Source organism: Candoia aspera, chromosome 18, assembly GCF_035149785.1.
Source record: "Candoia aspera isolate rCanAsp1 chromosome 18, rCanAsp1.hap2, whole genome shotgun sequence".
NCBI lineage: Eukaryota > Metazoa > Chordata > Lepidosauria > Squamata > Boidae > Candoia > Candoia aspera.
In genome coordinates this window covers 1,858,781-1,923,602 of record NC_086170.1, presented here as the reverse complement: position 1 = coordinate 1,923,602, position 64,822 = coordinate 1,858,781, and the positions used below count along the sequence as shown (strand labels likewise).

Genomic DNA, 64,822 nt, shown 5'->3' with positions numbered 1-64,822 from the left:
GATTTTTTTTTAACAGTTCCCTAGCCATCAACATTTTCACGCATCCAAACTCAATCAGAGATGAAAATGATTTGGATTATTTTATTAATCAGGGAGAAAGGAGAAAGACAGACCTCTCTGCTTGCTTTGGAAAATATCCGAACATAAACAAGGATGAAATATATATATATATATATATATATATATATATATATATATATATAAATAAATAAATAAAAAACCTGGATGAAAGCTCAACGAAACATCTCCCCACCATCCTAGAAGCCTGTTTTAAGCCCTCAGGTCCCATCAGGGGAAATAAAACGGCAGAGCGTCTGCCATCAAAAACATTACTTTTGACACTTACGACACCCTGGGAATTGAGGCCCAGAAGCTCCTGGCCAGCTCTTTGCAATTTGTTTCAACTCCCTTAGCTGCTCTGGGAGATATCTAAAGCAAGGGAGGGGAGGGTTGCTGTTTTTAAAACACCATGATCCCATCCTTCCTTCCTCCTCAGCCTTGCTCAACAAGTGCAGTCGGCTGTGAAGGCGCGGATTCAGAGGCAGTTCTTCTGTTGTCGCCCTCGGCCTCCGACTTCCCCACCCCTCTCTTGGCAAGATTTCAGGAGTGAAGACGAGGAAGAGGTAGGAGGGGCAGGCGAAGAGATTTGTCTTGGAGTCCACAGATGGGCTTGACATCATGTTAAGCCCCTGTTTGCTTAACAACGAGTTGTTGACTAAGCTGCCATTGGCAGCCCCTGACAGAGGGCTTTGCAGAGGAGAACCTATGCTTGAGTAGGGTCTGGAAGGATCCTGGCAGTCAGCACAGCCGTTGCAAAAGAGGTATAATCCTGTGATGGTAGGAGGCTGGCCACTGTACTCTAGACCCATTACGGCCAGGGCCTCAACTAGGGTCTGTGTCACCCGGGGCAAACATGGATTCCGCGCCCATTTTGGCACCCCACCAGCATGGCACCCGGGGCACATGCCCCGGTTGGGCCCCCCCCCCCCCGGTTGCAGCCCTGATTACGGTGGCTCGGTTGTCTGGCTCAGGGTGGCGAGCACACCTGGCCGGGATCAGATTGTTGGAATACAGCTCTGGGAATTCCCAGCCAGGTTAGGGAAGGCTGCTCCAATATGACTCCCGAGAGCTCAGGGGCATCCATTGGCGTTCACACCCCAGAGAGGTGCAGCAAAAGGTGGGAGAGAGACCGAAGGTGGAAATGGGTAGGCCAATTGGTTTGCTAAAAGGCTTGTCCGACAGGTGGGCTGGTGAAGGTCATCCATAACGAAGCTGGGCAGAAAACAAGTTCTGCACGTCCAAGGATCTTTGGTGGCGGTAATTTCATGGCCATGATGGAGAGAGCGAGGTGTGGCTGTAGAGTTCAGGTATATGCAGGCGTGGCCTGTGCTCAATTGGGGCGACGCATGTGCTCCACTTTTCCTACCTCTGTGTTTTGCCCAGATGATAAGCCTTCCACACCAAAGATTGAGAAGCAAACTTCTTGGGACTGTCCCACGACTAGGACAGGGCGCTGTCAGTGGCTAGAAGTGGTTCACCGTAGCGAAGATGGGTGACTTGAGGGCTGGTGGCTCTTAGCTGCCGGCTGTGAGGATTTAGCTGTGTGTGCCAAAGCTCTAGTGGGAAAACCAAGGTGGAATGGGATGATTTCTTCTTTCTGCTGATTACAGAACTAACGTTGGAGGAAAATGCCTACAAATAAATGAATAAATGTCTGTGTGTATGTGTGTACGCATGTATATCAACATCTTGCAATTCTTCTGGGTTTTGCATGCCTTGTGGATATTTAATTATTTTTTCTTCTCTTGAATTTGGACTGTCTGCTGCTTTGAACCAGTTTAAAACCAGCTTGGGCGGCTCCCTCATCCGTAATGGTAGGGAATCAAGTTCCAAGGGGAAGGTGGGGGAAGTGGGCTAATGCAAGAAGGCAGGAGAGGAAGACCTGAGAAAGCGTAGCGGAACCACGGTGCCATTTTCTACTAATGTTCTAACTTTCAAGGAGAGGTGGAAGATTAAAAGCTGCATATGCCCTGCTTCTCCTGGAGCAGACATTGGACTGGGTCCAGCTGCAGACCGTTCCGTCTGGGATTGTGGTCCTGAGGCTGTCCTTCGCAGCCACGCTGGGACCCTTTTCCGCCTCGCGCTGAGCCCTTTCCCCGGTCGGATTGCGATACTTGGATGCTTTGAACAATCCCCCGGCAAGTCCTTTGGCAGGGATTTTTCTCTTGTCACGGTGGGAGCTGGCTTCCTTCCTGCGAGCCGCAAAGATGCTGAAGGGGAGCTTGGATCTCCATGGCAACGGGTCACGTTCTGCTGACTTTGGCTTCCTGTCACTCTCTCAAAGCGTCTGTCACCCACTGAGTTTGGGTTTCAGGGCTGAGAGATTGCAAGCCCATGGGCGACCTTGAAGAGACAGGCAGCACAGGGGTGGGTCAGGCATGAGATGCTTGGGGCAAAAGGCAGGCTGGCCAAGGTTGAAGCATCAGATATTGCAACGATTCAGAGCCTGGAAGGAAGGAAGGAAGGGAGGGAGGGAGGGAGGGAGGGAGGGAGGGAGGGAGGGAGGGTTGCTCTCAAGAGGAGTCCCTCCCTAAACGGACCTCAAGCTTCAAAAAATGTGGCTCCGTGCAGCACCTCATTCAACCCACTGCATTGGATAATTAGAAGGAAAAAGGGGGATTTCAGCCCCATTGTTCCCATGACTGATCATCCAAATGAAAAACATTCAAGAGAAATCTCACCTTGCAACTGAACTTTGTTCCCAAGGCTTTCTTTGCCCAAACACAGAAGTAAACACTTGACCCAAAGTATCCTGGTGTAATCTTGTCAAGGTTGATACCAGAGTCCTGGGCTGGTGGACAGAAGAAGACCTATCAGTAGCATCACAGGGAGGAAGAGACCTTTGTGAACTCCATTAACGGAACCGGTTTTTGTATTGAACCTGGAAAAAAAAAGTTATTTGCAACATGGAAAAATTTCTAATGTATCATTTCTACGGCTGTATCCTCTCACCCTACCTATTCAACTTGTATGCAGAACACATCATGCGACATGCTGGGCTTGAGGAATCCAAGGCTGGAGTTAAAATCTCTGGAAGAAACATTAACAATCTCAGATACGCAGATGATACCACTTTGATGGCTGAAAGTGAAGAGGAACTGAGGAGCCTTATGATGAAGGTGAAAGAAGAAAGTGCAAAAGCAGGCTTGCAGCTAAACCTCAAAAAAACCAAGATTATGGCAACCAGCTTGATTGATAACTGGCAAATAGAGGGAGAAAATGTAGAAGCAGTGAAAGACTTTGTATTTCTAGGTGCAAAGATTACTGCAGATGCTGACTGCAGTCAGGAAATCAGAAGACGCTTAATCCTTGGGAGAAGAGCAATGACAAATCTTGATAAAATAGTGAAGAGCAGAGACATCACACTGACAACAAAGGCCCGCATAGTTAAAGCAATGGTGTTCCCGGTAGTAACATATGGCTGCGAGAGCTGGACCATAAGGAAGGCTGAGAGAAGGAAGGTGGATGCTTTTGAACTGTGGTGTTGGAGGAAAATTCTGAGAGTGCCTTGGACTGCAAGAAGATCAAACCGGTCCATCCTCCAGGAAATAAAGCCAGACTGCTCACTTGAGGGAACAATATTAAAGGCAAAACTGAAATACTTTGGCCACATAATGAGAAGACAGGACACCCTGGAGAAGATGCTGATGCTGGGGAGAGTGGAGGGCAAAAGGAAGAGGGGCCGACCAAGGGCAAGGTGGATGGATGACATTCTAGAGGGGACGGACTCGTGTTGACGACCGACAGGAAGCTCTGGCGTGGGCTGGTCCATGAAGTCACGAAGAGTCATAAGCGACTGAACGAATAAACAACAACAATCATTTCTACTTCAGGAACACGTGCACTTCAGAATTCAAGCAATGTAGATGTCCCCAGGAACATGTCACCAAATTCATAATAATCTCATTTGGAAGACCTCAAAAGGGTTTTGCTCTACTCCACATTGCACCCCGTTTTCCCCCCTCGAACGGTTGCTCAAGATTTAGAATGAGGTGTGGAAAGGGTTGAGTGTGTGCAAAGAGTTGAGGGATCGTTTGAATACTAGCAAATCATACCGATAAGTAGGTTTCCATTTCAGTGCCCATTTCTTGCCGTAGTAGAGCTCTCAAGAGATGTTGTGAGCGAAGTTACAAAGATTTCTGCTTTGGGGTAATTTCTTGTCCCTTTGGGGGCACAGCCCCACTCTCCAGACCTCTCATTCTCAAGTTAATTTGCTTTGGAGATGGAATTGATTTTCCATGTGGCCATTAGATACCTCTTGAGCTGGCACTGACAGTTTCAAGCATGGAAGAGTGTGGTACAGCTGTGCACATCGAGGGTTAGCTAACTCTTGAAGGAGGGAATTACGCTGGGGTCTTGATGGGATAACCCTGGAGGACTTGATGGGGCTGATGGATTATCTGCTATTTGCCTTGAGTGCAAAGATTAGGAGATTTACTTTAATAGTTCTGTTTCAGTCCTGGAATTTTCCAGCACTGGCAAAGGAATTTGCTTCTGTTTTGCTTTCGTTCCCCGCAGGGTCGTTCGTACAGAGATCTGTGGGTCTGTGAGGCGAGGGAGATCTCCTAGTTAATCACCACTCTGGCGATCAATCTTTTCCCATCCTCATTATTCTCCCCTCAGGAACACATCGTATTATAAATCTGGAGCTGCCAGAGGGGATCCCAGGCTCCTAGTAATCCAGGGGCCAAGGGTGCTGAACTGCAAGGGAAAGGTGGTTGTCCAAAACTTAAATTTATTTAAATATAAGCTAAGTGCAAGAAAAATGAAAGTCTTCCTTGGCTGCTCCACCATCCATCCCAAGAAGAATACAAGGCTGTTTGCTTGGACCTCTTAAGTGTCCAGCACATGAAGTCTAAGATCCAGTAGCCCCTTGTTGAAGCTGATGTTGGTTCCAAGCAGGTTCTTGAGATGATGCTTGAACGGCAGACAGCCCCAGCCTCAGATCTATATCAGCACTACTCTCCTACTCAGGTGCACCATTCATGGACCAGGGTCTGTGGCTCAGGTCTAGCTTCTTATAGCCCACCCCCACCAGTGTCTGTTGCTCATCAGCAACAGGCCGTCACACTGTTGCTATAGGTTACTTCTGTCTTGTCCTTGTCCTGCTGCCTCTTCTGTATTTGAGATTGTGTGTTTTCGAGTCTGTAAACTCACACAATGTGCAGAACCAGGTCTGCTGCAGACCTCATGGCTGTGTAGACACCGCAGGCCAAAGACGCTCAATTTTTACTCAGGCTACGGTTTTTTGTGGCTTAGCCTGATGGATGAACCCAGTTCATTTGATTAGTCTAAGATTCTGTGTGTTGTGCAGAAAGGCCCAGACAATAACTGTATGTGATAGCCTGTTGTGGGGATATTCTGGATCCATTCTGGATAGGTCAATTTAAAAAACCAGCCAGCACCACCCCATAGAACTTTATAATAATTTCTTTTAAACCTGGGAAATAATTCAGATGTAGATGAGGATCATTATGAGCCCGTGTATCTGAAATTTAGCCATTAATTAAAATAATAAAATGTAATAATATTAAGATTTAATTGACTTAATTTGATTTTCTTACTCACTTCTTCAGCCCTTTTCGGGGCCCAGCAGATGCCCCTTCAGAAGCTGGGGTAGCTGCTCAGCTCAGTGATGGTTCTGCGCCCCTTTTTCAATTGGCATCACATCTTCTCTGTGGTTTTCTCAGGGCAAGGGAACAATGAGATCTGCGGGGCCGTAAGTGCCAGAATAATTTCCTAGCTAAAATGACCACCGGGAGGAAGCCGAGAGTTCGGGCCCGGGGGAGTTGCAACGGTGAGCATTCACATGGAGCCCCGTGACGAGAGGCCATGCCGCCATTTTTACGGGTGTCTGCCTCTTCAGTTCCCTCTCAGGCACACAAACTGCTGTGCTAAGGAAACGTCGATGGTCTGAAAATGTCGTCTCTGCTTGCAGAGCCCTCCAAGGATCACCCGGAATGGCAAATGTTGACTCGGATTGTTTTCATGTCTCACCCCACCCCAGATTCTCCTTTTTTAGCCTTTACAGAGGAACCATGGGGGAAGAATTGCCCCAGTGTTTGGACTCTGCAAAAAAATAAAATAAAGTGTGGAGATAATTGAGGGAGAAAGGTTAAGAAGCCTCAATTAGAAAGGTTACGAAGAGGGGAGCTGATCTGCCAGAAGGGCAGAAGAGGCTGGCATCGTGCCACGGATTTAACAAGAGTGTGCTCTGTGCCTGCAGCCGGATGGTTTACGCTATGTGCCATTTTATGGAGGGGTGGCAAAGTAGCCCCGGTGAAGGAAAGGAGGGATTTCAGGAGGCAGGGAACCTCATTATGCAGTCTGTGTTGGGAAAACAACACATCTTTGCCCTCCCACTTGGTAGCTTGCAAGACAGGAAGAAGAAAACCCCGTTGGAGGGAAACTGATCCAGGAAGAGCCATTTGTAGTTCCTTTTGGCACAGCGAAAGGCTTGGCCTGTCAATTCAAAATGCGACTCGCTCGAGTTATGCTTCAGTGCTTCCCAGCCGTGGAACATTTCTGCCCACGGAGCCCAGAAACAGCGAGCAGCAGGACTCCAACGCTTCTGGAAGACCACAGGTTGGGTGCTCCGAACTCATGCTAAATTGTGGTCTCCCTGAACTGGGTTTTGTTACGCAACCCACAGAGCCTGTGCAACAGTGCATTTTGGGAACCCAGCCATAAACGTTGACTTCTCTGGTTGAGGTTATGTGGCCACCTAGGCGCCGTGGCTTAAAACCAGTGGTATCTGGCATGGGCTGGGCCCATTGTGGCTTACTCAGCATGTCAAACGCATAATACTGAGCCTCTGGTTCCAACTTTCTGTTCTGCCAGAAGGCAAGACGGAGGTCCATGCAAAAGGGTTTTGCAAATGACTACCAAAGAAGAGGCTGCTTTAATCCATCCCGGATTCCAGAAGCCGTTTCTGGGTCACATTCTAGAAGCCCTGTTTTTCATGGTGGGAAACAGAAGCCGGGATTGATGGCCAATCACTCAGCACTTGGTGGTTCAAGGCTTGAGCATCTGAAACCGCAAGTTCTGGTCACCGAGGCTGAAGCCTGGGAAGGAGCAGCTAATACAAGAAGAAATCACACACATTTCAATTGATTTCCCACCATTAGTGAACCGTGCAAGGCCTTTTGATTGCATTTTGAAAAGATTTATAATTACTCATTGAATCTCTGAAGATAATTATATATATATGTGTGTATGTATGTATGTGTATATATATTCATATTCACAGCTGTAACGAGGAAGGAGACCAAACGGTTGATGGAGAAGTGGTGGAAAGAAAATTAAAATAATTTAATACCGTTTAATGAGAAGGGGAAACATACACACCCGCACACACAATGACAAGGTGCTCCAGCGCTAAACAACCTCTTGGTTGCCATTTTGGATTCTCCTGTAAGGGCTGAGTTGAGCCAAAAGATCTGCTCCTGTTTTCACTTCTGCCCGTGTTCCATCCTCCTAATCTGGACTAAGCGACCGACAGAAGAAAGTATGTGGGGTTTATCCCCTCGAGCCTTCTGATTTTCAGGATTCAGCTAATGGATTCATATGTAATTAAAGCTTCTCCCCTTCGTTCCTTGGGCTGTCTCTGGGAGTGTAGCAACACACTTCATTTTTTCATGGTGCGGCTCTCCATAGAGTATGTGCTGTGAGAAAATCAACTGATGCAATTAGTCCCAATTCTGTTGAATCCAGAGGAGGGGACCTCCTGCATCTCTGCAGGATACTGTTCTCCAGCTAGTTGCCCTTCTATTGAATATCTTATGTCATTTTGGGGTACAATGGTAACCATGTTGGGTAGTAGTTAAGGCTCAGAAGAAGTCAAGTAGTGCCGATTCAAAAGTCTGGTTCCAATTGTTGCCAAGGAAAAGTGTGACTCCACGTTTACCCCCATCATTCAGCCACCCACCCACCCACCCACCCACCCACCAACCTTTGGGTGAGGGCATAATGGAATCTGAGCCCCCTCTCCTATTTTGTTCACTCTGATCGGTTTGTTTAATAACCCACCCTTGCTGGAAAAAGGATTTGATGGTGACAGCACAGCATGCAAGCTCCAGAGATTCTCAGGAAAACCCACCACCAGTCACCCATTTCAAGGGAGAATAAATAAAAACCCTGCATCCTTTTTTTTTTTTTTTTACCTTTGAGTTGGAAAGATTTAACCTTTATTCTGGAGATTATAGCAAGGACCCAAGGAAGAGGGTGTTGATATATATATATATATATATATATATATATATATAAATTATTCAAATTTTGTTACTGCCCATCTCCCCCAAGAGGGACTCTGGGCAGTTTACAATAAAATTTAAACCACAAGAGTAAACATTAAAATCCAATAAAATAGCAATTTACCAATATAAGATACCATGTAAATAAATATAAAATCCAAGTGGCTCTAAGATGCCAATCTGGTGGGAGGGGCTTTAAGGCACAAGCCACCCCCAAGAATGGCTACCCACCTTCCCGCCCCAAGCAAGACGGCAGAGCCAAGTCTTCAGGGCCTTATATATAATATATGGAATATCATATATATATCATGATCTATGATAAGAATTCAGCCTGTGCTGGAGGACAAGGAGAAAGAGACAAGACTGGTGAGGGCCCTCGTCCAACTGGGTCCCTCGCGGGAAAGAACGCCAAGCCCTGTTATTTTTGCGTTGAATCCATGCCTCCAAGCATCCCACACACACACACACACCTTTGGATCAACCATTTGGGGCAGGAAGACTGCAGAGAGAGCATGCATTTTTCACATCCACCAACCGAGGACCTGGGCTTAGACCCGCTCCGCTTTCTTGCAGGAAGCTTGCCAAGGAGGGCTGATAGGTTTCAGCTGCCAGCCGGGATTTTGTCTTCAAAGCATCTCGGTCCACTTTGCTGGTCCCCCCAGCAGCCAGGGCTTCAAAAGAGTCCTTGTCAAACATATAGAGTGATAAAGCGGGGTGGGGGCAGGCATTGGTTGCCCAGAAAGATGCACGTGGAAGAACGCATTATTCTGCTTTACAAATTCTGGGCAGCATTTGCCATTTTTCCAGTCCCTTCCTTCTTTGCTGTAGCGACAAGATGATGAGGACAGGATAACTTTTTTTGTTCAAGGCACCGTGATCTCGACTTCCTCCCTTCTTTTCAACCACGGCTTGCCTCCAATGAGGCGCAGGGCCTTAATTCACATAGATTACAACAGACAATCCTACAGGTCACCTTACCTCTCCAGTGCCCCCGGTTGGTAGGGGCTCAGCGCACACGAGGCACTCTGCTGCGGTTTGCCCGACCGTGTTTGGGGAACACGTCTCAGTTGGCAGGCTTGGCACCGTGCTGCATTTCGGCTGTGGTTTAATTTCAGCTGATTGTCAGCTCTTTTTCTCTTCTTCTTCTTGTTCTTTAAAAAGCAGCTTTGTATCTGCACCAAGCAATTTGATTTAATAGACTGATTAAAGGCCTGGTAGAGACAATCTGTTCAAGTTCCGATTAGGTCAGATCTTCTTCCCTTTTGTAGAATAGGTCTGCATCATTTCGAGGACCTCTTCCTTTGTTTCTCTCCATTCTTAGTGTCTTTTCTTCCCCCTGCAGTTGCTTCTTTAACATTCTTCCAGCCGTTCTCTCTCCCCCTCACCGTCTCCAACCTGACACATGCTTCTTGCACAGGTCGTTCCCTGCCTTCATAAAAATGCAGCGTGCAAAAATACATCCCGGTTTCTTTGCTAATAAAACCCATGGAGGGTTAGTAATCCAACAGAAACTAAACAGGGCTGGGGGGACACTTGTACAGTGCGTATGGGGAAGAAGACTTTATTGTTTTTAATTTATTTATTTTATTATTATTATTATTATTATATACACAACAACATGGAATCACAGCTGTCCGTTCTTCAGCTGGTGTTGGCCTTCGTTCGCATCAAGTTCTTCCCAAGAACCTGGGATGTCATAACAGATCGTCATAGGTTATGTGCCTATGATTGTGGTTGTGGTTATTTTGCAACACCAACGTTGCAAAACGTTATTTTTGTCTTGTGCTTCGTTTTGCTCCTAAATTGAAATTCACACCTGGGAATAAAAGAGCGGCTTGAGTTCCTTCTGTCTGCTAACGCTTAACATTGATTTTTATTTATTTATCCCAATCCCGATCGTTTCTTCAGTCCCTGGAAGGCTTGCAGACTGGCTAACTATCGCATTAAGGGAAGCAGCCAAAGTAAATGCAACAACTGGTCTCGTTTCAAACCAGAAGGTTGACAAACCCCAAACTTTGCATTTTCCCATCTCTGATAAGCTGGGCTGCAATGCTGAGGATGAGGCAGAGATAAGTGGTCATCTTTAGTTTACCTGCTGACATTCCTGGATTCATTCCCAGGGGAAAGGGGATTTGGACCTGAAGCCTTCCGAAGCCACCGCTTGTCACTAATTAAATTCACACATTATGCTAAGGCATATTTGCTGAGGAAGCTACAAAGGCTGGTTCACGTAAAATGCTAGTCCATAAACCTTAGTTTGCAGACCCTAGTCACCAAGCCCAAGCCAGATAAGTTATCTTTAAAAACTACATTGTCCCCTCCCTGATTCAAGTTTGTAATTTAAAGGACATGGAGCAAAAGGAGGAGGGGAGGAGGGTGTCAAAGGGTGCTCTTCTGTGTTATGCTGGTCTGGCCATGGGATCTGAGCACGTGTCTCTTCCGCCTTGCCTTTTTGAGTAGGTTAGGTAGATTGAACCCTTTTGAGTATCCCTAGTAAGTCTGGAGAAGGCCGTAGTCTTAGGATAGAAACTGAGGAATATTAAAAAAAAAAACCATACTGTTTTTACCAAAGTAACCCTATTGATCCATTTTGCTTAGTAGCCAGCAGGAGTGAACTGGAGAATTTCCGCACGCAGAACCCATGGTTTCTTGTCAACCTGTGGCCTTGCCCCCATGCCCACCAGAGAAAGTTTTTTCAAGGACAGGCTGGAAGCCATTGGCCTGGAATAAAAGTGTCCATGTTGCTGGCAGGGGTAGAATTCATCTATCCCTGTTGCAACTCCCACCTTTATTAAACCCCTTTTTCTCTGTCTATTGTGGTCTCTAATAAACCAATATACAGAAACGTTTAATTTACAGTTCACTCCCCAGTTTTCTCCCTCTCTCTTTCATCTGGTTGAACTTTCTTGGGGAATCTGGGCTGAAGGAACAAATCTTTCCCCCTCCCTCCCTCTCCTGAGATAGCTGCTCCTTCCAGTTGCCTTCCTGTGCTGTCTTCTATAGAGTTTTATGTTTATTCCCTTCACCAAAAGTGCTTTCTTATTCAGCAGGAGCCTGAAAGGAAACTAAAAAACATAAAAATCCATAAAGAGCAAGTACAGCTTGCTTGCAGCTCTCTGGGTTTGCCTAAAATGTGCAATTTGACAAAAATCTTGGTGCAAGAACACAACAATGGTGTGTGTGTGTGTGTGTGTGTGTGTGTGTGTTTATGCACCAGAAGGTTGGAAAATAGCCATTGATCACGTGGATAAAATGAATTCAGTCCGCAAGATCTGCTGTTTTGCCCTGTTTGTCTTACCTTGATATGGGCAGATAGCGGAACAGAGAGGAAACGATGGGGTGAAATTAATAAAACCTGTTTGGATAACTAATTGATACAGCTAATCTATAGCTATCCTGGTCTTCTAGTTAAGTTTTTAGGAAATCCCAGGGGTTTTTGCCTACTTCTCATGGGATGTGCAGTAAAGGAAGTGGAAACCCTGAAAAGCTAGATGAGCTTCCCTGGATGAGAGCCTGGCCATTTTTTCTCAAACGGTAGAGCATCTGATGCATGTTGCAGAATGTTAGATTCCAGCATAGGCAAGACACCCTTTAACTGAGCACATCTGGGGGCATTCTTGACCACCAGCTAATATACAAGCCAGTTTATACCTTGGGATAAACACTGATCCTTTGCCCAGTCTGGTGTAACATAGGAAATATTTGGTACCCTGCCTCTCAGGCACTCTCCTCTCAGAACTGCTTTTCCTAAAGGTGTCTTACCATTAAATATATATATATATATATATATATATATTTAGCCTGTGTTACCTGGCCCTTCTCTTTAAAAAGAAAGAGATGTGGAGGGGGAGAGAGGGAAGAACCCCCCCGCTGCTGAAATGCAAGGCATACATTCATTTTAACTGCATAAATGGGTTACTTAAACACTGGGCAATTCATTAATCAAGAATCTTGGTTGGACAATGGTCCACTGCGTGATCCTTATGCTGTTTCTGGTTTCTTTAAGCATGGATATAATATTCTATATGCTGCCCAGTTCAGAGACTTGACAGGTTCTTCCCAGCTTCCAGTTCCACTCCCTGAAGGGGGTTGTTTTTTAATGCTCCCCAGAGTATAAAAACTCCAAGTCAGTAACAGTCCTGCTGTTCCATTTACTCCGGTGCTCCGTATTCTTTCTGGGGGCTGATGGAGACCAATTTACAGCTGACTTGTTTACCTCCGGTGAGGATCATTGAAAGACAGGACGCGTGTTGTCATGTAGTTGGATCCTGGAGGCTTAGATTAAAGTGAACCAAGAACTGTGGCCTGTCAAAAGGATGTTAATTTTGCATTTCATTCCCCTGCCTTGCAAATTTACCTCTACCCTAGAAAAAAAGCGTTTCCACGTTCCCCGTATTTTAGTAGCCTGCAGACCACAGGAACGTCTTTCATCTTAAATGCCATGTCGGGGAGGATGAGAATATATGCCCTCTCTTACACATACCTGTGGTCTGAAATGGTAAATCCCATTTCACCGGCTCCTTATATATCATGCAAGCCGTTTCATCAGTTTAACGCCTCATTTGCAGTATCAAGGGGAGGGGGGGGGGAGAGAGAGAGAGAAGGAACCAGTTTTTCCACATATTTTTTCAGCACCACAGACAGCGCCTGTGTGGCTGGGTTCCTGATGACACACACACTTTGGTTTTTTATGAACGCATCTCTTCCCCAACCAGCTAGGAAGTCAGAACAACAGCTCTCTAAAGTCACCCAATTTCTGTGCTGGGTCAGGAGATACAAACCAAACCAGAGGTTGTCCCAAGGAAACTCCCCTTTCTTTCTCCAGAGACGTGGAGAAAGGTTTGAATTCAAAGCAGCCCTTGATGCTGGCTTATGTGTGTTTTTTTCACTCAGGTTTGGCACTGCAGTGACACCCAACATTTTTACATCAGGAACCAGTCTCAAGAGTCCAGCTGTGGCTTCTGCCTTTGAGACCAGCAGAATAACGCAGCGCAGTGCGAGTTGTCCAGCGTTTTGACAGCCATAGACCCCTGCCCCAGGACTCCAATCTTTTCCTCTTTGGCCGAGTTCACACATTGCCATGAGCCAAGCAAGTGACAATTGGACAGGGCCACAGGATGCTGTCTTTCCTCCCCCTCTTTCAAATTACAGCTCCCGCTTCCCTTGCTCTTCATTTCATTTCAGAAAGGGGGGGAAAAATACCCCTGACGGTTTGCATTCACTCTGTGTGTTCTCTAGAAGCAGAGTTAATTTTGGTGGCTGCAACAGCAATCCCCTCTCTCTTTGCCTTCTTTTATAGTTAGGAGCCGGCTGTAATTCATTCCCCGGAGCACTGTAGCCATCGATCAAACGTGGGACAGCTAATATGTTACTGATAGAGCGGATGGTGTCTTCAGGGTGGATGGGGCACCTAAGCCAGCCTTAACGGTTTTCCCCCACCCTTCTTTAATTCCGAGGGAGATGATAAAAACAAAGACACATTCATCCAGGAAGGAAAAAACCCTCAACCTCTCGCTTCCTTTGAGCCTCCTTGTTAGCATTTTGCATTGCAAAGGTGGCTGACAAAGAGAGATTCTTTTGGTCATCGAAATCCAGGCCTGGCTTAATTGGTTCTGTCCCTTCCAGCTCCTTTTTCGTGGATCAAAAATAAGATTTTTCCCTTACTGCCATTTGGCTTTTGCTAATCTCGTGCGGGCAAGCAGATACTTTTGACTCCACCTGCCTCCAAGTTTCAGCAGCTTGTAATTGTGGAGTTGTTGCACCGTGGCCATAACGGAGGAAGATGCAAACAGAATATTGGGCAAATAGAGTAAAATTTGTCGTCCCGGCACCAAAATGCCATCTAAACCCAATTATTTATTTATTTTGGCATAAATCTATTGAGTTGCCAAAAGCTAGATATGTAGCTAAACTTTCAGGAAGCAGGCCAAGATACTTGGTTTGGTTTGTGATTTACAAGTCATGGGCAACTAAGACATTTCTCTCCCTGCCCCCCAAAGACCTTACAGGTTAGAAGGAGATGTTCATTTTTAGCTGTTCATTTTTTCCCAAGTGATAACGAACGCCAGAACCTTGATAGCTTGGTGTAGAAACAAACCCTGCCTTTGCATTTTTTTCCCCATTAAAGTCTTGGCCTAGCTTGACCCCAACTAAAGCTTTGGCTGTTTGGATTCTGTCGTCCTGAAATCCAGAGAAATAGTTGCATTCGCATCTTCAGCTGCAGCTGTTGCTTTGTGGTTTTATGGCTGGAGGTCTGAGAAAGGCTGTTTTTTCAATGGCGCCGTCTTAATTTTAATGTATTTCACTCATTGGTACTGCACAGTTGTTGTTTTTTAAAGGATGTCTTTCAGTTACGTTTACATCTGCGGGATCATTTTGGGAAACTGCCTTGAGGAGGCTCTGTTGCCGCAATGTTGGTGTTAGTTATTTCCTATTGCAAGCCACCATTTCTCCACCCAGTGTCTTCAAGATGTGTTGAATGACACGTCTCAAAATTTCTAATGCCTGTGGTCAAGAATCAGGATGGATGTGAATAAATAAAAAGGTAGCCCCAAAATTCTGGAGTTCACCACCGGGACGTATCTGGAATTATTATCCCATTTTGAAAAGTCTAGAGTTTCTCACTCCATTTTCTGCCTCGCAAAGTGCATTGTCCCTACACGCAGAGACCAGGGCAGGTAACAGCAGCAATTTGCAACTTTTGCAAGTGGGAGAATCTGTTGTTACTGCTTTGTTCTTCCTTCCTTCTAAGGCTAAGTGCCCTTCCAGGGGCCAACTCGTAGGCTTAGCGAGTAGGGGACAAAATTCTGCTTGACCGTTAAGAACGCTACGGGTTTCCACCGCCAATTTGTATTTATATTTTTTATGGTATTTTAATGTTTTATCCTGGTTCTAAACTGCCCAGAGGGCGGTGGCAAGATTTGATAAATAAATAAACCAACTTGGGAGATTTAATTATTGCCAGCAGAGGAGTGCCAGCAGAGGAAGAGAGTTTGGTCTATAGGAGGATCCCTTCCTTATTTTATTCCCCCTCCCCAGAGCTTCTTTTCGATTCTAAGGCTGGGCCTAGGAACTGGGCGGTGGTTGTGCGTGGGCTCTCTTTCAACAGATTCCGAAAAGTAATCATGCTCCACCCAGCTTACAATGGCTGTTTTCTAAGGAATTGTTCCTTGTTTTCAGCCATTCCCTTGGCAGGAGGTAGCTTCCGATGATTAAATGCTTCCTGACTTTTGTTGCACCGGGGGTATTTCTGAAAACCAACATCTTGCCTGCCTTTTGAACTTTTTGCTTGGAAACCAGAGCAGGTTTAAGAATCTTATAGGTGAATTATCCGTGTAGTCTTTATGGGCTTAATGCCTTAAAATGCTATATTGTTGTTGAAATACATGTCCAAATATAGAAATAATATCCCATTAGGGAACTGTGTATGCTGAGATTTGTGTAACCTGGACTTTTATATTCCTCCATGGTACTAGCATTTCTCCAAGTATTTTTGCAGCATTTAGCTCTGTATACCACCTTGGGTCTTTCTAATTTGATGGCCACATATCTTATTATTGTTCTTATTAAGTTATCCAGAATCCAGGGCCACCTAGGGGTCTTCTGAAATGTATTGGGAGATAAAGCAAGAAGTTGGGATGATATATGGCTGAATATCCCTTTCATACCTAATTCCCTTTCATACCTAAATTCCACTCTCCCTCTTCAGCACAGCTCCTCCCAACTTGTGCATTTATTTATTATTTCCTTTCTCCAGCAGGGTCCTGGCCACTTAATTCCAGGTGCATCTGGGTGGTTAGCAAAAAATACAGTGCAGGAATCAAACCCAACGCCCTGTTTAAAAAGGGGGGGAAAGCATGGCATTGGGCTTGATTCCTGCACTGTATTTTTGCTATTTTTATTTTTAAAAAAAGCATTAATAAAATTCAGCCCACCGATTGAAGATGAGGTCCAGAGCAACGTAAACCAGGACACTCTTTAAGAGCCCTGCAAAAATCCATTAAGAACACCAGTTTTAATTTTATTTATCAACATTTGGCATCAGCAGAAGGGGCTGTGGAGGCAATACCGGTCCCTTCCTCGTGTTGAACTTCACAGGAACGTAGCATTTTCAGTGGCAGAAAGAGCCGAAGCCGGCTCGCTTAGAGGGAAGGGCAAGGAAATGTCTTGTAATCCTTCCTGAGCTTTTGAGATAGGGCAGAATTTAAATCTCAATGGCAAATAATGTAATAACACCTCTCCTAATCTCACCCTTTCTAATCTAAATCCTCCCAATACCTTGCATCTCCCCACTCCCTTTGAAACTGGCGACATGAATGCCTTCTTTTTTTCCTGCACCCAGAAATTGGGGGACGGGGGGAGAGGGAAGAAAAATCTTTGAGTCTGCACAGAACCTTGCAGCAGGGGGGTGCAGAAATGCTTTGGTGGAGAGGAACCGAAGGGAGAAATATTGTAGGAAAAGCACGGTGGAAATACTGAGACATGCTTAAAGCGAGTATGGTATTCGGCAAAGCTTTAATTTATGTAATCGGTGCCATGTCCTCAATCCTTGGAAAGGGTAATGCAAGGATATTGAATCTGGCCCTGTCTCCACCTTGGCCAGAGCCCACCGATTCTCCCAGCTCTGCCTTTATTACCTGCCTGTTCTTGGAGTTGCTGCTTAGCTCACCTCTGCCAGTTTCTGAGCTGAGTAAAAATTGAAACAGAATGAGTGGACTTCGGTTTTGTGGCTCTGCTTGCCATTGCTCTCCAAATGGCTGGGTCTGTGCAGCAGGCTGAGCTGTTTCATTGTTCCTTGTGGTAGTGCACCCAGCAGACCTGCTCACTGTGGCTTGTAAATGGAGTTTACGGTTTTGCACAAGGTGTGCTTGATCGGTAAGCCATGGTTAAGCGAACCGTGGTTGAGAGCAACTTGTGAACCTGCCCTGATGCTCACAACCCAGCCCTGGCATCTTCTTGCTGACCTTAACCAGGTTAGTTCAGTATCCTGTTCTGCCGGCAAGAGTGGGGAATTTTAAGCAGAAGGTAAGCCTGATATAAAACAGTATTTTAAATAGTAAAATAACTGGGCTGCCCGTCTGATTTAACGTTTTTAGCTGGTTTTATGTTTTTTTTTTCTAGTTTTGTACACACACCTCCGAGTCTATTGGAGTTGGGCAGCCAATAAATTCAAATAAATAAATAAGTAAGTAACAACAACAGGACGGAGAAATCGGGCAATAGCAGCGATGGTTTCCGAGTAATGATCTCCCCAAAATTCTCCTCCTGAATTTGCCCCTGTTGCTCCCTGGCGTTGCCAGACCTTTCTTCTCCTGAGCTGTTTTGGTGTCTCCTAAGCAGACATTAAACACTGAAAAACTGCAGCTCAATTATTCAGTCCAGAAAGTTAGTATTGAGCAAAAGCATTGAGCTAAGGTGGTTCAATAACCAGCAGGGCCGAACAAAGGTTATTTCCATAACGACAAACACTTCCTCCGCAGTGAGAGACGAGCCTTCTGGGCACTTTGGGAGAACCTGGTGCAGGTAGTTTGGAGACGGCACACGATGCTCCCTGCAGGTTGGTTCTGGGTGTGTGTCTTGGCTGGGCTTCTCATCCTGTGGCTGGTTTGGTGTGGATTTAGGGAGTTCGCAAGCGCGGACTTGTGATTTATAGCTTCCTGCGTTGTGGAAGCCCATCCCATTTGGGTTTATTCAGAAACCGTGATTGACCAAACCCAGGTTTTGGCTGAGGTGTGAAGGTGCTTTAAAAAGGCGAACGTATTCTCGGAGCTGAATTCTGCTATCGGGTTTTGCTGCCCTTAAAAAAAAAAAGGGTCGGAGCGTGGGGTGGCCGGTGCTTTCCCCCCAACCATTCCTGAAGAGCCTTCTGACTTAGATTAAAGGCCTTGGCATCCTTTCAGGTATTGACTTGCCGAAAGTGAGTGCCAGCTATCCGAGGAAAGAGGCCACGGATTAGAAGTATGTCCTCTAATCTTGGAAGAATTTAAAGACCAGACTCATCCTGACCAATTGCACAAGATGAGACCTTTCGGATATTTATTCATTGAGCGAATTTATACAGCTTCCCACCTCGCAAAACATGACTCGTACAATACATAAAACCACAAAAACCATAAAACAAACAGAAATGAAAAAGAGAAAATCAGAAAACATAAAAACCCACGATAGCGAGAGAACTACCATCGCTCAACGTCACACAACCACCTTCTCCCCATGGGACCTCTGGGTTGGTGGAAAAACCCTGTTCTGAGGGTTCCCCAGAAGGCAAGCCGGGATGGGGCCAATCTCACCTCGGGGAATGATGCTCCAGAGGACAGGGGCCACAGCAGGAGGGGCCCTTTTCCTGGGTCCCGCCAGATGGAGCCCCTTAGCAGACGGGACCTGCAGCACACCCCTCCTGCTCAACCTGATGGGACGGGCAGATGTAACCAGGAAGGGACAGTCCCTCCCCCTTTTTGGGGGGAGATGGGCAGTAATAGAAATTTGAATAATAATAATAATAAATAAATAAACCCATCCCTATGCCATGGAGGGCTGTAAAGGTCAAAACCAGCACCTTGAATTGCACCAGGAGGCAAAATGGCAGCCAATGCAGCTCACAGAACAGAGGCGTACCATGTGCCACCCAAGGGGCGCATGTAACTGCCCAGGCAGCCGCGTTCTGCACCAGCTGAGGCTTCCGGATACTCTTCAAGGGCAGCCCCATGTACAGCGTGTTACAGTCGTCCATTCTAGAGGTGACCAGACATTTTATTTTTCTTTCTTTCTTATTTTTATCCCGCCTTTATTTTTTATAAATAAGGCAGCAGACATACCTAATACTCCTTCCCCCTCCTATTTTCAGGACTAGAGCCCCTATCTGATCATAGTGGCCAGAATGAGGGTTGTTCCCCTATACGTCCGGAGGGTGCTGGGGAAAACCTGCCCTACGGTTTCTGGGATGCCTGGACCTGGGACCAGCTTCGTTGGAGGCTCCGAGTGGAGACCCCCAGCAAAAGATCTCACTTTGATCCTGACATAACTCGGCTGTCTTCAGTTATTGTGCCGTGGTAGGAGGCGAAAAGGAACATATTTGGTATTTATTCCATGCAGCAGGGAGTGCTTGCTTCTCCTTTCCAAATAATACGTCCCTTTTCCCTTCCTTTGATAAATCACGGGCCATGCTTAAATCAGGGGTGTCTGGCTCCACACCCCATTTATTGCAGGATAATTAACAAATTGATCGGCAAGGGGACAAACCATTAATCAGGCGAAGCCGTCAGGTCAACAGAAGGGGGTTCCTTTCCGCCGTTCGAGCTGCACCTTGCTTTGGTAGCGCAATGATTCTCTTTGCAAGAGCCACGATTATCACGGGTGCTGGTTACTTCCTTGCGGCAGCTGATGGGCCGGCGGGCAAAGCTGCGGGTCATCCGGCCACCCAGCGGCTGGGTGCCCCTTGGACCATGGGCCTCTCCCCCCCGCAGCTGCTGCGGACACCCCGCCAAGGATGGGAAGCTGCATCTTCTAACAAGTTGGGTGGTAGATGACATCCAATTATCCAAGCAGAATACAATGTAATTTCACCCTTGGGCAGGCCTGTGTTTCCCCGGAGGGTGATGTATGATGCTGAGGCTACTATCTCTGTTTGTCGAGCCTGTGGCTTCATCCCTGCTTCCCTGGCAAATCTTTAAAGCTCAGGAGACGGAGGCGAGTTTTACAGCTGAGGAGCTCAGATAAACCACAGCGGAGCCTGTTGTTGTTAAAATCCCAGAACAAACACAAAGAAATTAACGGGTCTGTCTCCCACCATCCCGTGCTGATCCTCTTCTATTTGATTTCGACTTTTCTAGATTTCCCCCCTCCTTCCCTTTTGTCCTTGCTTTATCGTTTGTTACTTGTTTATAATAAGCCCAGCTTGCAGTGCAGTTTTACTCAAGGCTGCCTGCTGGTACGGCAGAAAAAGAAACTGGGTTTGGGCAAGACTAGGGAAGTTGAGGGATGCTAGGACGCGGAATGTAATTAGGCATCACTGAAAGGAAAGGAATGTGTTTTTGCAGAAATGCCGTGGTGAATATTTCCTGGTTGGCAAACGCTCCCTTCTCCTTGCTTTTTGCCTCTGGATTTTGATAGTATGGGTGATAGAACTGAAGTAGAACCGGCGTTTCAGGAAGGTCTCCCTTTCCACTTTCTGCATAAAATTAGTGCGTTTGCGTTTGGCTGCAAATTCCACTTCCTTCATCTCTTTGGAACCTCACCCTCCGTGCTCAGGTGCATTGATTAACACTCCCCTCCACCTCCTGGAATAAAGAATCACGGTGTTCAGCCCATGCGCTGCAGCGGAATTATGTGGTGTGGTGTTTCACCAATACGCATGTGTGCTTGCCTCGGTGAAACACTGCAGAAAAAGCAGTCGTAATGTGATTGTCCGTATCAGTGTTTCTCAACCTTGGCGGCCTGAAGATGGGTGGACTTCAACTCCTAGAATTCTGGGAGGCTGGCTGGGGAATTCTGGGGGTTGAAGTCCACCCATCTTGTAAGGCTGGCTGGGGAATTCTGGGGGTTGAAGTCCACCCATCTTCAAGCCACCACGGTTGAGAAACACTGGTCTATACGATCCCAGCAAAAATGTTTTTGAGTGGAACAGTGTTGAACATGGGAAGCAAAGATGAGGCTCTACCACTGTGGTACGGCCTTTACTTGAGACACACCAATGTAGGAAAGTGCCTTATGTGAGTCAGGCCATGGATGGACCTGTCTGGCCCAGTGTTTGTCCCTTGGTAAACCTCTGGGGGAAAAGCTTGCAGGAGAAGGGGAACAGGCACCATGCCTTCTATTTCTGTTTTGTTGCGGCTTTTCCGCAGGATGTCAGTTTTGACGTGTTGATTTGAAGACACACAGAAGTATCTGCACATGCATGCTTCCACAATTTGTTTTTTAATTGATACGCTCAGAATTATGGTTCCCAAGGCAACTGTGGATCCCCTTTTTTAGACATATTCCATTAAAGCCGTTGAGGAATGATTATGGAACCGAGAGCTCGAAAACCCAGGGAAGGAAGAGAAAGGAAGACCCAGCAGACGATGGGGGAAGAGGGAACTGGATTTCAGAATCTGGAGCAGTATATGACCTCCAGATCCCCTGTGACCTTATACAGTGGAGAATTTGAAGCCTGAGTCCCCATCCTTTTGTGATAATGCGATAAAAGCAAAATTTCCTGAGACTGTCGGCGTGTGGGAGTATGTCCTGGAGGTCATTGGTGAAGCCAGAAGAATTGATTGAGGGCCAATATGATCACCAGAAAAGCATTGGGACGTTTTATTCAGCATTGCAGGTTCCCGACCATTACTTACCTTTTTCCTCCAAATTGTGTGTATTCCTGCAAGGCCCGGGTTTTCCCCAGGATGGCATCCATAACTCCCTCTTGCACCCAGATGAAGCTGTTTGAGCTACAGAAAGGCTGGCACTCCCAGCTCGGCTGTCAGGAATCAAGGAAATCACAGCGACAGACCTTGCAGAATGCCCATTTACAGCAATCCTAAAGGGTAATTAAGACAACTTGTGGGATCCCGTTCTTGCAATTAGCAGATTTCGTTAATCAAGAAATACGAATCGCAACGAGCCACATTTTTGAGACAATCTCTTCATTTAGCTCTGATTAGAGCTCCTCCCCGCCACCACCAGGCACATTTTTCCTTGCTGTTTTAATTATCTTGGCACAAGATTAAGAGTCGTGATGAGCAAAAAAAATATACATACATGCGTGCATACATTCTACCTGAGTCTAGGAGAAGCTAAACCTTTGGGTAAAAAAGCAGCTGGGCCTGTATACATTTCCAAGGCTGCCAGGTTGCTCTCGCAAAAAGCATCTCATCGTTTGAACCTGGCTGGGGAAATTAGAATGGGGTGATTGTTCCTTCCCTCTCTTGTTCAGCCTCAGAGGATTTTCCCAGGATCCTTTGTGGATGATGGACAGGAGCACAATTTCAGCCGTCTGTCCGGGGAGATCAGGGCCGTGGGGGGGAGTTCATTTATTCAGTGACAGAAGAGCAAACATACCCTTTTTCTCCAGATGTGGAATATTCCTTTCTGGGGGGAAATATTTTAAGGGTCTGTATCTCTTTGGCAAATTGTGTGTGCATGTGTGTGTATGTTTCCCCTTGATATTTCAAAGAACAAGCTATAGAACTCCCACCTGAAATGAAAGCCTAGGTTAGCTAGCTAACCATCTTTTTTTTTTCCTAAGCCAGCAAAGCCCAAATTATTGTGGCAGGACGGCTGGGGCACTGCTCCATGCCTTTACGTGACTTTGTGCATCCTTTCCTTATCTATCCTTGGCTAAAAGACGCATGTAGCATCCGAGCTGAAGGTAGAATGAGACGTTGGAGATTTCAGGCAGGGAGGAGGCTCAATATTACAGCACCGGGGAACTGGAAAAAAACATTTGGGCCCTTGGAGATTCACCCAGCTGGGATCTGACACAGGAAGGGTTGAATCCAGGCCAAATCAATGCATCCAAATTCTGGATCTCTCCTTCAGGTGTTGCTAGCAGATTCAGCCAGGAACTGCCTTGATCTGTCCTAATCAAGGCCGCAACAAATATTTGCTTTAATGTCCACCTAAGCCAGCGCATGAAAAAAGGAGAAGGGTTCCCACCTCCATGGGCTGCAGAACAGAGTGGGAAGGGCGGACAGAGCTGAATGCTCGCAGCGTGCGGATTAAGCCCCATGAATATGGATGAGACTCTAATTGGCTTCTCTATGCAGTCCAAAGGTGCCCAAGGGCCTAGGCTTCAAGACTTAATTGTTGTAGACAATTAATAACTTGGATCGTCTTAATTCCATATTGCGCTCCACAGCTCATTAGAAAGGCAAGGAGAGGAAACCGTCCGAGCACGCAGGGCACCGTCTGCTGTGGAGAGTTAGTGACACAGACGTCTTCCCATCAGAAAGTCCGGGGGGGGGGGCAGAAGATCACAGCTGCAATGACCTGGAGGCTTCGATGCTGTCGGGTGGTGGAGGAAGCAGTCAAAAATTGCAGGTCTCTAAGGAAGGCTTGTTGTCTGAGTCTTGGGGGGGGGGGTTAAAAAAAAATTCCCTGCATTCCCCTAATCCAGATTAGGGTTGGATCGAATGGTAGCCGCCGTCGGTTGGGGAAAAGGGAAGAACCAGCCGTCCCAATCAATAAACCGGAAGACACGGATCTGCGATGTGAAACGTGCAATCGGAGAAAAAAGCAACACTGGTGGGTTCATCTATCCAGATGGAGGGTGACATAAAAGTCTGGCTTTCACCCCGGGAGACTTCCGAGAGAGCTCCCTTTTGAGAGAAAACACCGTGGAGGTGCGTCTCGTCCCTCCTCACGGAAAATATACTGCACCAGCCAAATTGGGCTGAGGTAGGTGGGTGAGAGTTTCATGCAGGCTGCTTAACGAAAGACCAAGAAAAAAAAAATGGAACTTGCAAACATCGGTGAACATGGTTTGAGCCTAATAAAGCTATCGCCCACTTGTGGATCAGCGAGAAAGATGCTGTAAAGCATAGCAATGAAAGCAGGGGACTTTCTGCAGCGGCGGAAGGAATGGTGCAGTTTGTGATCCTGGAAGGAAATCAGAAATCGAGGGGGAAATAACTTTTATTCAACATTCCTCGACTGTTCCCCACCCCTCGCGTTCCCAGTAGGTCTGAGAGACCTGCGGGGGAGACAAGGCTCAAATCCTGGCTTGATTGACAGTCCCCTGCAGGTGAGCATCTGTTGGACGGTCTTCCTGGGCTCCTGAAAGGCCCAGCTGCTGTATTAAGTTCTTTGAACACCAGCAGGAGATGGGTTTTTCCATCTGCAGCCTAATTTAATTCCTCTCCCCCAACCTTAGTTTTAGAGAGAGAAATACTTTGGGCTTGGAAAGGGATAGTTTTTCAAAGTCTGAAAAATCAAGCTGGCTGAACGCTCACGTTTTTATTTTTTCTTCTTCCCAGTTCTGGAGCAGTCACACCTTCATCTTTTTGAGCTGTAGTCAAAATAGAAGTAGAAATGAGGGCTAGAACCTTGACGTCGAGACAAATCTGTTGGGAGCCATTGATGCTTGAATTTAGAAGTGCATCAAGTAGAAAAATGTTGTCATAGGCAGTGAAATATGTCAGACCTTCACCTAATCCTGCCTAGCCACAATGAGAGTTGAATCCTCCTGGACTCAGAGGGGTATGAAGGCTAAGAGCCTAGTCCTCATGGTTCTCATTAAAAGGAAGTTTGGAAGCCGTCTCGTGCATTGCTTCATCTTCCTCTGATCTAGTTGAGCATTGTGCAAGCAAAGGCATGGACAGGCAACAACTTACTTACCCTAATTAATTAAATTTGGGGACCGAACGAAATAATTCCCGTATGGGATGGAGCTGGGCTGCTGCAGTATTTTGCAGGATTCTGCATTAAAGCCCTGCCTTGGTAGGGCTCTTGTCCTGAACTTGGACTGGCATCACGCAGAAGCCGCAGGAAGCTTCATTTCAGAGATACAGTTTGAAGACAATACGGCTGAACTGAGTTTCCGAAGTCTCATCGAAGGCCCTCGAGTCTACACTGATGGTTTCCCCATCTGTCCGAAAACAGCTTAAAAAAAGATGCATCAGAAGTCCGAACTGAAACCGGGTGCTGCTGAGCAACGGCAGGCCGAAGCGGCCGTCCTAAGCAATGGCCACTGCTTTCTCCTGTGCAGAGATGGGGACCTGTGAAATTTAGAAAGGCTGGAAGTCTTGAGATGCCGGACAGATGCCCCGCGGGGTCCTCTGCAGCATTTCAGGGGCCAGTCCCCCAATGAGGCTCCTCCTAAGCTGGGCTGGCCCCGCCCACCCCAGGAGCCATGGGCTGCCCCTGACTATCAAAGGGGCTTCCTGCCCCCTCCAAGACGGCCCCCCTGCGCCCCGCCAGGCTCTTCCACCCAATGCGTGTTTGCTTTTTCCAGCCACCCTGCCGCTCTTCCCAAGCTGGAAAGCACCCTCCCCTTCGCTTCCCTGTGGCTGGGGAGATGCGCTCAGCCAAACTGGTGGGGTTCATGGCTCCGTCTTGATGATGGGAATGCTGATGAGCGCATGGCGCATAAAACCCACCGAGCAAGTGCTGGGCTCCCAATGCAGCCCCTGGGTGTGCCGTCACGGGACAGAGGCCAGCCCCTGGCCCTGGGAGGACCCTCCTTGCGAGTCCCTGACTCTGCAGAGCATCCCCCTGCCTTCCTTTCAAGTGTGAAGCCACAACCTTTTAAATAAACGGCTCGCCGAAAGCCATTAAGCTGGTTTAAGTGCAGGGGGGGGAAGCCACAATCTCAGCTGGGAGTCTTAACGTCCTGTGTACCTCCCGTTTTCCTTCCTTTGATTTCTTCCTCTGATCTCCCCGTGATAACTCTGGAATGTGTTTTCTTTTGATTTGCTGCCGGTGACAGTACCTTGGTTTGCAATTGCTTGTCACGGGAGTATGAACTTGTTCTTCGTGTACGCTGGCTGGCGCTACAAAAAAAGATAGCCTTTTTCTTCCCCAGAAGAGGCCTGAAGAGTCATCATTTCCAGGCCAATTCTGGGCCTGAGGCTAAGTGTAAACAGGAGGTCTCTTGCTGCTGTTATCAAAGCCCAGGGGAAGGAAGGTGGATAAGGATCCAATTTAACAAAGAAACAGCTCTCCTTTTGAATAAAGCTTCCTGGACTGTTTTGCTGCCTCAGATTCTGTTCTTCTGGAAGTCCCACCTCCGTTGGTAACGCTGTTTGACCTTTTTGACCTCACTTCCAAGGGACTGAAGGTACGCAGTGGCCTGAAGCTGTGCTGCTGAATCCCCAAAATAATGCAGATTTGAACTCGCAGCGGGAGCTTAAAAAGGCAATGGAGTGAATCCAGAACTGGCCAGCTTGGTTATCCTCAATCACATCTCTTTCTTTCTCCCCTTAGTATCCATGGACTGTAGGACAACAGAACTGGAGAGCTTCTGAAGCCGTTGGTAATTAGTCACAGCCTTCACCCACATTCCTTAACGTGACTCATATTGTCTGGGCTTGGTATGTGGGATGATCCCGGTTTCTGTGATTTGCAAATCACGATCGGCCAGATCGACGGGCTTCTGAGCGTTGTAGATCGGTAATCCTTGGCAAAGGGTTAGGGGATCTCAACTAACAGAGATTTCTTCAGCAAGCTACTGTTAAACAAGTTGCAAACCATGTTCGTACCCCTTCAAGTCCCCAACTTAAGTTCTACAGCAGGAACGCCCTTGGGTCTGGTTTGGGTTTTTTCCATGCTGTTTTGGAAAAGCATTTCTTAGGGGCTAATGGCCATGCTGGGCGGAGGAAGATGGGAGTTGTCATCCAAGAGCAAGGGCCGTCTTCAGGTTGAGTAGCAAGCTGGTTTAGCTGGATGATTGCTCTGATTTAGGCCAAGCATAAGCCTGGATTTCCCTCAACGGTGGTCGCCAGGAGCTTTTTGATTTTGAGTCAAAGAGTGGGACTCAAAAGTGTTGTGGAGACGGGAGGAGCATCTTTCCAGGCCCAAACTTGGCAGCTACTGAGGTTACTTAGGCCGCGTTCCAAGCCACGCTTCCCAGCATAGGAAGACCGTTAAATTGCTCTTGTTCATTAGCCTTCTTCTTGGATTGATCGCTGACCCTCATGCTAGCAGGGGGCTCAGCTGTCCTGGCTGAAGCATCTCCCGCTGATAAACCTCTCCTGGCTTATTTATTCTTTTTCCAGTCCAGCACTGGTCTGGCGGCTGTTCCTTTTTCCAAGAATCTCTGATTACCAGGGACAATAATGCTTTGTGGGGAGGTCTGTAGTTTGCACTGGGTGGGGGGATCATTAAGGGGAGGCGACCTGGGATCGAGCTTTTGAAAATGAGGCCCGGTGTGGAGAACCCTGGGGGAGGGAGAGGAATTTTGGGAGTCGAAGTCCACACACCTTAAAGTGGCTAAGGTTGAGGAACCCTGGCTTAGAGGGGCGCTAGGCTGACCTTCGGAGCCCACGGCTGCAGGGAGCTCCCACCTATAGACACAGCCTCCTTCGGAATTACCAGCTTTTAGCAATGGATAGCACAGACCGAGCAGAGGCAGTGGGGGGCACTGGATTGCCCTCTGCAGTGCCTACCTTCCTAGGCCAAGTAGGTGAGTGTTCCAGCAGCAACTGCCTGGAGTTCTTGGCCGGCTTTTCTGGAGTGCCCAGGACTCGCATTTGGTAGCTGGTGCCATCTGATAGTGGAGTGGCTCAGAGCAGACCCCCGCGCTTGCTTTGCCAGCCTGGGTCCCACCCACTTCTTCACCTGCCTTTCTTGCACCCCCGATTCCAAAATGGAAATTCCATCACAGCTCCCTCTCATCTCTAGGCTGCTTACCGCCTTCTCTGCCATAGCTCTGGCCCTGATTTTGACGCACTTCTTGCCCTCTCCTGTCCTGACTCCCCGTGCCGTCCGAATCTGTTGGAATACCGTGTCTGCTGTCGGATTGTTTTTCAACGCTGCAGGTGGGATGCGATTCCGATCTCAGAGAAGTGCCTTGTCGTGTATATGATTCAAGGAATCCCTTAGTTTTGCTAACAGGGAAAGCTGGATTTTGAGGAGGGTTAGGGGACTTGGCCCCCATCTCCCCAGGCCTTTTGTACCACCCAGATCTTTCTGGGCAACCCCCCTGAGGCTGCAGGGCCTTGGGTACCCGCCGTGACAGCCACCCACTCAGCCTGACCGGACGCCCTGGAGCTGGTTTGGGGGGGACCAGATATCTAGGGTTGGGCAGCCCTGCAGAACCGGGCAAGCTGTGGGGAGGCTGCCAGAAGTGGGTTGTAATCGAGGTTGTAATCCTGGGCAGCAAAGCTCCCCTGCATTTTCCCCCTTGTTAGGTGCAATTCTTGGGTGTGCAAACGCCAGCGTGCCTTGCAATCCTTTCTCAGCCCTCCTTCGATCCCAAGAGAAGGGGGATCCCTCTGGAGGGATCTTCTCCCAATGCACTGGGGGCTTGGGGGGGATCTTGCCTTCCAGACACTGTTGGGTATTTCTTCTTCCCCAGAGCAAGGGGGAAACAGCCCTCTGGTTTCTCTGCGGACAGATTTGATGGAGAGTTCGCCCCTCCCCGCACGTTTTTACCACGGGGGGGGCATCACCCTGGTGTGATAACCTCGCGGACCCAAAACTGGACTCTGCAAGCAGCCTTTCCCCTCCCCAACCTGGCTGGCACCATCCCGGGCGCGGGACTACAACTTCTATCACGCCTGTCCAAAATGGTTGGCCAGATAGGCAGGGGAGTCCTCCCGACCTGGCGGGCGCCTAGTTGCAGAAGGCAGCCGATTTCGTCTCACTGCGCTTCTCCGCCCGCCCCCCCCTTTTTTCCCTTTGCCATCCTTTCCTTCCCCTCCCCCTTCCGCGGCGTGGTCTCGCCCTCCTCTCTCCCGCGAACACAGCACCGGTCCGTACCATCGCGCCTCCCAGGGGGTGGCGGAGCGGGGAGCCTGCGTAAAAGTTCCTCGGAGCGCGCCGGCGGGAGGGCGGGGCGGGCGGCGCTGTCCAAGGTGGGGAGGAGCGAGCGGGGCGGGGCGACCCGATGCTCGGGGGCCGCCGCTGCCGCTCCTCCCTGTCCCCCCCCGCGCCCGGAGCGGTGGTAGCGGCCCGGCTTTCGCAAGCGCGGGGCTGCCCAGGCGGCGTATAAGAGCCGCGGAAGGCGGACGGGACTCGGCTTTGCCGGCGCGCCGCTCATCCTCGGCGGCGTCTCCGGGGGCGCGGAGCGAAGAGCGCTGGAAACCTGCCCGGGAGAGGGGCCGCTTCCTCCCACCGCGTTTCTCCCGGAGAGGTAGCAGCCCCGACCGCGGTCCTCTGCCCGCTGCGCTGCCTTTTCGCAGATCGATCGCTGATCGGTCGATGGATCGATGTGGGAGAGGGTGGCGGGCCTCTTTCAGTGCCAACCGCCAGGCATGGCGTACGTTGGGGAACGCCTGTCTTGGCAGGGGAGAGCCTTGCTCGCTGGATCAGTGCCCAGTGGTGAATGCTGGTTTGGAGGTGATGGTGATGGTGATGATGGTGATAATGATACGATGATGCTGGTGAGAGGCCGGGAGGTTGCCTTCCAGGACCAGAGGCCAGCGCTCATGCTGGCATCCCTCAGGGACCTCTCGGGGGGGGGGGGGGGGGCTCCTTTGTTTCAAAAGCCAGACCGGCGTGGGGGTCTCAGCTTCGGAGATGCGGGGTGGGGGTGAATGTTTGCTGCTTCCCTTAGTGCCCCGTTTTGTTGGGTGACCGGGAAGGATGTGGTCTTAAGAGTTGCTGCGAGTTGGGGTGGGCGACTTAAAGAGTTCCCCTTGGCTTGTTTGTCGTAGTTCCTGAATGTCTAAAAGGGGTGGGGGCGCTGGCAAAGCATGCTCAGGATCGCTTGGGTCTTCGCTGAGAAGCTGCCTGCTCCTGGAACACCCCCCCCCTTTTCCAAAAGCAATAGCGACCGCTTGGCCCCTGGGGGATGTGGGGACGGTGCTGCGGATGGCCAGGCTAAGAGGAGAGCCTTGCCCCCTGCCCCCCCCCCCCAGTTCAGCAGAGTTCCCATCCAAGCAGACTCCAAAGCACACGCATGTTGCGGGGTGGGGGTGGCGGGGTGGGGGAGATGGAATAAGGAGCAGAGAATGAAGAAATAGGTCCCAAAGGAAGCTTTAAACCAGCAGACAAGAAGCTTGTGCCTCTGTTTGCACCCTTCACTTAGAAATATGTACTGAAATAAGGGAGGAGGGCTCCCTGACCGGATCGGGGCTGCGCTGTGGAGGTGCCAAAGAAGGGGAGGTGGGCTTGGGATGAGGCTGCTGCTGGTGGGCTTCCCCACGGGGGAGGTATTTATTTACCTTATTCTTCAAATTTTGCCACCGCCCATCTCCCCCAGAAGTATCACCCCCTTGCTGCTAGTTCAGACCTTCCATGTTTTGCAGCAGCTTCATCCGTGCAGTCCCTCGAGCGGGCGGCCGAAGGAGGGTGGCTGTAGACATGGGGGGCGGCAGGAGAGTTGTGCCAGGAGGTCGCCCAAGGTCCTTGGGGCTCCAGTTTAAGATCTTGGGCCAGAAGTTGGACAGGGCCGGTGCTAGAAGAAATTAGCTGATGGCTGCTTAGCCGAGCAAGCCAAAAACCAAACCGCCAAACCCGTTTTAGGGCTCTACAGTTTCACTGTTGCCCAGTGAAATCCTGGCCCTCCTCGGGGCGCCTGAGAGAGAGGCTGTGCCCCGTGTAGCTGCTGGTGCTTGTGGTAACGCAGGGTACCAAGTTTGGCTGCTGAAGGGGGCAGCGGCAAAGGAGAAGGAAATTGCTCTCGCTCGAAGTCTGCAGGCTGGAGCTTGGTCGCAGCTGAGAGGATGGCGTGGGAAATCTTCATGCTCCGGGATTGTGATTTGAGGATGGACTGTACCAAACTGGATGTCCTTCTGACAGAAAATGTGTCTTAGAATTCTACAGCTGGGATTTGGGGGATCATCTAATCCATCCAAAATCAGCACCTGTTGTGGAATGAGATGCAGGGGGGAAGGAAGGGAGGGGGGAAGGGAGGGAGGGGTCCCCTCCCTCCCTCCCTCCCTCCCTTCCTTCCTTCCTTCCTTCCTTCCTTCCTTCCTTCCTTCCTCCCTCCCTCCCTCCCTCCCTCCCTCCCTTCCCCCTGCATCTCAGAGGTCCCCCTCTGCCCATCTTCTTTTCTCGAATGGCTTCCCTTAATCTTTTATTTGGGCCAAACTCTGCAGAGGAAGCAAGCTGGGCCAGATTCAGCCCTGCAAATAAACCAGACAAGTGGCTTATGCTAAGGATAACTGCAGCCGAACCCCAACTCCCAGCGCCCTTCTCTCATTTACCCAACTGTGCTTCCCCTTCTCGTGGGTTGTCTGAAGTCAGTTCTGATGCTCATCCTTGCTCGCCCCGATTCTGCGGAAAGAGCTTGCATGGAGGGGCTGAAGCTGGTGGTGCACAAAAGCCTGCGTGTTCTTTCTTCAGTGTAGCCCAGTATATCTGAAGATCCCCACTGTTCGTAGCATTCTAGCGTCTGTGTGGGAGTCCACATTGACAAATGACAGGGGATACCTGGGTATGAAAGCTTCTGGCGCTACAAGGTGGCTGCTTTTGCAGAAGGCTGTGGCGCAAACCGAACAGCGGCTTTTAAAACTGAGATTCTTTTCAGCGCATTCCAGAACTCGTCTGTCAGTGCTGCAAATCAGCCGACTAAATGGGTTTTTATAAAGTGGCAGGGGAGGGTTTGAGTACGGTTAGCGAGTGTCGGCGCTGGGGAGAAACGGGAACCCAACTTCTGACTTGCCTGCCTGGCTGGCAGCAGCAAGAGGTGGGTTCAGACAGTCCCTTGCACTGAGAAAGAGCCAGGCTCGCAACTAGGGTCTGTGTCGCCCGGGGCAAACATGGATTCCACGCCCATTTTGGCGCCCCCCCCAGCGCGGTGCCCAGGGCACATGCCCCGCTTGCCCCCCCCCCCCAGTTGCGGCCCTGGAAGGAGCCTCCATTTCCTCTTTTGAACAGCCCCTGCTGTTAAAATTAGTCTCTATCCGTTTCTCCCCATGGGGTTTGATGAGAAGTCCATTCCCAGATGAAACTTAAAAGCACATGTTTTAAGATAAGATAAGGTTTAAGATAAGCCCTTGCTTATTGCTCATGATTCAGGGTCTTTGATGGGAAACTGAGGCCTTTCTTTTCTTCTCCCCCCCCCACCCAGTATGAGTGAGGACAGAAAAGGAGCTTGTTGGATTAAACCTCGGATGGAATCGCTAACGTCATCCCTCTCCGGGTACGGCTGGAAAAAATACCCAAAGCTCCAGCTTGTCAGCGTCGGGCTAGATAAATGGACGGTGTGGCGGCTTTCCGTGTTCGTTGACTTCAGCGTTTTGGAGAGCCGCAGGGAGGGCTTGGGGTTGAGGCTCAGCTCCAAATGGGGCAGGTACTTTACTGGCCCCTTTAAAATTGGGAGCCTGGATCAGCTGATGGCCAGAGTTAAGGTGAAATGCCTGGAAGCTCACCTGGTTTTGGGCGTATTATAGAGGGAATAAGCTTCCATATTAAACCCTCTGCTCATCGATTATATTCTCCATTTAGGAATATACAGACCTGGCTGAATCAAAGCTTAGCCCATGCATCTTTCTTCTGTTGACAGCTAACACCTTTGTCGTGATGCTCCTGCTGCATCGCTCAGGTATTCAGCGGTCTACTCTTCTTGAACATGGAGGTTCTGTTTGGCTCTTGTGTTAAAGGAACCAGTCCCTTGACCCCTTTTGTGGTTGGTTACTAGAATGGTCCCCAAGGAGGCAGCAGTAATCCGGGGTATAATTTTCTGCAAAGGATGAGACCAGTAAGTCCAAGCACCCAAAGGACATGGTGAGGCGGATTCCCTTACCTCTCGTTGGACCAGACCAGTTCAGCAGTTCCAGCCTAGCTAATCTGGCACGTCAAGATCTGTTTTCTTCTTTCTCTCCCTGCCCTAAAAGGTCTTTAATGGAAGGTGCCTGCAGGAGAGACTCATCAAGAGGCACATCAGGCAGCCTCTTCTGAGAAAGGGGTCTTGCTCACATAGGATGAAAGTTCATGGCACCGTAGAGATCGCCCATCCCCTCCCTTCTAGAGAAAATCCGGAGGCAGAAAGCTGTCATGTTGATTTCTAGAGATGCGCCTAAATCCTGCTTTGGCTAGACTGCTGTGTGCTTTCCCTAAACCCCCCAACAGAGGTTAGCCCACTTTTCAGTCAATTTTCTTTCCTGCTGTAGGTGGGCCTTGTCTGGGAAGCGAATGGCACAGTAGATCTTCCTGCATTTTCATCTTCCAAGTGACTGGCGGAGGACCCTTCCCCATTCTTGGCCCCCCCTGCCTGGTGTCTGGTTTCCCTGGCAGCAGCTATAAACTAGAATAGGGGATGGGGGGTTGTCGGCAGGCACTTGAAGCAAAGGGAAAGAGCTGCGAGCTCTCCTGAAGCTGATTCTCAGCTGTGGAGTGAAGGGTGTTAAAAAACATCTGAAATTTTAGTTTAGGGCACAATAAAGTGTTGTTTACTTAATGCATTTAAGACCTTCTCCAATGGCTTTCGGAAACCAATTGATCGTAAGGCTGTAATTGCCTTTGTGAGCTGAAAGTCACAAGAGGAAAACCAGAAGGGGAGAGAGGAGGAAAGAAGCAGGGCCATTTCTTAAAGTCACCCCTCAGTTAATGACAATCACCAGATTCCTGCAAAACACGAAGCCGTTGTGTGAATTGGTTTGCTTTGGCACAGTGAGCAAATCCAGGCGACTGATGCATTCAGGCAAGCCATGATTAAATAAGCTGTGGCTTAGCACATTATGTGGAACCAGGAACAACCTGATAGGATGGCACTGCCAAGTGTTGACTAAGGAGGACCAAAGGCAGCTGGCTTTTCTTTTAAAAATACAAATATTTTCTTCCCCAGATTAAGCATACCTCATTCTTTCAACCACTCCTTATAGGAGTGATTTATAGCTATCTTAGCTGTCAGATATACTCTGCCGATATCTTTAAAACACGGCACTGCTTACCCCTAGCAAACCTTGCAGCAGTGTCACACCCCTGGCCCATGTCCCGGCGGCACTCGGCCTTTCTTCCTTTCTGGTTGCGCTTTGATTTCCAGATCTAAATTCCATTTCTCTCCAAGTTTCTTCTCCTGTTTTTAGGCTCTCCAGGGTAGCTGTGGCTCCATCCAGCTCCGGGGCCACGTGAGGCTTTTCTCCTTAATTCTGTGCTGCTTGGAGGGGGTTCAAGTGAAATGAATTCCCAGTCGAAGGAGAGGTGGGGATCTTGCCAGCAAACTTCTCTTGCCTTTCTCCAATCCTGCCTGGCTTTTTGGCTCCGTTGCCTCTTTTCTGTGTTGCTCCTAACACTTGGTGTTTTTCTGCACTGCTTGGAAAGAGATCTCAAGATGCCAGTGCCTTCCTCCTCCTCTTCCTCCTCCTCCTCTTTATGTCCCACGGGTCCATCTCTCATCTGGAACGCATTTGCCTTCCTCTTTGCAATCCACATTAAAGCTGCAGCTTTATTAGGCCTCTGGGAGCTGACTGGATTTTCCAAGGGCTCTCCATTAGCTAAATTTGCTAAACACCCCCCCACTCACACACACTCACACCGGCAGCCTCCCAAGGGGATCTGAGACTGATGTTTAGGCAGTGTGTGCACCCAGATCTAGTCTGGAAGAGGTCTCCCGAAGTGGTATTAAGTTAGACCAAGGACTCTTCAAAACACTTTGGGTAGGCCCTGCAGCCCGGTAACAACAGAGGCATATCTGTACAGAAATAACGTATTTTTCTTTGCCTGGACTTGCTGGTAAACTGCCACAGCTTTTGCACAATCAGACAAGGACAGAGCTGAAAACCAACAGATCACAGGGAGCCCTCTACTTAAGGGCAATCCCACTGTAGAGATCCACCCTTTGTTTGCCCCTTAGCCAGCTTCCCATGGCCTTGGTTTCAGGATGCAAAGGGCAGAGATCAGCTGGGAGGGTTGAGTTTAATTTATATTTGTCGGCCACAGCAGCCGTCTGGGGGGCTTAATGCAAAAACAGAAACCTCTCTTGCATTGCTGCGGCTGAAAATGCAGGGGAGGGTGGGCACAAAGCAGGAGAAACTGCAGAGCCTTCTCCGCTTCCTTTGCCCTGCTTTCGTACACAAGGCCTTGCTGGATGCACATTGGTTGTTTTCCAGAACTGTATAAATAATTTTTCTTTCTCCATGGGGATGAGAGATGATTTTTTCCCCCCTCTCTGGCGCTGCAGAACTTTAAAAACAGCTAATGAAGCCATTATTCTAATCAGCTGGAAAATTGCAAGGAGGCTTAGGGGTGATGACTTAGTCAATTTTGCTATTGAGGAGAAGGAGGGTGAGTTTATTTAACATCTCCAAGGAATTGCTGGGGGGGGGGGGAACCAGAATGCCACACTGAAAACAGCCCCTCCGAATCAAGTTCAGTGCCTACTGCGTGTTCATTGATAGACTGCCTCTGCACCTGGAGGCTTTGCGGAACCATTGTAAACGTTACTGAGCATTAGGACAAGAACGCGATAAAAGCACACCTTGGCACTTATTGCCGTAAAGTATTTTTAAGCCAGTTGCCACCGCCTTATCCGGTGACAAGCACCTCGTGCGGACGACGGGTCATTGCTATTTTTACGAAGTTTTTCTCCTGCCTCCGGGTGTAATTCCCTGACGTAGGCAGACACGCTGGACGGATTGTGGGACTTCTGACTTGACAGGAGGAGATGCTGTCTGTGGAATCCCACCTCAGGGCAAAACCTCTCTGCAGCTGGACACCCCACACCTCGAGGAAATTCTCTTTGCCTGCCACATCTTTCCTCTCTTTGATGAATTTAAAAATATCTTCTGCCAGCAGTCTTGTTCCATTCTGTTGCTTCTAGTCTTCCTTAATGGCACAAATGCCCTCCTATTGCCTGCTCAGGTATTTCTCCATTTTTAGCCCCTCCCACCATCTTAGCACCACCTCCTTCTTCTAGAACAGTGTTTCTCAACTTTAGCAGCCTGGGGAATTCTGGGAGTCGAAGTCCACACACCTTCAGGTCGCCAAGGTTGAGAAACACCGCTCTAGAGCGTAGTGCAGCCTTATTCCGAGCCAGTCTTTGTTCACGGGAACTGCTGGATATTCCTTGCCACTTTATTGATATTTCCTTTCCTCTTTTCTCTCTTGACCCTGCATTTTTGATCATCAGCTCCTTTACAGCAAAAATCCGCCCCTTGGTACTGCACTGCACTGCACATTTACGCCAATCTCTATTTAATAAATAAACAAATGTTTCCGACGGTTGAAGAAAAATGTGGCATTCCCTGTCTGGTGCTATGTTAGCAAGGGCAGATGGGAATTGTAGTCCAACACATTTGGAAAAATCTGGACTAGTTTATGGGAAAGGAAGGGGAAAACACCCAGCCTACTCCATGCATTGTTTTATTAACTTCTGACATCCCGGCCTCCCTCTGGCTACATTTTTTCAGAATAACAGTCAGCACATTTCTAGTGGTTTTTCTCTTAGTCAATTTAGGGCAGAGGAAAAGCAGTAAAAAGTCTTACAGGGCTTGAAAAAAATTACTGGGGGGGCGGTTGCCGCAAAACAAGGCTGGCTTTATAAAAACGATGCATGCCATGTCTTTCTGCTAAAACCTGGTGCAGTCTTTTTAAAATCAGCCACTCGAGCAGGACATTGGCATGGTACTTGCTTGTCTGGAGCCTGTCTGCAAGAAACCTTCTCAAGAAGTAAATTCTCAAATGGGTTCCTGGTTTTTGCACTGAAATTGCCTGTGACTTACAGGGTCAACTACGAAAGGAGCCTTGCCAAGCCGGAAATTGCCAAGGGACAAAGAAGCAAGGGCCATTTTTCTTCCTGCTTCCTGCATGGAGAGACGTGGTCGAAAGCCACAACGCCCTCAAAATGATTACTATCAGATGGATGGCCGGCCCTTTACTGCACAAGGCGAAGGCGTGCAAAGACAGTATGGTATAATGGTTAGAGTGCTGGGCATTGCCTTGGTTCAGAGTGAAGTCCACAATGAAGCCTGCAGACTTCTGCTGGAAGCGTGGAATGTGGGATTGAGCAGCAAAGGCCGGCAAGCGTCGTTCTCGGCTAAGAGCACATTCCGCATCCAGCATCCCCAGATACTTTGTCTTCAGAATTCTTCCAAGTTGGGCACGCTGTCTTCAAGAGCTCCCTCAAAGCCGTTCGCTCTTGCTAGCCATTTGCCCTCTGGGCAAACGGCGTGGCTCCAATATTTCTTCCTCTCCTTTTTTCAGGTTTTTGGATAGCTGGTGAAGAAAGGCGGGGATGATGGTGCTTGTAAGCCCTGAATGTCTGTGGGTTTGTTCCAGACAGGAGAGTGAATAACCGGGGTTATAAATACCAGGATGGGAAGGCGAGAAAGATCTACTTTCCACTGTGATGAGTGGGCGCAAGGAGCCTTGGCGTATTTCATCCGAGGGCATAACATGCTCTGCCTTCGACAGCCAGGACAAGGTCACTAAATTGAATGCCTCCTGGCGCCACCACATGAGGGGAGAAAGTGTTCGCTTCAGGGCCTTGCAATACATCTCTCGTTTCATTTCGGAGAAGCAGCACAAGGCTTTCTCATCCCATTTGAGAGCCCCGGAGGGAAGAGGCCAGCTGGCTCCCCTGCAGCTTCGGATAGCGAGAAGGGTTTCCAGCACAGTGTGGAAATGATATTTGGGATTGATGGGACCTTGGCGAAAAGGGGCAGGGGGCTGTGGGCAGTGAAACTCACAGGCCGGTTTTGCGCAGTGCGTGTGACTTGATCAAGTAAAAGGCCTGGCATGTGGATGGCCCCAGAATCTAGGCTAGGCTTGACTCTGGTCAGGTTTTTCAGCCGGTTTGTGTGTTTTGTATCCGGCTCTGATGCCCACCTGGAAAATGAGTTAATTCAGTGGGAAGGGAAGGGGGGACAAAATGCATACATGTAAGACGTGCACACCCCTACTGTGTGCAGATACATTTATGCACAGGGATCTTGATTTCAGGGGTTCATACGAGGGATTATACGCACCATCTTGAACAGTTAAGATTTAAAATATTTAAGCTCTAATTTTCTCTCTCTCTTTCTGGGCATACTTAGGGGAATTTATTTCTGAGAATAGGCACGTAAGGCCGTCACATTTGTCAAAACTCCCATCATCCCTGGCCATTAGCTGTGAAGCTAATGGGAGGGGTAGTTCAGGACATGTGGTGGGTCATAGGTTGCTGGATTTAGAACCAGGAAAAGAGATCCCACCTTAACGATGGAATTTACTCTTTGATATATGCAGTTTGATGCATTGTTGTTCTAACTGAATGAGAGCCTGGACGGTCGGGTGTCCCCTTTGCTGTCTGCAAAAGCTGGAATGCTGCAGGCAAAAAGAGAAGGAATCCCACTGGGAAAATGCTGAGGGTAGAGTGTTTGTTCCCTCTTCCTTGGTACTTCCATTTGGATTAAAAAAAAACCCTCCTCATGGACGCTTTTTGGCTTCTTAGAAGCAGCAGGATATCAACTCGCAGGTGTGAAGTCTCTTTTAATCCTGGGAGTTTTGCCAAGAAAGATCTGAAGGCTCTTAATAAAAAAGAAATTTTGGATGATTGTGAGAAGGGGTCATATTTATACACAATATGTAGCTTTTGGCATATCTCTCTTTCTGTCTTCATTTTCTTTCTGTTGATAATTTTTTTGAAAATGACTCTTAATGAGGTTATTCGGAAGACAGAATCTTTGATGGATTGAGTTGGCTCACGGTAGGAGATAAAAATATAAAACCTATTTTATATTGAAGAATCTCTCTTTGAGGAGGACGTGTGCCTGTGAAATACCAGGAGTTGGTTTGGCATCTAACATTAAAAACCAGGCTGGAATTAACAAAGGGTATGATCTCAGAGAAAGGAAAGCCGGAGTCGCATTTTGGCAAAGCATGGCAAGGTGGGATCAACCCAAAGATTGCCTTGCCAAACCGGGCCCTTTAGGTGCATTGGTTTATGCTACCTATCATCCCCGGCTGTGTTGGCCAGGAATTACAACCACACATGCACAGATACAAGTATACCCATTTATGTTTAGCTTTGGAATCTGTATATCAAAATGAGTAAAAGAGAGAGATTGCAGTCTATTTCCCAGCAGATGAGTTAAATTTGAAAAGCCGTTTTAGTCATTACAAAATCCATGCCTGGTTAAGATGTTGGCTTTGTATGGATTTTTCCTCTCCAGCTCGGCAAGTCTGTTTTGGGGTTTTAAATGTGACTAGCTATATAAAGCTAGCTGGAGACCCAGGGTTTTTCCTGGCTGGTATCAGGAAGTACGACCCATTTCTTAACAGTTCTTTGTGTTAAGTTAGCGGGTAAACAATCCCTTTGCCTCCGGTTCTCTTCTCGCCTCTTGATTCCCCTCTTCTCTTTCCAGTTGGCCCCCGGACCAGGGATGGATGCCGAGGACGATGCTCTCTTGCAAGGTGTCTGCGCCAACGAGGATGAGGAGGTGGCTTGTGGCCCTGGCAAGAAAACCGGGGGGCCCCGCCTCTGCGGGAAATGCCAGGGGAATTCCAGGCCCCGAGCAACCTTCGTGACACTCCTGTCCTCCGATTTTTGGACCGTGGTGGGCTGGATCTTCACCAACCCTTATTCCGCCAGCCTCATCCTGTTCTTGGGATGCGCTGTTCCTGCTGGGCTGGCTGTAGTGATGTTCCTCCGCTACCCTGCTTTGGACATTGACATCTCGTATAACGCCTTTGAGATCCGGAACCACGAGTCCTCGCAGCGCTTCGACGCCCTCACCCTGGCCCTCAAGTCCCAGTTCGGCCTGTGGGGACGCAACCGCCGAGACTTGGCCGATTTCAGCTCGGAAACCTTGCGGAGGCTGATTTTCGAGAAGCTGCAGCACCTCCAGCGCAACGCCTCATGGCCAGGCGGTGCAAATCTCTCCCGGAGGTGGCGCAGGGGCGTGGGCCGGAGTCAGTCCGGCCCATCCCAAGCGAGTTCGGCCAACCAAACCTCCCGCCTGCCCCGGAGCGCCGCACCCCGCTGGGAGTATCCGAGTGCGGCCGTGAGCGCCAACACCCAGACTCACGCCCACTGGCGCATCGAACTCATCTTCCTCGCTCGGGGAGACACCGAGAAGAACATCTTCACCTCCGAGCGCCTGGTCACGATCCACGAGGTGGAGCGCAAAATCATGGACCATCCTCACTTCCAGGAGTTTTGCTGGAAGCCTCACGAGGTCCTCAAGGACCTCCCTTTGGGGTCCTACTCCTACTGTTCCCCTCCGAGTTCCCTCATGACCTATTTCTTCCCCACAGAGCGGGGTGGAAAAATCTACTATGACGGCCTAGGACAAGACCTCGCCGACATCCAAGGTGAGCCTCGCGGGGTTGGGGGACTGCTCCGACCTGGACAGGACAATCGAGTCTCCGGAACTCATGTCTAACCTGTGCCTCTTAAAGAAGTGACCCCCTGCGGCCAAAATGGCGCTCTGCCAGTGTCACTAAAGGAAGGGAGGAGGAGGAGGGAAAAGGAAAGCAAGCAACCCCATCACTGTGGTTCTCTACAGCCATGTGTTTTCATGCTCTGTAGAGCATTCTGGGAGTTACAGGTAGTCCCCACTTACGACCATTCATTTAACGACTGTTCAAAATTACGACGGTGCTGGAAAAATGACTTGCGACCTGTCTTCGCACTTACGACTGTCACAGTGTCCCCATGGACAAGTGATCAAAATTCAGGCGCTTGGCAACCGGAATGTATTTATGACGGTTGCAGCACCCTGGGGTCACGTGATCGCCATTTGTGACCTTCCCAGGAGGCTTCTGACAAGCAAAGTCACTGGGGGAAGCCAGATTCACTTAACAACCGCATGATTCGCTTAAAGACCGTGGCAAAAAAGGTCGTAAAATCGGGCGCAACTCACTTAATGACAGCATCGCTTAGTGACGGACATTCCAGTCCCACTTGTGGTTGTACGTCGAGGACTACCTGTATAGTGTGGAGGGCACTGGGAGGGCGAGGCAGGGCAAAGGAGCAGTAGCGTTGGCTGAGGACAAGCGTTACGGCCGGCTTGCTCCCCGCAGGTTCTCTCGAACTGGCCATGACCCACCCAGAGTTCTACTGGTACGTGGACGAGGCGCTCTCGGCAGAGAACATGAAGAGCTCCCTCTTGCGCAGCGAGGTCCTCTTTGGCGCCCCCCTGCCCAGCTACTACTCCATGGACGACCGCTGGGAGGAGCAGTGCCGCAAGTTCCAGAACTTCGTGGTCACTTACGTGGCCCTGCTGGCCAAGGAGTCCACCAGGTGAGGGCGGGGGCTCTCCCCTGGTCCGTCTCCCCCCAAGCTGCCCGCCAGCAGCAGGGAGGGCCGACGCGGGCGCTCCCCTTTCAGGCGGGGGGTGGATGGTCCTTGTTCTTCTCGGGCAGAAAATTAGCTTCTCGGGGCAAAAGCAGGGTGGGGTTCTGGGCCGCCGGGAGCTGGGAGCAAGCTTTCTACACGCGAGGCATCCCCTCGGTAGCAGGGGGTCCTAAGGAGCCTGCGTAACGGTGCCTTGTTCCAAGCAAAGCCCCCAGACTGGAGGTAAAGCTGAAGCTGAAGCTTTCCACGTTGATGGATCACGCAAGGCTCGGCTCGGGTGGGCTCTCTGGGGCTCAGTGCAACGTGTGAACCCAGCCAAGGTTCGAGTTTGTTGCGTCAGTCTCACACGAATGCACGGATTAAACCAGGATTCAGAGTTAGGGGTCTGATGCATGTCAGACCGGCTCTGTCCCCTCTCGCTGTCTCGGCTTGAGGCTCTTGGCCCGAAGGAGCAATGGAAGCCCGGGGGGAGAGGAGAGTCAGCCCATGGCTGGCCAGTTCACCGTGTGCCATGCCGTATTCTGCTTTCTTGGGAACGATGATGCAACTCTGGTGGTTTGGGAGCTGTGATTTACAGCTTAGTGTGTCGTTCTTTATTTAGCCCTCCGTGGTTTCATACCATCAGGCTTAATTTGTTACACAAATTGCAGTCTTCCCGTGCAAATTCGGTGCCTTCCAGATTGCTAGACCGCCACCTACATCCTTTCCAGCCCACCCAGCCGTTTCGGGGATTTTTAGGGGGCGATGCAAATCCAGTGTTTGGTTAGTCAGAATTCGGTGTACATCTTATGCAGTCCAGAAAATGAGTCATTTCAGTAACCATGTTAAGAATGTTAGGAGGGTGCAGCCAGTACACCGTGGGGTGAATTTGCAGGAGCTCCTTTTAAAAAAATCCTCCTGATTCTTGATCTGTTTTCTGGCTTCCCTGTCAATGGTGCATGCATTTATCCACTGCTCGCCCTCTTTAATCTGAGTATTAGTTGTAATTATACTCACATTTACAGCTGCCTTTAAAGGCTCGGTCCAGTAGCCTGGGAAGTTGAAAAGCCGTCCTGCAAGGAAATAACAACCACCATTTCTGCTCAGTTGCCAAGAAAATGAAGCTGAGCTTCAGTGGGGCTGCCCTGGGGTGGGGGGTAGCTTAGCAAGGGCGCCAAGCCACCTTGGCTGTTCTCAAAAAGCTAACCTCGGCCATAGGTTAGACTGGGAAGAAAAACCCCCGGGGGGAAACTAGCAGATACACCTCCATCGAATCAGTGGGAGGGTGGACCTTCCACCCCATTTTATGATTCATGTTGCTCAGGTCTTTGTCTGGAATTGGGGGCTGGGTGTGGGGGGATTGAGGTCGCCCTGCCTGCTTCATAAATACCCTGCTCTTCCTAGGGGCCCATTTTCAAGGGCTGATGAAACAGAGATGGGGCTTCACTTTGACCTGCCCTGAGAAGCTCCTGGCTTTGCTCCTGGGCAATTCCATTCTCTCCTGCATGAAACCAAAGATTTTGTGTTTCCTCCTCTGCTTTTTCATTAGCAAAGTTCAGGTGCTCTATGGTGGGACGGACTTGTTTGACTACGAGGTGAGGAAAACTTTCAAGAATGATATGCTCCTGGCCTTCATTAGCAGCACCTCCATTGCGGTGTTGGTCTACCTCCTGGCTTCCTGTTCCGGTAAGGAGATCTGCAGCTGCTTAGCTCGTCCTGCGACTTCAAGTGGTGGGGAGTTCCAGAGATGAAGCAGCTAACCCAGATGCGATTCCCTTTGGAAGCTTATAGAAGGCCTTTTGATCTTTCCAAATGTGCGGCCCTTGGAGATGGTTAGTGGCCATCTTGACTAACAGCTGCTAATGCTGAGTGTTCCTAGTTTGGGCCCCACTTCCTATGGAGCAAAGGTAGATGTCTGCTTAGTTTATTTTATCACATGTTTGGAAAAATGTGCAGAACAATGCAAAAAGAATCCAACTAGCCACAAAATAATATAGTACAAAAACAGAAGTTCAAAAACCAGAAATAGTATAAACAACATCCAATGAAATAGGGGAAAAAATGTAAGTAATTTAAGGAGGCCACCTATGTATCAAACATGAAACAACGTGTGAAGATTTCAAATTTGAAAGAAAAAAAAATGTAAAATGTCCTGAAATCCGTGCCAAAGATCTTGCACCGTTTTTTGATTAGTTGGGAAAAAATGCCTTTTCAAAAAATGGATAAATTATCCTGTGCTGGAATCTGTCCTTTGTACCTGAGGGGCTGTGAGTCAACCTGGGTTAGGTAGGGTGGGGGCACTCCAGGTCCCCTCCCTTAAATGTTGTCACCTGATGGGACCTTCTTGGTGGCCCTTTGGACTGGCCTCCCACCTGAGATCTGAGGGGTCCCACCCCCTTAGCCTGCTTGGGGGCTGAGAAGTCCTGGCAATGGGCTAGGATGGGGGCTGAGCCAGGGGGCTGTTCGGTCTGGTGCCTGGGAGGAAGGACAATTTTGCTTTTATCTCCGCTTTGATAGATCGCCATGAGCCTCCTAGGATCGTGAGGTTATATGGGCAGCCATATAAACTGTAAATAAATCAACAAACCTGGGTGATCAAGGGGATGGAAAGGCCAGGTGCAAATGGGAGAAGTAAAGTCTCTCTCTCTCCTCCTCCTCCTCCAGTCTTCCTGTCATTTTTTGGCATTGCTAGTATCGGAATCAGCTGCCTTGTGGCCCTGTTCCTTTATCATGTGGTCTTTGATATCCAGTACCTGGGAATCCTGAACGGAGTGGCGGCGTTTGTCATCGTGGGCATCGGTAAGAAATTATCCAACCATGTCAGGAGCCATTCTCCATCGTCTTCCAAAAGCTGATACTCATCCTGAGACCGGATGAGGAAGGATCTTGTTTTGAGGCCCTTAGATTTTTGTTTTTTACACTGACACGCCTCGGTCAAAGCTGACGTTCCTTATTCCGGGCCTCTCTTCTCCCCCCCCCACTCCTCTTCCTCCTCATATCTGTTGGTTACATGAGATCTTTGAGTCAGAGCAAGCAGGCAGTCTGTTTTGCAAAATGTGAGGTGGGGGGGGGTGTCTGCAAAGGCTGTGTAAAAGGCCCCTCTTTCCCAGCCTAGCTTGCAGAAGCTGAATGGCAAAACGTTTTGATTTGGGGTGGAAATCTTGGCTGGTAGGGAACATTTCCTGCCAACGCGGAAAAAGAATCCTTGAACTTGGAAGAGCTCCTGATCAAGGATTTATAAGGAATTGGAAGTTCAAACCTGAGCAAGGGAAGAAATTGCTTCGATATTGCAGTGGGGCTGTGTGGCTTCAAGCGGAGGCTTTACCACCTCCATTTGTTTAAGACTTATAAAGAAAGGACTTGAATCTGGGATCGACTTCATGAAAAAGCTGTGGCTGATTCAGCTGGGGTGAGCAGATCAGTTCAGTTTTTTAAAGCAGATTCCTTCCAGCCTAAGTTTCTTTTTTCACATCGTTGTCAATATTTTCTTCTTTTTTAATCTTTCTCTGTATGCATTTTTCTTTCATTGATGTGGGCTTTTTCCTAGCATTGTATCCCTTTTGCACCCAGTCCCTCTCTTCTTTTTTCCCCTATGAATTTGGGGATCTATGCTGCAGAATTTGGAGAACAGCAAAAAATGCACCCAGATCAAGGCAACCCGCATTAAAAAGGGAAAACCAATGCCTGAAAAATTCAGCTCAGAGAACCAGTGACGTGGGAGAACACTCTGATCTTTGCTCCCTCCTAACTGTGTCCCTCTCTGTGCCATCTCAGGGGTGGACGACGTCTTCATCTTCATCAACACCTACCGACAGGCCACCCACTTGAAAGATCTCAACCTGCGGATGATCCACACTATCCAGACAGCTGGCAAGGCCACCTTCTTCACCTCCTTAACCACGGCTGCTGCGTACGCGGCCAATATTTTTTCTCAGGTGAATCTGGCTTTCCTGCCCATATCAGTCAGTGGGTAACGCATGCCTTGAGCGAGCTTTCTGTTCTTATGCCTGCTGGGTTTGGTCCACGCAACGCAGCGGTCTGTTTCCAGTGGAGATCAGCCTCTGGAAATCTTCAGAAATTGCTGGCGTGTTGCCTGGACTCTTTCATTGCTGGATATCCCTTGTTCCCTGTCCTGGGAACACCAAACGGCATCTCCTCCATGATGGTACCTGTGGCCTCTGCTACTGGTGGCTAGTTAAGTGCATTACCCCTGACCCATCAGAAAGTCTCCTAAGTGAATGTTTTTTTGTTCACGGATTTTTATCTGTCATTCATCCACGCTTCATTTGGGTGATACTTCTGTTTTGGGGGAATGAATCATTTGTCAAACAGTGTTTACTCTTCCAGCCACCAGATGTGTCTTCTTCTGCAATGTCCCATTCTTTTTCCCTTGATTGCCTCTTTCTATTCAACCCATTTGTAGAGCCACCCATCTCGACAGCGACTGTTGATCTTCGCCCAACAGCCATTTGGCATGTTGTAGTCGCTGGGAATGTTTGATCCGCATTAGAGTTTGAAGGGAGTGTTTTCCCCCCCTTCAAGATTTTTTTAGAGCTCTGCAGATTTTGAGAGGGAATCAGCAGCTTCCGGTTGTTTCTTTCCGTTGGGAGACCTGAGCCAAGCTCCTCTTAGAGGGAGAATCATTTTTGGTGGGACGTTTCTGGAGGGGTCCAAAAGCGACAGGAGTCATGCTGATTCCTTCTGTTGCCAGTTAGAAATACAATTGTAGATTTACCTCTTTCTCTGAAGCAGCGTTTCTCAACCTCGGCCACTTTAAGATGTGTGGACTTCAACTCCCAGAATTCCCCAGCCAGCCAGGGGGGTGGGGGAGGCATAAGAAGTGGGGGAGCTGGCTGGGGAATTCTGGGAGTTGAAGTCCACGCATCTTAAAGTGGCCGAGGTTGAGAAACACTGCTCTAAAGTTACATCATGACTCTCTTCCTCCTATAATCTAATCCTCAAAACCAAGCTCGTTCTTTCCGTTTTGCGCAAGAAGTCCCTAAGGGGTTCTGTGCTGACTTTTTAAAAAATTCAAGGAGTGCTTGAACTTCCAGGAGATGGCTGCGTGCCTCCCCCACTTCCTTCTCCTCTGCCTGTCTTGCAGATCCCAGCTGTCCATGACTTTGGTCTCTTCATGTCCCTGATCGTCTCCTGTTGCTGGGTGGGGGTCCTTTTCACCATGCCCGCAGCCCTGGGGATTTGGTCTCTCTACTGGTCCTCGCTGGAAAACACCTGTCAAGCCAGGTACAGCCAATGGAACCTATTCAGTTGAAAAAGCTACCTGTTCTGTGGAGCAGGGCAGCACAGCAGCTGCGCAAAAGAAAAAGGAAGGTTTAGCTAGACTATCAGTGTCCACCCAAGGGACTTTCACTCGGTTGATCTCTTTTGGAAGGCATTTCACTTCGCTTTTTCTTCCTTCAAACTGAACCTAAACTGGGAGGAAAGGGCAGGAAAATTAGTCTGGGTTTCAACCACCCACGCTCTGCTGTTGGGGGAAGGTGGCTTCTAGACCATTGCCTGAATCCAGCTGCTGCAGACTTGTGTATCTGCCAAGCCGAGATGAAAGGGAGGGAGGGAGGGGACCCCTGGGAGGGGGCGCCAGACGGCTGGCCTGTGCGAGTCCCCCCTTCTTGTTCCGCCCCCCGCCCAGTGCATTAGCGATGGTAATTGCTCACACACCAGGTGCACCTGATCCTTGCCTGGAGTGTGGCTGTTTTGCAACTCAGCTGCTCTGCCCTTGGCTCGGCCAACAAAGCCGAGCACAGCTGTCTCGCCCGGCTAGAGAGTGCCGTGAGATTCATTTGGCCCTGGTTCCTCCCTTGTCTGCAGATGCAGTAAAAAATGCACAAAGGAAAGCGCTTTGCACGGCTCGGACGGCCTGTTCGTCTCCTTGGCAGTGGCTGGCAGGTCAGGGCTGGGCACCCTGCCTTACCTGGATGACGACATTCCCCTGCTGAATGTGGAAGAGGAACCAGGTAGGCATGGATAGGGGGTGGCAGGCACAACCACCCCCACGCATCGACACCCCCTTGGCTCCCAAGCCAGACATCTGCGTGTCCTTCCTAGAGATACTGGAGGTGTTATGGAACTAACTGGCCTGCTTCGTGCTCCCAAACCCTTATGGTGCCCAGAACAGAGGCCGGTAGAATCCGTTTGCTTTTCCTGAGGTTCTCACCTGAGTCTTGCCCTGTAGCTGATGCCTCTCTGGGGAGTGTTTTGCTGAGCCCTTCCCACCGTCCACAGTGCCTCTTTGCCATCTGGGGTCAGGCGCCTCTCAGCTGGCAGCCCAAGGTGCTTGAACATCACCTTGTTGCCCTGGCATCCCTGCGCCCAATGATAATTTATGGAAATGGCTTCTTTGCTTCTCGCCTGGAATAACAGGAGGCTGGAGGACCATTTCCTCCAGAAACCCCTCAGGTCAACGGGCAGGAAAGGAGCTCTTTCTCTCCATGCACTAACCAGGCAGATGAGAGCAGGAGAGCAAGTGGAGCCAGAGAGTCCATTCAGGACTGGGAGGGAAAAGATTCCCACTCACCTTTTGGGGTGATAGGAGGCATCCAATGGAAACTGGAGCGCTTGTCCAATAACCTCATTTATCCTGAGGACAGCCAAGTAGGAAAGGCCAACACTTGAAGACTCTGCCCTGGTAAATCTTGCAGAAATTTTTAGTGGTCCGCTATAGGAAACAAGCTCAAACTCTCAGACCAGTCCAAGAAGACTCTTCTTTGTTTGCTTAAGTGTGCACACAATCCTTCAAAACCACGTTTTCTTAGGTTCTTGTTAGGCATAAAATCAAAATGGAAACTGGTAGTCAACCAGGTGTTTTTAGAAGGACCACAGCCATGGTCTTTCTGGGGGCATCTGGTTGACTATTGCGAAGTAAGTCTAGATGGATCTTTGGTCTTGCCTGTGGTGGTGTAATTGGACTGGATCAGGCTGGAGTTTCAGGACCTTGGAGAGCATCAAGATGGCTTTCAGATCCAATCTGTTCTTCTAGGTTCACTCCTGTGAAAAATGGAACTCAGGCCATTGTTGGCCCTGATGAAGCCCTACCAGGGACTGTGTGTCCTCTGGAATAAATGCTGGTGACTTTTTAAATGTGAGGACTGGACTACTTCACTTAGTTCAATATCTACAGGTGTGCCTGTTCGGGTCTTGGCGCCCAAGCGACCACATCTCTGGTCTGTGGCCTGGGTTGGTGTCAGACCCTTCAACTCGCCCTTCCTCTCTCTTCTCTGGCTAGTTGCTCTGGAAATGGGGGATGTCCCCTTGGTATCTGTGTTGCCTGAGAACCACCCGCTCGCTACCAGGAATGACAGCCAGGGACACCTGATCACTCACCTGCAGGAGCTCCTCCAGTGCTGGGTGCTGTGGTCAGCGGTCAAAAGCAAATGGACGATAGTCGGTAAGCCACCTCCGTATCTTTACCCAAACATATGACAGTCACTTCCTGGATTTAATGAAGCTTGCCTAAATATGGAGGCCTACCACAAGAGCAGCCTGAGCATCATCTCACGCATGGTCTCTGTCTGCCCCACGTTTCTCGTTCCAGGGGTCTTTGTCTTGGTTCTCATCCTTTCCATCTTCTTCGCCAGCCGCCTTCGCCCAGCTAGCCGCGCCCCCCTCCTCTTCAGGCCCGATACCAACATCCAGGTGTTGATGGATCTCAAGTACAACTTGAGTGCTGAGGGCATCTCTTGCGTCACCTGCTCAGGTGAGTTCGACTGAGCCCACGAGAGGTTGTGGCAAGACGCTCCACGGGGGGTGGTTCTCAAAGGTGGGGGTGGTCTCCACTCCGTGTCCACTTTGACCCATGTTTCTTCAATATATTTCACCTGCTTTCTGGCAGCTTTGAGGAACCTCTTATCCAAAGGAAACTTTTAGCTCTGGGATAGAACCCTTCCTTTCCCTTCAGGGGGTCCCCATTCAGTCCTCGGGATCACCACCTTCTCCAGTCAGGACCCTGGACAGCTACAGCCACCCTATTGGTAAAAAAGGATTCAGGTGCTAAACACTAGAGAAGCTAAGCTTGTATTTCCCGGGCTCACCCAGCATGGAAGGGGTCTCAGGTTCAGTCCCACTGATATCTAAATTGGGTAAATTGCTGTGGGAAACCCAAGAGAACAGCTGCTGATCCGGTTAAGAATTTTAGGCCAGGAGAACCAGGACTGATTTAATATCAGAGAGCAGTTTGTGTTCCCAGATCTAATTAGTCTTTATCTGTCTGTATCAGAAGAACAAAAGAAACACCTATTTACCAAGCGAAGCTCTCTCCCGCTCTCCTCCAATGGGCAGCAGCTTTTAAGGGCTTTGGAAAAGAAAATGTTTTCCTTTCACCTGCTGGCTGAAATGCTCACCTTTTCAACTAGCAATGCCGTTGAGCTTTGGGGTACATTCTCCCACTGGTTAGGCTTATCCCCTGGGAATTTCCGTTCCCCCGATAGCTAGTTTTTGCTATTTGAAAAATCTGGCAAGGTGTTGCACAGGAACCCTGCCTCAGGGGCTCTTCAAACCGCAAAGCTGGTTGTCCCTCGAATGAGTCAGGCAGCAGAAAGCCTCTGCGTGAAGATGCTCCCTCCATGCGTCGCTGTCCTTGACAGGAGATGCTCTTTTGTCCCTGACTAGCCTTGTGCGACAGGCTTGTTTCAGGAAAAGCCCCGTAATCTGCAGAACAACATCCGCACCTCTTTGGAGAAGAAGAAACGGGGATCAGGACCGCCAGGAAGCAGCCAGGGGAGCCCCACGGACGACAAAGCCCTGCAGGGTGAGAGGCGGCCTTCTCTATGCATCCAGATCTTTTTACGGGCTTCTTTAAAGGGCTGGTTGCCCCGTTAGGCCTCTGGAAGTCTAATCTGACTCCTTAATTCGATTGGGAAGAATCTATTCAGAAAGTCAGACCGTCTTTGTTGGACATTCAGATTAAATTGTTGAATCAGGCTGGTTCGATTCAGATTTGGGAACTGATCCAGAGAAGGCCATTTCCACGCTGGCACAGAGCCAGCTACACCCGAATCAGAGAGATGTGATTCGGTAATACCAATTCGATACCCAAGTTGGATATCGGATCAACCTGGCTTTGAACTGCACCCCTGAATCCAGCCCGATTCACTTTCCCCGTGGCCTGATCCAGTAGGGGTGTTCTGATGACTGTCCCGTGTCCTCCAGATCCACAGGGAACGGTCTACATCTTCAGATCCAAGGGCAACAGCAGGCCGGTGATCTACAGGTTTTCCCTCAACGCCACCGTGCCGGCCCCTTGGCAGACAGTGTCCGCAAAAGATGGGGAAGTGCCGTCCTTTCAGGTAGGTACCAACAGGAAGGGTCAGTAACAGATGGCGAAGAAGTGATGCCTTTCTCAGGGCAGGGCCATAAATCAGCGCAGAGGAGATGGGAGACTATCTGGCCAGTTTAGCGCCATTAGGAAATGTGTAATCCAGCCTTGGCACAGACGGGATTGCCACGTACTACTGACCTAGAACTCCATGTTTAGACAAGTCTCGACTGAGTCTAGCTGGACTGCAATGCCACTTGTCCGTCCACGGTGGTTGTGGGCAGTCAGACTTGTAGTCCAAGCAGTTACTCTAAATGGCCTCTTTCAGTGCTGCTGTTTTGGCTTCCAGTCAGGTGGCACGTGCCAGCTCCGTGTTCCTTACTCCCTGCCTGTGCCACTTGGCAGAACCAAACCGGGAGGGGCGTGCCACACTAACCTCCCCGTTGTGCCCTGTTTGTCCCCCCCCCTCCTCCCAGCTCTAGAGACATCGAGTTAAGTGTTGTGTTTTCATTAATCCACTGCTTAGGTGTATAGAGTTCCTTTCGGTAACTTCACCAAGAGGCTGACAGCTTGTGTGTCCACAGTAGGGCATGTCCAGCCAAGGGGCAGCAAGAAGTGGATGATGACCAGCTTGTCATGTGACTCCAAGAGAGGATGGACATTGGACTTCAGCTTCTACGTGGCTGCCAAGGAGCAACAGCGCACACGGTAACGCTGGGCAGGCGGACCTGCGAATCCTGGTTTGGAGGGCAAGCTCGGAGCCCCTGCGTGGCCAGGGTTGGGAGCATCGGGAGATGCTCGGCTGTTAACGATGGAGCTGGCCCAGCCCGAGGTTGGGCAGAGCAGCGATGCAAAGGCCTGATGCCCTTTCGCCCATGCCCTGAGCTGGCTGTCACACCCGTGGATGTCTTCTCCTTTTCCCAGGAAGCTGTATTTTGCCCAGTCCCACAAGCCCCCGTACCACGGCCGCGTGTGCCTGGCGCCCCCGGGCTGCCTCCTCAGCTCCAGTCCGGACGGACCCAACAAAGGTTACCTGTTCGTGCCGAGCGAGAGAGGTGAGCCACCCTCTCCCTTGCGGAAGCTCACGGGGGTGACTTTCTGCTAGCTGCGCTCCCTGAGCCTGGCCAGCTGTGCAGGGTTGTTGTGAGGATCAAATTAGGGAACGGTTGCCACCTGCGGACTAACAGGAACAACAACGACAGTTGTTACTGGCATGTTAGGCCGGAAAACAAACAAATATTTACAAGAGCTAAATATTTTGGCTGCAGCAGCTGCGGATTTACAAAAAAACACCTCCTTGGACATACGTTGCATCTTAAGGCGTCATTCCGATCTTTAGGAGGTTCCAGGCTGGAACTTGAATTTCCAGATTCCCCCCCATTCCACCGGTCAAAGACGTGATCCTTCCGTTTGTTCTCTGCCCTGCCGTATTTTTGGATGTCTAGAAGTATCACCACCGCTGCCACGGGGGACTTCCTTGTTCTCTTCTCTCTCCTTTTCCAGTCGCTCCAAAACCCAAGTTCTCGATCACGTCAGGATTCAACCCCTGCCGGAACGGCAACTGCGGGAAGCCGGCCGTGCGCCCTCTGGTGGACACGGGCGCCATGGTCTTCGTGGTGTTCGGGATCCTCGGGGTCAACCGGACCCGGCACACCGACAACCACGTCATTGGAGACATGGTGCGTGTCCCTCCCCGGGCTCTGGGGGGAACGAGCCGCCCCACTTTGGGTCTCGCTTACATGTCCTCTTGGCTGCTTGTATCTCCTTGGGAAAGGGTAGCGTCATCTACGACGACCACTTCGACCTCTTCAAAGAAATAGGCAACCTGTGCCAGATCTGCAAGGCCATCGCCGGCAACGCCGAGCTGGTCAAGCCGGGGGGAGCCCAGTGCCTGCCTTCAGGTATTTTTGCCCTCCCTTCCCAGGCCTCGATTCCATGAGCCCGTTGGGGGTTGATCTCTGGTGGGCCTCTCTGGCACTCCTTAAAAGAAGAAAAGAAAAGCAGAATGAAAAGAATCTCCCCTTTCATTTAAAAACAAAGCAAGCTGCTAGACATTATGAAGTTTGTGCCTGTGAATGAATCCTGTGGGTGCGCTGCTCTGCACGTTGGCTGAAATCTTAGAAACGGGGCTGGTTTGATTAGATGGGTTGATATAAAGTGGGTGGGGGCGGTTGAGCGATGATACAGCTGGGGGCCTTTCGTGGCAATCCCAGGTGGGGATGCTTGCTAGCCTGGAGGGGCTGCTGGCGCGCGATTGGTGGCCAGCCATCCCATAGAAAAAGGAAGGAACAAACCTCACCAGCTGTGGATCATGCATATTGTTGCTGTGAGCCACCCAGAGTTGTGTTTCAAGACAGGCGGCTGTACAGATCTTTTCCATGCGTAAAATGGAATAAAATTAGCATATGAATAAATGCAGGTGGGCAGTTTTGCAGGCCCTGCTTCAGGTCCTCCAGAATGCATGGGAAAAAAAGGTCTTCTTTCCCTTTCTAGGATACAGTATCTCCTCTGTCCTCCAGATGCTACACCCAGAGTGTAAGGACCTCCCCGAGCCCAACCTGCTTCCCGGACAGCTCTCCCATGGGACGGTGGGGGTGAAGGACGGCAAGGTGCAGTGGATCTCCATGGCGTTCGAGTCGGTGAGAGCAACCCCCTTCCCCCCGTCTGCTCTCGCGCTCTGCAGCGAGCCCCTTCTGGCTTTCTCAGAGTGCCACGCGCTTTTCGTCTTCTGAACTGAAAAACAGATCAAGCTCCTAGTCCTCAGGAGCCATGCTTCCGAGCACGGATATGTTGAAACTCTCGGGGGGGATTGCAAATTCTCAGAGCAGTGTTTCTCAGCTTTCAGAGGTGTGGGCTTCAATTCCCAGAATTCCCCAGCCAGCATGGGAGTTGAAGTCCACACCTCTTAAAGTTGCCGAGGTTAAGAGACTAGCTCAGAGGCAGAGCAGTGGCCCTATTCTGACTTTCTGAAACCAAGTGGCTGCTTATGCAGAAAGCTTATTTTTGAAGATTTAAAAAAAAATCTTATGGACGTGCCTCCCTGAATAGTCACACAACTAATCTGAAAAGCCGTTTGGATATTCAGGGGAAAGAAAATCTGGGAGAAATGCTTTCAGGCTTGCAAGGCTTCAAGGTAGCCCAGACAGGAAGTCCACCATTGAATACCAGCTAGTATTTCTCCCCTTCTTTCCTTTTACTCTCTGGAAAACTAGGAGGGGGTCCCTTCTGAAATGCTTCCCACGCCCCTTTTCCTCCTGTGGGCTCAGCTGCCTCTTATCTGACCACGGTCTAGTCTGCAGATCTCCCTCCTGTCTCCCAGGGTCGTTCCCACTTCCCATCACGTTAAGGGTGTGGAGTGAAGGCGGCCCCAGAGAGACAGGAAAGGGTGTCCGGTTTCCTTAAGTTGCCCTGTCCTTTCCTTCTTCAGACCACCTACAAGGGAAAATCGTCCTTCCAGACTTACTCCGATTACCACAAGTGGGAAACGTTCCTCCAGGATCAGCTCCAGCAGTTTCCTGAGGGGTCCTCGCTACGCCGGGGTTTCCAGACCTGTGAGCACTGGAAGCAGATCTTCATGGAAATCATAGGTGGGTGGTAGGGTTGGAAGGCAGAACGAGAAGATACGTCGATGAAGATTCTCAGCCACCCAGGTGGAAGTGCCCGTAGGTTGGGTCATGGCCACTGGACTTCTTTCTTTCTGGCTGAAACGTTCACTGCTTGTCCAAGCAGCTTCTTCAGCCCGGGCAAAGGTTGGTGGGGGGACCCCGTGTATGTCCTCCAGGGTGGCTGCATCGTCCCTGCACCCGAATGGCTGTTGATTGTGCCACGGAGGTGTGGATGGTCTGTGTTGGATGGCCCAACGCAGGAGGAGCACCGCCACAGGACCAGAACCAGCAGTTTACCTTCCTCTAAAAGAAAAGGACACTCATTTGAGGACAACCATGTTCACATTTTGGACAGAGAAGACAGGTGGTCTGAGAGAGGGGTTAAGGAATCCATTCGTGCCAAAGTGGAAAATCCTTCCCTCAACAGAGGCGGAGGCCTCGGACACAACTTCTCCCCCATTTTCATGCTGCTCTTTCATGAGTCCCCAGGAAGATTAAGACCACCAGGAAGGCCACTCTTAGCGATCCACTTGGGGAGGAACAGAGGATCTAGGAATAAGACATCCCAAAGGCAATCCACACCTCCGTGGCACAATCAACAGCCGTTCAGGTGGAGGGACCATGCAGCCACCCTGGAAGACATATAGGGGGTCTCCCCACCAACCTTTGCCTGGAGTGAAGAAGCTGCTTGGACGAGCAGTGAAACGTTTCTACCAAAAAGAAAGAAATCCAGTGGCCATGACTCAACCTACGGACACGGAATGAGAAATAAGTGTTAACTGGGTAAAAGAAAGCCAACAGCAGATATCAAAAAAGACGGTTGCTATGTTTTTCTCCTGCCGGTCTTCTGCCGAGTAGCTCCCACCCACCCACTCTGTCCCCAGCACAATCTTGGGAGGTGGGATCTGCTAAGAGAGGAAGGGTGAAATCTGCCCCCCTTCCCATTACTCCTGGCCATTGCTGTAGAGGAATGACAGAAATGACTGGGGCATAAGAAGGAGGGGAGGGGAGGCACCACCCGGCCTGCAAGCGTCTGTTATTACAGCCAGTCTCCCTCAGGTGTAGTTTGAGTCTTCCTGGGGAGTGGATCTCTGGGTCCGGCTGGCCGTTGCTGAGGTTCTCTCTGCTCTCTCGTTTCCTGAGCTGTAACAAACAAAGGTTAGCTTTTCCAGGAGTGCAGGCCCTACAGGGCGGGCTCCTTCCTCCCTCTCCAGAGGAGACTGGCTCTCTTGCTTGGAGTGAGTGAGGCTCCCCTAGCAAGGGACCCTGCTTAATCTTCGCCAGCACTTTTCCCTCTGCGTCGCTGAACCCAAATTTCCCTCTGCGTCGCTGAGCCCAAACCCCCTCACAGGGGTTTCACGATAAAGGGGGGAACACGTCTGCCTCTCCCGGCTCCGGGGTGGCATTGTGTGTGTTTTTCCTTTCACGGCGCCGTGTGCTTCTCCCTCTCCCTCCCTCCCTGTCCGTCTCTGTTCCAGGCGTGCAAAGTGCCCTTTACGGCCTCATCCTCTCCCTGGTGATCTGCGTGGCCGCCGTCGCACTCTTCACCACCCACTTCCTCCTCCTGCTTCCCGTCTTGCTCACCATCTTAGGTACACCGCTTTGCCGGAACGGCCGTGGCCGGGGGTTTGCGGAGAACTTTGCCCCGTTTTTCCAAGAATTCGCTCTGAATGTCAAAGCAGGCAGCCAGCGCTTCCCAGGAAATGACGTTTGTGAAGTCTGGCCCTCTCGTCCCATTCTTTTAGTGGGCAAGTGAGAGGGCTGCACCAGCCGCGTTTCCTGACGCGCAGGCCAAGAGCCTTTTCCTCTGCTGAAAAGTCCCAAAAATCCTGGCCCGTTTCGTCAGTAACAAGCCAGGGTCCTGGGAGGGAGGGAGGGACCTTGGATTTCAGCTCCGAAACAGAGCCCTGAAACCGGGAGGGAAGCAGAGGCTCTGATGGCTGCCGGTCTCTTTCGCTAGGCGTCGTCTGTCTGGTGGTGACGATCATGTACTGGTCAGGCTGGGAGATTGGGGCTGTGGAAGCCATTTCTCTCTCCATCCTCGTGGGCTCCTCGGTGGACTATTGCGTGCATCTGGTGGAAGGCTTCCTTCTGGCCGGGGAGGCGCTCCCCCCTCACCTGGCCGAGGTGAGGCGTTGCTGTGGGGCACCTTTCTCTTCCCCCCTCTGCGTTCGGGAGATCCTCACACGGCGCACCAACTTCGGAATAGGGGGAGAGCGCTATCAAATGTGCCCCCGTCCCCTCAAGCCATTCCTTGATGCCCACCCTGCCCCTGTAGCAGTATTTCGGAGCCCGCGGGATGGAGGCCTCCTCAGATGCTCGCTGAGCTACAGGCGGGTCCAAGCTTTGATCGGCCGGTTGCTCCAGCAACTGACCTGCCAGTCCCAAACTGGCGTTTGTTTTCAGACGGGACCCGGAACGCCCCCAGTTCGGTGCATGCGCCAAAGGGAAAATCCGCCACGGAGGCCCATCGTGGCAAAAACAGGCAGCCTCCTGTCGTGGGCGTTAAAGGATGCATGAAGGGAAAAAAAGCATGTGCATGTCCAAACTTTCAGGCGTGGCGTGACGTGGCCTTCCTCCTCCGAGGGGAAAAGGCCTTGGAATGGGGCAAAACCGTCTCACGGCCGAGGCACTCGGGCCTGGGGAGAAGGCAGAGCTGACCCCCCCCGGTTTCTTGTTGCCCGCAGGACCCCAGCTCCAGCCGCCAGTGGAGGACGGTGGAGTCGGTGCGGCACGTGGGCGTGGCGGTCGTCTCCAGCGCGGTGACCACCGTCATCGCCACCATCCCTCTCTTCTTCTGCATCATCGCCCCCTTTGCCAAATTTGGGAAGATCGTGGCCCTCAACACGGGCCTCTCCATAGTCTACACCCTGACTGTCAGCACGGCCCTGCTGAGCATTATGGGGCCGCCCTCCTTCACCCGCAGCCGGACTTCCTTCCTCAAGGCCCTGTTTGGGGTGCTGCTCGCCGGGACGGGCGGCCTCTGCCTTTACCTGGGGCTGCTAAGAAGCGGGTTCGAGATTCCCCTCCTCAGTGGGGCAGGCCTATAGTTCCCCCCCGTGCCTGTTTCCCCCCCTCAGAAAAAGAGAACTGTTATCGCAAGGTTTCTTGGCTGCATGATCTGTTGGGGGGGCTTTATCTCGGCTCTCGTCCCGCCCCGTGGAAGTGGCAGGAGGCACGGCGTTCTGCCCGTAGACCACTCACCCGCTGGCTGTGTGGGATACCGAGAGGGGACACCTCCTTCCCCTTTCGGGTCTCCTGGGGGCATCGGAGCTGCAACCCGGGCTGTCCTGCCCCACGCACAGTATGGGGAGAAGCTGAGGGTGGAGGGGAAAGACGGCGTCCTCCTGTGGGGATGGGAGAATGCCCCCCTCCCTCTCTGGAACCAGCCAGCCCGTTTCCGGCTTCGGGCGGCTCCCAGGAGTTTATTTATTTATTTGTTTTTCAAATTTCTATTTTCAAATTCTGCATCTGGTTTTCTAAGAATACCTTTCAGAAGTCCAGGAGGAAACGTCCTCAGTGTCCTAAGCCTTGACCCTTCCTCGCCTTCAATTTCCTGTTGCACTTTACTTCCTACCCCGCCTTGTCTTGCTCCCAGCTAGTGTTTTAATTTGGGGGTGGGGGTGGGGGACAAACAGGACAGTGATAGGAGAATTGCCCACCCTTGGTGGAAGGAACGTCTTCCTCCATTCCCTTCATCAAGGTGTTTCCCCACTTCCCCCCCTGCTCTGAAAATGTGCCCCAGCCTGTGGTCCTGTCTGGTGTTTGGATCTGCCAACCACATTTTTGGTTCTCATGATGAGAAACGGTCAGGGCTAAGCTAGGGAGGGGAAGGCGCTGACCAGGCTTCAAGGTCAAGGTCCAGCTTAGCTTCCCCAAGAAAGCCTAGATCGTGACTCGCCTCCAAAAGGGAGCTTTTATCATTCCTCCCGCTGCATCCACTGCCTGCCAAGTAAGCCAATTCAGTGTTCTTTACCGCAAGGGCATCTGTCCTGGTGCTTGGAAGAAGTCTGGGACTGCAGCCCCCAGCATCCTGGACCGCCAAGCTGGCCGTGGCAGAGGGGAGCTTTCCTCCCAGCCTCCAGCCACGGAGTCAAGTCTGAGTCCCGGTTTTCTCCTCCCCACCATCCCCACATCAGCCCCACATCCCCAGCCACCCGCTGGGAGGGGCTGCCTTGGCTAGATCTCCCAGCAGGACCCAAAATGCGTCGGAAGTGTGGAAGCAGGGCCTCCATCGGCACTTGGAATTGCTCCCGCGTCCAGTTCTGTGGCCAAGGGAGGACTGAGCAGGGGTGCACAGATTCACGTGGCTGCCTCTCTCAAGTGTCTGACACCGGTGGGCTGGGGGGAGCTTCTCGGGGACCGGGACCTGGCCTGGGGCTTGTTGATCAGCTGCCACGCTTTAGCCAGGGGCCCCGGCTGTGGCTGGCATGCATTTGGCAGCAGTCTGACAAGTCGGTGGTAACGCTTGTCCCCTGAGAACAAAGAAGGGCCCTTCCCTGGCCAAGCGCCGCTTGTTCTTAAGAATTTGGACCCCGCCGTGAAATTACACACAGGCTGAGAGTCCCCCGCCAGCCAAGTCTCTCATTTTCTCCTTGGAGTTTACCTTATTTTTCTGCTCTCTCAACCCCCCCTGCTTTTTCCTTCCCGGAATGTAATTTGAGTCTCTTCAAGTTTCCTTTCAGGAGAAGCAGCTTCTCCTGGGAAGGCCATGAACTGTTGGTGATTTACCGCCGTGGCTAACAGGAATCCTCGGGTGGCTGCTGCCTGATTTACGCAGAAGGAGGCTCCGCTCCTGCTCGGCTCAGGCAGCAGAACAGAGGTGCATTCTGGATTTCTGCTGGGGTTTCGGGAGCTTGTACCCAGGGATGTTGCCAGCGTCTCCTTTAGCCACACGAAGACTGTAAGGGCCCTGCTTGATGTAGCCATGCCATGTCGAACCACCTGGGCGGGCACCGCGAGGCTCAGACTTAGCCGGAGGGCAATTCTCAACATCCTCCCCCTGCATCGGGTGCCCCAAACGAGAGAGAAGGGGAGGAAACAGCAGGGGAAGCTGAGAGCGAGCCGATGGCTGGATGCTCTAGGTGGGACTGATGCTTGGAGGGGAAGGTGTTGCAAGATTGCAGGCTGCTCTGGGCTGAAATCCAGGGTGGGGGGTAGCTCGGTCTGTGTTGCCCACCTGCGTTGAAAGATGGCCATTGACTCTTAAACTGTGTCTCCGACTCTGCACGCTTCTCCCCGGACGATTACGGCATCTGGTTGGTGGAAACGGGACCCTCGTCTTGATGAGCAGACGTGAAGCCCTGTGTTACATAGCACAATTTCCTCCTTTGGTGTACCCATAGGATTTTTTGAGTTGGCTGTTCCCTCCCTTGTTCCTTGGTTACCCGTCCCCGGGTTCCTAAGTTGTTGAATTCGTGTGTGTGCGTGTGTTCTTTCTGAGACTGTTGTAAATAATATTTAAAAGAAAACACGGGTTTGGACATTCACACACGTGTCTCTCTGGCCTCATTCCTTTCTCACCTCCAGTTTTGTTTCGCTGATGCCTCAAGGTCTTCTAGCATGTGGGCAGCGAAGCAGAGCCTCTTCAAATCTTTGTGTGATGAAACAGCACTAAGGTAGATTGCTCCTTGCTGCAGAAGCTCTCTTTTGTTTGGCATAGCTTACATTCTCATAACTCAGTTATAAAGGAAAGCCAGAAGTTTCAGCTTTGGACATCATGCCCAGTACCAACTGAGTATTTTTATGTATTAGCTCTTTGAGGAACAGGGACTAGGTAAAAATCCATAGCACAGTAATGCCTTCTTTATTTTGACTGGGAATTCGAAAAGAAATATTTAACATCATCTGTGAACCAAAATTCTCTCCAGATCCTACAATTTTCCTCTTATAGACTAACCGGACTTTCCTATTTGTACTTGGTTTGCAGTACCAAGACGGATTGAACTCTATCCTTCCTTCTCTCGAGAGAGAGAGATACCGCTTGTCTGATCCTCTTCCCCACAATTCCTCGAGAAGGGAATGTTAAAAATAGATTTCCGCCCGCTCAGACTGAATCTTGGCAGAAAAGCTGCTTTTTGGTGGGCAATTTCAGAGTCCTGGATTCTGATGCTTCCGCAGTTCGGCAAGCTCGCCCTTTCTCTTTCGAGCGCGCCTATGTTCTCTCCCTTGCTTTGCGTGCTGTGCGCACAGGGCAGAGTGGCTCTGTGGAAACACGAGTCTTTGTGCCCCCCCCCCCGATCTTAACACTGCTGGCATCCACCAGGTCCTCCCGTCCCTTCCATTTGATAGTTTACTTATTTTGTTTATTCGTCAGATTTATATGGCCGCCTGTCTCACGAAAAAGCGACTCAGGGCAGCATACAATAAGATTAAAAAAAAACAATATATAAAAAACAATTATTATTTTTAAAAAATTTACAATACAGGGGTAAAAGAGAACAGCAGATGCTAATAACAATGGAGCCACCTCAGTTTCTCACCGGTCCCCTGAGGTCCCCAGGCCTGATGATCTAACCAGATTTTGAGGGACTTCTGGAAAATCAATAGGGAGGATGTTCCACAAGGCGGGCGCCGTGGCAGAGGAGGTCCACCTCCTGGGACCTGCCAGATGTAGCTCCCTAGCCAACAGGGCTCGTGGCCTGCTTCTTCTGCCAGATCTGATGGGACGGGCAGATGTGATCGGGCAGAGGGAGTCCCTCAAATAACTTGGCCCCATGCCATGTAGGGCTTTAAAGGTCAAAACCAGCACCTTGAATTGGAACAGGAAACAGACTGGGAACCAGTGGAGTAGAGGTGTAATGTGTGTGCTTCTGGGGACACACACATCTGTCCGCACCACTGCATTTTGCACCAACCGAAGTTTCCGGATACTCTTCAAGGGCAGCCCCATGTAGAGCACGTTACAGTAGTCCAATCAGGAGGTGACTAGGGCACGAATGGCCATGAGCACGGCCCCCCGATCTAGGAACAGGCCAACTGGCACACAATATGAAGTTGTGCAAAGGCCCTCCCAGCCACAACTGCCACCTGCTCTTCAAGCAGGAGTCGTGAGTCCAGGAGGACCCCCAGGTTGCGCACGGGGTCTGTTTGGGGCAGTGCCACCCATTTTCCAACCCGTTGGAAGAGCTCCTGCAACGATATCAGCCACCGAGCCCAGCCCGGGTGAAGGTGCTTGGCAGAGGAGGGCAGACCCTGCGGCGGGGAACTAATGAGGTGTGTTGCACTTCCATACCAACATTGCTTGCGCTCTCGAATCGAGCCTTGAACCATAACTGCTGGGAAGAAAATTGCTTGCAAAACAACATGGGCATTAAGCCAAGTGTCGGGCGGGTTTCTCACCTGGAGGATTAAAAAATATATGAAAGTCTCTTTCTAGCTGAAAGGAGGGGTCAAAAGGCTTTAAGTTAATATCAAAAGGAACAAAACCTAAGAAGCAGGATTTTGCTTGGATCTCAGGATGATTGACTTGTGGTAAATGGGAACAGGTTTTAAATGAGGCTGGAGGGTTACTTTTGGATAGTACAGCCATGGATTTTGGGGTGAAGGAAACCACTTAAATGACCTCTTGAGGCCTCTTCCGTGTCTAATCCTAGGCCTTCTGTGTTCATCCAGAAATGGATCAGAGTTAGGTCATCTAAGCTCCAGGATGGGAAGCCTAGCGCCATTCAGTTCCTCCCTGGCCCACGTCCTCCATTCTAACCCCGAGAGAACCCCAACGTTGCAAAAAGAGGAAGCCAAAAGGCCACCTTGATTAATTCTGCGAGTGCCCTGTTTCTCCCCCTTGTCTTCAAGGCAGGAGCCTCATCCCCCTGGCCACCAAGCGATGCCTTGCTCAGCTTTATGACTGAGTCAGGTAGCCTTGGCACGAACCCAACTCTCTGTAGCAAGGTTCAGCAACTGACAAGTCAAAGATCCCACCCACCCAGTGCATAAATAGCCAAACTTCCATTTGCTCCTGATACTGAGAGGACAGAAGTGTGAAAATATCAGTTATTCTCTTCCCCCGTCTGTGCCAGCAGGGGTGAATATACACTATTTTGTTGCTGTAAAGTGATATTTTCTGCCCCTGTTTATTTGAGCCGTGTTTTCACAACTCTCCCTGGCTTTGGCAAAAGGGCGGGGGGGAGGGAACGAGGCAAAGAAGTTGGAGAGATTTCTTGCAAGAAAGACCTCGCTGTACCTGCAAAATTTTGCAGCCTCCTAAATGTGAAACGTGACATGCCACCTGAAGGAGAACGTCTTAATTATTTGGAAGGCGGATTTCTGCTTATTTTCCAGAGAAGGAAGATGGTTACCTGGGCAATAGGTTATCGGCTAATGCGTGGATGTGTTGGGATCTAGGCGGGCTTCTAGTCCTCATGATTCTGGGCCCCCTTGGCATTTTTGTTTGCTGCCCTTGGGTTAAAGTAGCTGACCCCTTGAAGGCCCTGTGAGGAAAAACTCCACAACTTTCTGCCTTCTTTGGGAGTTTATCAGAATTGTTGGCGTTGGGAAAGTGGGAGAGAGACCCAAGTGTCACTCCAGCAGAGTTCATCAAAGACCCTGTTGTATGTCAATGAAACCTTCAGGCTCGGAGGCAGTCTATCAGGAAATATCAGCTCTGGGTGGGCAAGCAGCAAGCAAGATGGAGAGGTCTTGTGCCTCTGTCTAATTCTGGAAAGAAGCCATAGACCCGTCCTGGCACCAGGCTGAATGTTATGGTCCATACCCCGTGCCAGGCTTCCTTCCTTTACAAGTGTCCAGCACTCCAGTTGGTATGTGGGGCTAAAGTTACATCTAAGAAGAGCAGAAAATCCCCCCATAACCACCTTGCATTGCAACAAATGGATGCCCAGTTCTTGGGACCAGGGAGATGTCCATTTCTTGGCCGCCGGACAGAAAGGGTCAGTTGCGGCCACTTGTCTTCCCATCCTTCTACTAAAAAGAACCAAAAGCACATTTTTAAATTGGGCTAATAGAATAACAAGCCATAGCTGGGTATGAGAGATTATTCTGTAATCTTTCGTGAGCATAAAGCAGGAAAAACCAAGGTCTGTTTCTTGCCATCTCAGATCCCAGTCTTCTTCAGGAAAGGAAAAAGAAAAGTCGTATTTTCCACCTGGATTCTTACGCTTCAGCAGCCGTATGTATACAAGCATCTTTTTAATGGCTTCAGAAGTGCTAACAGCCTGGTGGGTTGATACCGGATCCAGTGTGTTGCGCAACACGCACACATAACACCCAATTTCTTTATTGCTAAGAGGGTTAATGGAAAGTATTATTTTTCCGCTCGGCAGAAAGTCCCTTTGGGGCTGGGTTTGGTTAACTTCTGATCTGCGGCTGAGAGCCAGTTTTGAAAATAGATGCTGGTTCTGAGTCCCCAGGGAACCCTGATGTGAATTGAAACACCGCAGTCCTTACCAAAAAGATCGTGTGCCGTTCTCCCGGCCGTAACAAATGAGGGCTCTCTCTCTCAAGCGTTATTTTGCTCTGAGAGCATAATGCATCTTATTTCTTATTCTGCTTCAACTGAGCCCTGTGATGAACGAGAACAGGCACCGCGGGGAAAAAAAATAGGACAAACAAGCCAGAAATATAAGATAATTCTGGAGACAGAACGACCGCCCACCGACAGATTTGATCTCTGATGTCCTTCCTTGCATTTGTTTCCAGTGTGGCTGAATCAAAAAGCAAAAGAGCAGGCAAGCAAGCAAACAAAAAGAGTGATTTGGGGGCAGAATAAGTTTTAAAGAAAATTTAAAAGCCTGCCTGTACATCACAGAAGGGCCACAAACACTCCAAAGTGGGAAAGTGCCACTAGAAGGACAGTGCAATCAACAGCTAGAGTGACAGATTGCCTAGTTGGGAAGAACAAGTGCCCCTCTGGTCCTCCAAGCTCTGTGATCGTCTGGTTGCCAGCTAAGCCGCCATTTCGGCCAGATGGTGCTTGGCATGTTAGCAGCGCCATGGCATGGGCGTCTTCTTCCTCATGTTCCCAAGACATCTGCAAGCCGAGCAGACTTCCTGGGAAGAAGGAGAGCATGCTGAAGCATCATCTAATGAGGCCCCAAATTTACCACCTTCCCCTGTGTCGTTCAGAGTTACTGATGGCGCTGGGTCGAAATTGCAGCTGCTCCTCTTTGGTTAATGAGAGGGCGCCAAGCTGGTGGAGCAGCAGGAGGAGGGCCAAGAACGGAGCAGGCACCCCCGGCAGCGGTGCTGTGTGGGTCCCTGGACCTCCCGGCTCTCCAGACCACGCAACCCATCAGCCATCGGGTTGGCACCAGGAGCTTCCCTGGCCAGGTTCCAATAGGAGGACATCTCTGTAACTCGGGGCGGACCTGTAGAGGCCTTGGCACTCCCTGGGCTTGGTGGCTGGGCAGCCGCAGTAGCAGCAGCACACCCCACACTCACTCGCACTGGTGAGGTTCCCTAGCTGGGGGCCTTTCAGAAGAGAAGACCAGGCTTTGGTGATTAAACAGCAGTTGGTGGAAATGGCAAAGTTGGATTCGATTGGCATGGTTTAGTCTGAGACGCAGGAAGTAGGGAAGGGGAATTTCATTCCTCCCGTGCCTCTGTCTACCCCACCCCCACCCCCAATCGGGACAAAAAGCGGCTGTTAGGACTAGGAGAGAAAGAGGCACAATAGTGTGTGTGTGTGTGTGTGTGTTAGAGACTCCAGCTGTTGATGCTCCTCAAGGTTTCAAGGCCAGAAAGGAACAGAGTTTGCAACCTTTTGCAGGTGCCAAGCTTCTCCAGCTGGGTTTCCGGAGCAGCAGCATCCTTCCCTGAAAACTGAGACACAGAAGCAGGTCCTTTAGCTCAGAAGACAAATTGGCAGTTTCTCTCCATTCCCGAGGCAAAGTCATCCAAA

The 64,822-nt window shown here is 50.1% G+C and overlaps 1 protein-coding gene across 1 annotated transcript; it reads left to right on the top strand.

The window, feature by feature from the left end:
- The first annotated feature begins 39,186 nt into the window (after nt 1-39,186).
- On the top strand, nt 39,187-57,017 carry DISP3 (dispatched RND transporter family member 3). The gene is made up of 20 exons (XM_063317486.1): nt 39,187-40,127; nt 40,839-41,058; nt 42,641-42,777; nt 43,756-43,890; nt 44,866-45,026; nt 46,196-46,335; nt 46,921-47,066; nt 48,335-48,496; nt 48,644-48,805; nt 49,730-49,855; nt 50,257-50,393; nt 50,889-51,070; nt 51,287-51,417; nt 51,866-52,041; nt 52,137-52,263; nt 52,856-53,001; nt 53,790-53,949; nt 55,446-55,559; nt 55,928-56,094; nt 56,655-57,017. Exons 1-20 carry the CDS (start codon nt 39,197-39,199, stop codon nt 57,015-57,017), a joined length of 4,023 nt encoding a protein of 1,340 aa, XP_063173556.1. The 5' UTR covers nt 39,187-39,196.
- Nucleotides 57,018-64,822: the final 7,805 nt, after the last annotated feature.

Coding starts and splice junctions, on each gene's coding strand:
- DISP3 (XM_063317486.1), top strand. CDS start 39,197: ATGGATGCCGAGGACGATGCTCTCTTGCAAGGTGTCTGCGCCAACGAG. Junction 47,067..48,334: donor GAATGTGGAAGAGGAACCAG/GTAGGCATGGAT, acceptor TTCTCTGGCTAG/TTGCTCTGGAAATGGGGGAT. Junction 53,002..53,789: donor TCTCCATGGCGTTCGAGTCG/GTGAGAGCAACC, acceptor TTCCTTCTTCAG/ACCACCTACAAGGGAAAATC.